Source organism: Rosa chinensis, chromosome 6 (genome assembly GCF_002994745.2).
Source record: "Rosa chinensis cultivar Old Blush chromosome 6, RchiOBHm-V2, whole genome shotgun sequence".
Classification (NCBI taxonomy): domain Eukaryota; kingdom Viridiplantae; phylum Streptophyta; class Magnoliopsida; order Rosales; family Rosaceae; genus Rosa; species Rosa chinensis.
This window is the reverse complement of record NC_037093.1, coordinates 13,046,136-13,107,083: the sequence shown is the minus strand read 5'-3', so window position 1 is coordinate 13,107,083 and position 60,948 is coordinate 13,046,136. Positions and strand designations below refer to the sequence as shown.

General features: G+C 39.0%; 6 protein-coding genes and 2 non-coding genes across 8 annotated transcripts; 2 read left to right on the top strand and 6 right to left on the bottom strand.

Annotated features, from left to right (window-relative positions):
* The first annotated feature begins 609 nt into the window (after window positions 1–609).
* On the top strand, window positions 610–2,314 carry LOC112170352 (UDP-glucose flavonoid 3-O-glucosyltransferase 7). The gene has a single exon (XM_024307610.2). It carries the CDS (start codon window positions 799–801, stop codon window positions 2,245–2,247), a length of 1,449 nt encoding a protein of 482 aa, XP_024163378.1. The 5' UTR covers window positions 610–798; the 3' UTR covers window positions 2,248–2,314.
* Window positions 2,315–2,363: 49 nt separating this feature from the next.
* On the top strand, window positions 2,364–3,727 carry LOC112170353 (UDP-glucose flavonoid 3-O-glucosyltransferase 7). Its single transcript, XM_024307611.2, is given in 2 exon segments — window positions 2,364–2,374; window positions 2,946–3,727. Coding segments are annotated over 2 exon segments (786 nt in total). The 3' UTR covers window positions 3,721–3,727.
* Window positions 3,728–3,834: 107 nt separating this feature from the next.
* On the bottom strand, window positions 3,835–7,424 carry LOC112170351. Its single transcript, XM_024307609.2, has 2 exons — window positions 7,022–7,424; window positions 3,835–5,754 (listed from the first exon to the last, which is right to left on the bottom strand). The coding sequence occupies exon 2, from the start codon at window positions 5,729–5,731 to the stop codon at window positions 4,199–4,201; it is 1,533 nt and encodes a 510-aa protein (XP_024163377.1). The 5' UTR covers window positions 5,732–5,754; window positions 7,022–7,424; the 3' UTR covers window positions 3,835–4,198.
* Window positions 7,425–12,967: 5,543 nt separating this feature from the next.
* Window positions 12,968–14,339, bottom strand: LOC112174387 (thioredoxin M3, chloroplastic). Its single transcript, XM_024312153.2, has 2 exons — window positions 14,097–14,339; window positions 12,968–13,625 (listed from the first exon to the last, which is right to left on the bottom strand). The coding sequence occupies exons 1-2, from the start codon at window positions 14,296–14,298 to the stop codon at window positions 13,306–13,308; spliced, it is 522 nt and encodes a 173-aa protein (XP_024167921.1). The 5' UTR covers window positions 14,299–14,339; the 3' UTR covers window positions 12,968–13,305.
* Window positions 14,340–14,480: 141 nt separating this feature from the next.
* On the bottom strand, window positions 14,481–14,553 carry TRNAR-UCU. The gene has a single exon. It is a non-coding gene; the product is annotated as a tRNA-Arg (tRNA).
* Window positions 14,554–15,337: 784 nt separating this feature from the next.
* On the bottom strand, window positions 15,338–30,068 carry LOC112170505 (methylcrotonoyl-CoA carboxylase beta chain, mitochondrial). Its single transcript, XM_024307824.2, has 10 exons — window positions 29,586–30,068; window positions 29,371–29,490; window positions 28,807–29,241; window positions 28,583–28,673; window positions 17,297–17,538; window positions 17,045–17,209; window positions 16,609–16,683; window positions 15,955–16,086; window positions 15,792–15,848; window positions 15,338–15,696 (listed from the first exon to the last, which is right to left on the bottom strand). Exons 1-10 carry the CDS (start codon window positions 29,769–29,771, stop codon window positions 15,493–15,495), a joined length of 1,707 nt encoding a protein of 568 aa, XP_024163592.1. The 5' UTR covers window positions 29,772–30,068; the 3' UTR covers window positions 15,338–15,492.
* A 15,534-nt stretch (window positions 30,069–45,602) lies between these two features.
* LOC112170504 (methylcrotonoyl-CoA carboxylase beta chain, mitochondrial) lies at window positions 45,603–49,514 on the bottom strand. The gene is made up of 10 exons (XM_024307823.2): window positions 49,255–49,514; window positions 49,038–49,157; window positions 48,507–48,941; window positions 48,239–48,329; window positions 47,461–47,702; window positions 47,209–47,373; window positions 46,799–46,873; window positions 46,176–46,307; window positions 46,009–46,065; window positions 45,603–45,912 (listed from the first exon to the last, which is right to left on the bottom strand). Exons 1-10 carry the CDS (start codon window positions 49,438–49,440, stop codon window positions 45,709–45,711), a joined length of 1,707 nt encoding a protein of 568 aa, XP_024163591.1. The 5' UTR covers window positions 49,441–49,514; the 3' UTR covers window positions 45,603–45,708.
* Window positions 49,515–58,156: 8,642 nt separating this feature from the next.
* Window positions 58,157–58,230, bottom strand: TRNAE-CUC. The gene has a single exon. It is a non-coding gene; the product is annotated as a tRNA-Glu (tRNA).
* Window positions 58,231–60,948: the final 2,718 nt, after the last annotated feature.

Here is a 60,948-nt window from a genome sequence, read left to right as displayed (position 1 = left end):
AGCTTAAAGCACATGTGAATTACAAAAGTAACAATATTGGAAACAACGGATGCAGGCAAGTTCAATGTCAGATTCAGTCAAAAGGCACCAGAAGCAAAAGAAAAAGTTAAAACAGATTTGAAATGTGGGTATTTGCAAGAAGCTATTTAATAATAGACATGCAGAACCTGCCGATTCGTCTTGCAATAAGATGCTGTTATGCTACTCAATCACTCAATAATTTATTGCAGCCAAACTTGTTTCTGTTCGTACCTAACAACAATGTCTTGCAACCCAAGTCTCTATCTAGCATTATTTTCCTTACCTTACATTATTAGAAGAGTGATATGTGTAAATCATTATGGCTATATCATGTAATTAAATAGAGTGATACGTGTTTCTCCAAAAAGATCTGATCTATATCAGCATATCTCCACCATTGACAAAGCTGCTGTCCATATATTCCTAAAGCTGTCCACACATTGACAAAGCCATCCATACCATTGACAAAGCTGTCCATACTATATTAGTACTTTGACTTAATTAGTTGTCTATACAGTAATGATGTATCAGAAAACTTCTGTAGGATAGGTATGACAGCAGCTCTATAAGAGCAGAGTTGTAAACATGTAAGAATGAGCTTGAAATACTACACTCCATTCTCTGCATCTAAACTCTTTCTCTCTCTCAAGTTCTTTTATGTTCATTTTACAACAAAACCCAATCTTTCCACGTTATAAGCTCTCATTTTTCCAGTTTTAGTTGATCCTCATCATTGTGTTTTCTGTGTGCATTATAGCTACTCTCTTGCAACTCCCCATGGAAACCAAAACTGATCAGCAGCTTCACATTTTCTTCCTTCCCTACATGGCTCAAGGTCACACTTTACCCCTTATAGACATAGCCAAACTATTTGCTTCACGTGGTGTAAAATCCACCTTAATAACCACCCCTGTCAATGCACCACTTTTCTCCAAAGCAATCCAAACTAGCAAAAGTTTGGGTTTTAAAATTGAACTTCTTGTCATCAAATTCCCATCAACTGAAGTCGGGTTGCCTGAAGGAATTGAAAGGACAAACTTGCGTAAAAACCAAGAGCAGGTGGAAAAGTACTTCAAAGCCATCATTCTGTTTCAGCAACAGGTTGAGCCGATTTTAGACCAACATCGTCCTCACTGTCTTGTTGCAGACGCTATGTTTCCTTGGGCTACAGATGTTGCTGCCAAGTTTGGGATTCCAAGGATCATCTTTCATGGAGCTGGTTTTTTTCCCTTGTGTGCTTCAACTAGTGTGATGCGGTACAAACCTCAGACGGCGGTTTCATCTGATTCAGAATCTTTTGTTATTCCTGGTCTTCCAGATGAGATCAAGATGACAAAAAACAAACTAGCTCCTTTTCTTATTCTAGAGGGTGAGTCAGAACTCATCAAATTGGTCAAAGCATCCATAGAGGCTGATGAAACAAGCTATGGGATTATAGTTAACAGCTTCTATGAACTTGAACCAGATTATGCAGATCATTATAGGAAGGTGTTTGGCAGGAAAGCATGGCATATCGGCCCTGCTTCTTTATGCGAGACAGAAAAAGATAAAGTAGAGAGGGGAAGGGAAGGCTCGGTTGATGAAGTACATGACTGCTTGAACTGGCTTAATTCTAAGAAACCCAATTCAGTTGTTTATATATGTTTTGGAAGCCTCACCAATTTCAGTGATTGTCAGCTCTTAGAAATCGCCTTGGCTCTTGAGGCTTCTCGACAGCAATTCATTTGGGTTGTGAAGAAAGAAAAGAATGATAAAGAAGAGTGGTTGCCCGAAGGATTTGAGCAGAGAGTGGAGGGAAAGGGACTGATTATAAGAGGTTGGGCTCCCCAACTACTGATTCTTCAACATGAAGCAGTTGGGGCCTTTGTCACTCATTGTGGGTGGAACTCAATCCTTGAAGGGGTGTCTTCTGGGGTTCCAATGATCACCTGGCCAGTGTCTGCAGACCAGTTTTTCAATGAGAAGTTGGTGACTCAGATACTTGGCATTGGGATTGCCATTGGTGCTCAAAAGTGGGAGGATGATAGTGTGCAGAGAGAAGCCAATGTGAAGAGGGAGGCTATAGAGAAGGCTGTGACTGAATTCATGGTCGGTCATGAAAAAGAGAAAATGAGGAGCAAAGTTCTTGAGCTCAGAGAGCTCGCAAGGAGGGCAGTTGAAGATGGTGGTTCATCGTTCTCTGATTTAACTGCTCTAATTGAAAAGTTGAAGTCTCTCGGGTCTTGATTTAACTGCTCTTGAAGCAACAAAAATGCCAACAATTTCTGCTTTGAGAAGGAAAAGTTTCATTCACTAATTTGTATTGTTGGCACACCACATATACTTTGTAAAAGTTCAAATAAATGGAAAAAGAGTAATTATGTTTCAACATGTATGATAACTAATAAGCCATAGAATCCATTTTTCTTTGTTTCTGGTAAGGCAATAAAATCCTAATCAGAAACTGAAGAGGAGTCATCAATCGGAAAATGATAAATATGTAAGAATGCAAGTGCCAAATAAACCCACCGAAAAACAACAAAATTAATAAGTTTCACAGCATAATGCCAAACGAAGTAAGAACAAATCCATTCTGCCGAAGTTGTTCTTTAAAAAAAAAATTTGTATTCACCTCAGCAAACAAAAATAATGTCTTCTTTGAAGTTTATGTTCAAAATTGAATAATCAAATAGTGTCCCATAGAACAGCAATCAACACATTTATATATACCAGCTCTATCAACTGGTCCCTCGAGTCAAGCATTACCAGTTCAATTCCTTCTTCACCACAAAACTTTCAGAAGCAAATATAGAGTGGAAAACCAGTCAGCCTCATACTACTTTACTAGTTCAGTTACTTCTCCATCATCACACTTCTTTCGGGAAGGAGTAGTAATCAACTTTGAAACAAATAGTGTGAATTGTGAAACAATGAGGACTGGATAGTTTGGAAGAAACAGGTTATAATATTAAAGATAAACCGATCAAGTTTCTCTTGATCTTTTCATGGCATATCGGCCTGGTTTTTCTATGCAACAAGGCAGAAACAGATAAATTAGAGAGGGGAATGGGAGGATCTGTTGATGAAGTACACGAGTTCATGAATTGGCTTAATTCTAAGGAACCAAATTCAGTTGTTTATATCTGTTTTGGAAGCCTCACCAATTTCAGTGATTGTCAGCTCATAGAGATTGCCTTGGCTCTTGAGGCTTCTCAGCAGCAATTCATCTGGGTTGTGAAGAAGGAAAAGCATGATAAAGAAGAGTGATTGCCTAAAGAGTTTGAGCAGAGACTGGAGGGTAAGGGACTCATAATGAGAGGCTGGGCTCCCCAACTACTAATTCTTGAACATGAAGCAACTGGGGCCTTTGTCACTCATTGCGGGTGGAACTCGATCCTTGAAGGAGTGTCTGCTGGGGTTCCAATGATCACATGGCCGGTGTCCGGAGAGCAGTTTTACAATGAGAAGCTGGTGACTGAGTTACTTAGGATTGGGGTTGCCGTTGGTGCCGAAAAGTGGGCTACATTTGGGGAGGAAAGTGTGAAGAGGGAGGCCATAGAGAAGGCAGTCGCTGAAATCATGGTGGGGGATGAAGCAGAGGAAATGAGAAGCAGAGCTAAAGCGCTTAGAGAGATGGCAAGCAGGGCTGTTGAAGAAGGTGGTTCATCATACCGCGATTTAACTGCTCTAATTGAAGAGTTAAAGTCCCTAGTCCCTTAGGTCTTGATTCTGTCGAAGCAACCAAAGCATATGGTGTAGCATTCCAGCATTTGGTGATCAGTTACATGCAATGATAAGTATCAATTAAAGCAATGTGTTATGTAGAATCATAGATTTTGTTGGGGGTGCAGCAGACTTTAACTTCTGTTTATTACTATAATCACACAGAGAAGTAACATACATGTAAATTTACATTTAGATCTACCATTAGCAGTTGATCAGTTACAAATGACTGGGCATGAGTCTTGCATAGAAATGTCAGTAGTAAACATCAATTCTATGCGGGACACATTGAACATAAAAAACGTGCTCCCAGCCTCTACTGTCATCTTTTTTTTTCTTTCTCTGTGTCCTAAATAAAAAATTGAAAAAAGGCGAGGAAGAAACACCAGGCTGCATAAGCATACCTAAAGCCTTTGGCGCACACACAAGATGAAAACATCAGACTATTGCTAAAAACAACAGCAAGCTGATTTTGTCAGCCACCGCTTGCAGCCAGGAACTTCCTCTTGCTAATAGGCTCTTCAAGTAACACCACCACATCAGTCACCTTCTTAAACAGCTCCTCCAGTTGATCGACACCAAACTTTTGACAGTCCAAGGGTTTTTTGTACCTTTGCTGGTAGATAGCCTCAAAACAACCCAAAAAAATCCGACAAGAGTAGCTAACAAGAATCTCCTGCAACTCATATTTGAAGTGCTCTAGGTTATCATCATGCTCCTCTACAACTACTCTTTCCTCCTCTGAGAACTCATCTGATGAGCCATTACCTGTAATAATAGCCATACTCTCTTCCTGAGTCCCCTTCCCTTTCCTACTATTATCCTTCCCAGTTGAAATCAGAGGTGGGGCACTAGGGCCTGTTTTCCAGTTTCGGAGGTAAACAAATTTCTTATGCCCTTTACCATCTACCGTCATTGTGTCACCCAACTTCTTAAACAGATTAACAAGCTTAAATGCGCCATACTCTGATACATAGAGAGGTCTTCCAAAAGCTTTCTGATACTCGCAAGGAACTCGAGTAAGAGGCATGCAACCTCCAGAAAGTTCAAGTAACTTTTCAAGCTGTGCCCTCAGACCATTTAGGTCCCCTGGTTGAACCCACCAAGTAGATTCATTTTGATCAGTGGAAATAATAGGTCCAGCAGGAACTTCATTGAGACCAGATGGGAGACTGTGTGACCTCAAGGCAGCAGGACCGCCAGGCATCATTAAGGAACTACTGTTATATTCAGATAAAGATTGTGACACTATTGAAAAATCTCTTGAATTGTAATAGCTTTGTGAGATCCCCCTGTATAAAATAGCTTCTTCTTCATCCATATGATCATTAATATGGCAACCCATGAAATAGCCAGCAATATCAGCCTGTCCTCCACGAGGATGCATTTGAAACTTGGTTGTAGGCACAAACCCTTCCCCACGAGCCACACTAGGCCAGTCCCACACAAACTTTCCTGCATTGCTGAGAGCAGATGAAACGCCCACTCCAGAAGGTATTACTAGAATCACTGTGTACCCACGTTGCCCAAGTATATGGAGCGCTGGAGCAAAATCAACATCCCCAGATATCAGCATGATGGAAGATGGTGGAGGATTGTCAAGGGCAAACAAGAACATATCAACCAAGATGGCCTTGTCAGCCGCATCCTTTCTTCCATTTGGAACATCAACGAGTTTAACACCAGTTCTCTGACATCCCTCGCGGAGCCGCCTAGGGAAGGCATTAAAGTCCCCATACGCAGCAAACGTAACAACAGCTCCTTTAATTACAGGATGTACCTGCAAAGCCATTCTTATGTTACCAGCTACATCTTCAGGACGAACATCACTTGGGACAGGGCAGTTTTCAATATCCCAAAGGATAGCCACAGGACCTTCACAGAAGCTTCGGATTGGCTGGTTCATTGGAGCTTGAAGTGCGTTCGTGTTTGCATCTAGCATATAAGATCCTCTTTGCTCGGACGGTTCTGAAGGCACTATTGATGTCGATGTATTTTGGCAAGCCATCACAGCTCAAAACTCAAGCCTACCTGCTTACGCAGATAAAAGAAAATGATAAGAAAAACAAATTATAAACAACAAGCTCAAGCAAAAGTTGAATCCCGTGATATAGATAACATATGTTTGAAGAAGCAGAGTTATCTGAAGGTAAACCAGCCACTCAAACAAAATTGTATCATGTCTCATAATCTTATAAAAAAAGAAAAAGGAAGTGCTTCTCTCACTCTAGAATCCCATCGCTCTTACTCACCAATCATGTTCACTCTCAATCAAACACCTCTTCTAAACTCTCCTTTCTTTTACTTGTCATCACTCTGTCAGCTCTCTTTCTCTCAATCCTGAATAATTCTCTCTCTATTATTGACCTCACGGCTCAAGCTTGTCCCAATTTTTTTTGGTCCTCTTACTTCCTATTCCTTTCTTAGTTTTCTTTTAGTTTCTTCTTAGTAATGGTGAAATTCATTGTTGATCGAAAGAAACCTTACAACTAAGTGGACAAGACATCCACTTAGAAGAACCCCAAACTACAGCAAGAGAAACACCAGGAAACAAGGAAGAAACACAAAGCTTAGGAGCAACAGAATAAACCAACTGCTGCAATCCAATCTAAGTGAATAGCAAATGAGCTATGCCCCAAACCCAAAGCAAACTCCATCCCAAAATCTGCCAAAGTCATCCCACTCACATTCTTAAACATTATCTTGTTCTTCTTTCATCTAGATGACCCAAAACACAACCATTACAGCACAGAACCTTTCACACTGAAGTCACACAATTGGGCTTCAAATGTCCCAGCTCACATCACATTCCCTAAACACCCTTTTCCGTATAGCTAAAGCAACCAGACAGATCCCCCAAACAGGTAGCTGGAACGTATGGATGCTTTACTCAAATTCATAAATGTTTCAAGACACCAAGCTTACAATAGATGATGTGAACTATTGATCACAGCTTGGTGCAGCAACCCAACAAGATATTAGCAATATATACTCTCATTAACTATGCAATTGGCCATTTTATTATAAAAGATAACTACTTTCGGATCGAATTGAATTGATCGCAACCAATAACTTCAATTAATCATATAGCATAGAAAAGCACTCTGACAATCAATAACATGACCCTAAAATATTTGCTAATTTTGTGTTCTAGTGACAGATAATGAATCAAAAAGCTTCGACCAAATAAGAACCCTAAAACCAACCCCAATTTGATAGTCCGATCAAAACCATTATGAGAAATTCAACCAAAGAATATAGCTTTAGAACAATAAGAACAGATGGAGAAAAGGGTTACCTCATAGCAGAGCTCCGCTACAAAGTTCGATACTTTACCGAAAAGCCAAGCAACTTGGATCCTACCGATCAAGCAAAGCCCTAACCGATTCGATAATTAACGAAGAGGAATCGGAATCTGGGATTGGGTTTTCATTCAGAAAAGAATCGAAGCCTTTGTTATGGGGTTGAATGGGATTTGGGGATTTATGGGAGTAGAGGAAATTCCAGATGAGTTTGATTTGGAGTTAAAGACTTGACTGGCACCTAGACTTTTGATTTTGAGCAAAACTGTGGATTTGGGCTTTTGCAAGATGAAGCCCAGAGAGAGTGCTGTGAGTTTGTGGAGGGTTTAATGCTCAAAGAATCACAGATAAAGAGATACAGAGGCAAAGGGGCTTTTACAGCTTTTTGGATTCTATATTGTTTCTGAAAACTACGGCCATTATATGGACGGCTTAGATGCCTCTAATGGCAAATTGGCTGTACATGCTTCTATTTGTTTTATATGTCTTCTTGAACATCAAATCCATCGGAGCAAGTCCACCCGTTGAGCTTGACCGGTCAAGACTATTCACTGTTTTTTTGCCTTGTATTTCCACTATTGAGCTTGGCCGGTCAGATATTGTTCACAAAATGTCAAGAATGGTCACTTTCGTAGTCAACTTAGTCAAGAGTGACCATTCTTGACATTTTGTGAACAGTATATGACCGGCCAACCTCAATAGTGGAAATACAAAACAAAAGGCAGTGAATAGTCTTGACCTGTCAAGCTCAACGGGTGGACTTGCTCTCAATGAAATTGATTGCCAAAAAAACAACAAAACATCAATAAAATTATGGTTTTAAAAAAATGAAAGCAAAGTGGCATGTCAAAATCATTGTTTAAAAATTGCAGACTAAATTCTTTGTATCTAGCACAAAAATGAGAATAGACAATCAATAAATTTATGGATAATGTGGTAACGTTACAAAGAAACTTGTCATATTGTGGCTCGATGAAAGTAAACTCCACACAAATATTATACTTACTACACATTAAGCGCTAAGGCACAAAAAGATTGATAAACGAGTATAGAGTGAGCTAAAAATAATGTCACACCTCGTACCAATATTTATGTGTGGTTACCAAAACTTCTCCATTCATATAGGCCACTCCCTTAGGAGCAGGAGTGACCCATAAGATTAAAATAGTGAAAACTAAATTATAATTAAGTTAATAAACTAGCAGGTTCGTAAGCTCAAGCCCATCACCAAAACCAAACCCTATGGCAGAAGAAGAAACCCTAGCCACCATGGGCTTCAACCTAAAGTCATCATCACTATTGGAGCCATCGCCAACATCATTTAACCCCCCCCCCCCCCCCCGGCGGGGTTTTCATGAAGCAGTCTATATCGTCATCTCTAATTATGAATTCATGAAACCATGGCCCAAGTTTAAGATCAAAACCAAACCCAAAATTGGATATAGCAAATTGATTAACCCCCTCTGTGACATTATGTGACAGGATTTGCCATAGATTTCACCCAAGGTAATACTGCAGGGTTTCAGAGAAGTTCTATCAAAAATTCGGCAGAATTTTCCCTAAAAGTGGACTATCAACTCCTGTAAAAAACACAATATACACTTCCAAACAAAATCCACCCTTATACTTATAGAGCCACCATGCTCCCCAAATAATATCAACTCGATCCACAACCAAATAAAAACATCTCAACTTTTAATTCCCAAAACAAAAGAGATTCAATAGGTAACGTCAACAAATTTATTCAATACAAATCTCCACATTCTCTCATAGTCAGGTCGTAGACCTTGAATAAATACTTCGAGTTTAAATAACATCTCAAGGTAATCAAAGCAGTCTAAGATAAGAAACTGAAATAACAACTAGTAAGTTAAACAGATAACCTATGGACAAGATGACAGCAATGAATGCAAGTGCTATGCCTCAACTCCTACAAATGCCGAAAAATTAATTTGTAAACTGGGCATTTGAAAAAGAATGGCTTAGGAGAAAGTAAATAAAAAAAATGTTAGCATGCATGAGTGGACGAAAATAAATGATACTTTCCCACTTGTACATTTATAAAATCAACGATACATGCAAGCATGTAGGAAAACACTCGAAAGAATAAAACCAACTAACCCCACTAGTCAAAAATAGCAAAGTACAAATAGGAGAAGACAATAGCCATACAAGTGAGCCTCCTAGGCTCGGGTAATAGCCACTTAGGCAAAAAGTACTCCTATACTCCCGAACCTTTAAGCCACTGAGGCGGATAAGGTACTGGGCATTCGTGATACCGCTACTAAGGCAGCACCCCATCACCATAAATGTGAAAAGAGCTTTTGTGACTCCATCGCAATGGTAGTAGTCACATCGCCTAAAAGGGCAGAACAAGTACAACATGCTAGCATGGTAATATAATCACCAAAAAGTATGGCAAAAGAATATATACGAAGACAAAAATCAGTACAGTTTCCCTGTAATCTCGTAATAAACAATAATCGTACATCAAAGCATGAATACAGTTCCCAACCGCACTCGGAATTTTTTAAGTGAGATCAATCTCATAAAACATAGCAAAAGATAATGCGATTGATAAATAAAACACGATTTCCCAATCATCAATTAAGCAATAAATAGGTTTCAGAAATTTATTCGTCAAAATCATTTAAAACCATAAAGCAACTTCAATTCCAAAGGACATAACAAAAAATCAAGTCAACTAATTAAGCTATTCTTAATTCAATTCTAAAAATAATAACTGAAAATCAAATCAATAAACTAAATTGAATTTTATATTCCGAAACCAACTCATGTGCATCAAATAAATAATACAATAATTAATAAAAACAAGGCATGCATATTTATTTAAAACGAAATGTTCACTCACAGTATATAGCTAAGTCTGCCGTCGATCAGAACTCTCCTCACGTCCTATACAAAACAATATTCATGAACAAAAACTCTAGGTTCAGAAATTAAATAACAAAAAACAAAAACCGAACCCTGATGTCACCCCAAAACCTAAAAGCTCCAATCATTTTTGGATTCAACCCAAACTTTACTACTAACATCGTTTCATCGATTTACATGTTCTAGGGCAGAATCAAGAGAAATCCAATGGCCGATTTCCAGCAAATCGACAACTAAAATCCAAACTTCAGAAATTCCCGATCGATATCAAACTTTCTCTGATTTCCACCAAAATCATATCTGCAAGTTCTACAAGCTAAATTCAACCCAAGTAGCCAAATTAGAAGGCCAATAATAGCGGCCCCATGGGCCCTCACGCGCCGCCAAGTCAACCCTCTATTCGGGTATCAAAACCTATTCTAAAATCTTCCTCTCAACATCCTCAACCATTTTCCTAACTACAACAAGCCCATAAATGCATAGAAAGGTCAGAATTTACCTCAAAAGAAATCGGTGCCCTAGAAATTCTTCTCCTTGATTCTGCCTCCATACTTCGATTCAGTTCAAACCATTTGGAGGGTTGGATAAGCACCCAAAGAGCTCTAATACCCAACAAGAATCACCTTGATTGGTTGCCGAAATCGTGAGTTCTGACCAAGTTTCCAAAATGGTTCCATTGCGATGCTTTTCGCCTTGCTTCATCTTCTACACCTCGAATTGCACCACTATACCACCACAGATCGACAAAGGGAGGAAGGTGCGTTCGAATGGGACCGGTTGCATCCAAATCCATTGCCGGACGATATAGTTACAACTGGGTATCCGTTTCAGGTCGGGTTGACTTTGCGGGTCGGTTGGAGAGAAAACATGAATAGGGTTTTGAGTAACTTTCTGAAAATAGCAACTTACCAAAGATAAATTCTTTACTTATAATCAGTTTTCAGAAATAGTAACTTTTTCTTTTTAGACCATAATTTCTTCATACGAACTCCGATTTAAGCGTGCCACATGTTCATAGACTCGATTTAGCATCCTCTACAACTCTTAAGAAGAAAATTTTCCCAAATTATAATCCTATAAAAAGCAAATTATAATCCTATAAAAAGTCAACTTTTTGGGCTTCCTAATAATTAAAACAGAAATTGAGGAATGTAAAAACTCAATGTAAGTGATCGTAAATAAATAAAGAGGTGAGCTAGATTTGGGGTGTAACATCGCGACCACGATGCTCCACTGATGAGGCTTGCGCTTAAATATGCACTACCAAAATCACCAATTCAAATTGGGAGGGTTCTTACGAACCGGGCTAAGTATGTCGATGTCGACATTTATAAAGCTATGAGGCTTCTATAATGTGATTTACAAGCAATGGATGAACTTACTTACTTTAACTACATGCCTCACAAATGGAAATTTCTTCTCACACTTCCGAAGAGAAAGAGCCATCACATCTGGAAATCAACTGCTCGTCCCTCCGTCAAATAAAAAAAAGCAAGTTTTTTTTTTTTGGCGATGGAAGAAAACTTTTTTATTGAACAAACTGGAGATTACAAACAGAGGCCCAAAACGGGCCTAAAATAACTGAAAACAAACACAAACAAGCCCAACTAGCTCTACATGCATCAACCCAGGTGTAGATTTAGCAGGAGAGGGATGACATAGTGACGTCGCCGCTACCAGCCAAACTCGATGGTGACACAGAAACGTCACCAGATCGGCCGACGAAAACTTTGAAAGCAACCCAATCAATCCCGTATGAGAAAACCAACACGGTACCATCCAAGGATCTCCACAACCCAAATTCTAAGCCATACAAAACATCCTCAAGTATTAGCATCAGAAAGCCACGCAACATGAAAGCCACAAAGTAACCAAAGAGAAATGAAAAAAGAAAGTAAGATCGAGATCAGCAACAGCGGATTCACCAACGAGCCGATGTGAGACAAGCAATGCGAGGCCAAAATCGGAGCTCCGAAAGACCCACGAACATTCGTTTAAGTTGATTATGATAGGTGAGGAGGTTGTGCATCTGAACCATAAAGAGACCATAAAGATTCAGAAATTTGAGAAAGAGGAAGAGGAGAGAAAATTGATGGAGAGTACATGAAGAGGAAGAGAATTGGTGGGAAAGATGAAGAAAAGGGAAGAACAGTGGGTTGGAGGGGATGGTTAATATGAAATTAAAAGATTAGGAAGATTTGGGGAAAGTGGCTTTGGAAGGAAATGAAATCAAAATCAAACTCGAAACCATACCTGCCACCGCTAGGGCAGAGAGCTACCACTGGAAAGGATAGGGAAGGGAGGAACTGAGGAAGGTGAAGCTGAGTCAGTGAAGGAAAGAGGAGAGAGAAGTGAGAGCTCACCTTCCTAGGAGGGTTTTTTACCAGGAGGGATTAAAAAGTAAGAACTTGAAAAGGGTAAGCAACACTCATGTCACTATAAGGCCCTAATGATGTAAGGCACAAAATAGATGCAGCTGCACCACCAAAGCCGAGATAAATTGTCGTATGAAGTTGAAAATTTTAATCTGGTCATGTGGGTGTGGGAGTTGGGAAGGTGCATAAATAGAGTTTTTTTTTATTTTTGTTTATTATTATTATTTTTTTTTATATTCTGAATGACAATGTAACTCCCCACCCCCACCCTAACTCTGATGTCAAAGAAATTTAAACTCGTAACCTCCACAGTATTAGTTGGACTAGCTTAACCAAACCAACATCAATAGACTTAGTCCAAGTACATGGATCAAAATAAGCACATTTAGAACTAGTTCTAAAACCTAGACATCTAACAACAATCCAAAAGCATGCATCACCAAGTAATATGTAACCCTAATTGGCCGAACAACGTTCTTCGATTGACATAGTAAACTTTTGTTTGATGCTAGCGTGGTGCAGACTGTAGATATAACTGACAAGATGGGATAAAATCTGCAATTGGATATTTGGATTTGCTCCAAATTCCAGGAGCCCAGTGTAGTAACAAAAAATCAATCCAGCCAAATTGGATGAGAAAGAAAACAATTTCGTGATCAACAATTAACCTTGTTTCATTCGAATGAATCATTAACTCTGCATTACGATCACAAATCAGTGTTCAAGCCAATAAAATAAACTGGGGATGAACAATCAACAACAGTGCAATACATTTCAGCCAATGCCTCAACCAAGAATATGACAGTGCCAAAGAAGAGAAGCAAGAAACAGGTAATGCTGTAACTAAGACCTATGCTGGTAATGAAGTAGGCATATGTCTAAGATATATATGTACAGCCTGTACAGACACTTTGAAGATTCAGGCGATGGGAAATCTTACAAGTATCATGTCGGGGTAAAATCAACTAATACTGTTCTTAACTCCTTTTGGCGCAAATAGGAAGAGATGGTTACGGTTTCAGGACCCTCTCAATGGCAGCAACATAGAAATCCTTTGGCATGGTACCAACCACAGTGTCACATTTCTTCCCATTCTTAAACAGCAAAACCACAGGTACGGCCTTAATGTCATAGTCCTCAGCAATCTGCAAATCAACATCCGCGTTGAGCACAAAGCACTTGAGCTTGCCAGCATACTCAACCGCAATTTCATCAATCACGCGGTGGACCATCCTACACGGCCCACACCAGCTTGCATAAAATTCGACTAGGACAGGAGTTTCACTGTTAATAACTGATTTCTCCCACGAGTCTGTGGTAACCGGCGGAGCTGCATAGACACAAACTCAGTATGGTTAAGAGGGCCACTAGCCGGTCTATGTTTCCATAGCTGCATATATGTAAAGTCTTACTCTTAAATACTATAAAGATGACATGGATTGGAAAGCAAAACATCACTGCCCCCATTGATCATTTCAAAGAGACCAAAAGCTCGAACATATAATAATCGCTTCTAGTTGCATAAAAGCTTAAAAGAACAAATCATCATTTCTAGTTGTATACAATTACACAAATCTCTCTGAAGCTATTATTTAATTCAGCGAAGATCATAGCTGACCGTGAAATTCATGAGATCATTGGTTTCGAGCTTTGTTTAATTGGTTATAATAATTCCAGGCCAGCCAAACATGCAAGCAACTAATCTCTCTAACATAAACAACAAAAACCTCTCGGATCTATGAACAAGAAGCGAAAAGCGAAATTGAAAAAGATCAGATCTATGAACGTGGATGAGAAGTACCTTTGGATTCGCGGACGGAGAAGATCTTGAAGGTGCGAGGAGAGGCATTTGGAAGCTTAACGGACCATTTGGAGTGGCGCAATCGGAGCGGGAAAGAGAGGACGGGAGTGGGCGTAGTAGGGTTTAGGCGAGAGTGAAGGAAGATTGGGTTTTGGAGGGCGGCGCGTGAGGAGCGTAAAGGAAATGTGGAGGAGGCAGCCATGGATGACAGAAGAGAGAGAGAGAGAGAGTGAGGGGGAAATGGGAACGGTGAAGTTGGGTTTTAAGGTGATGATTGATTTGGTGGTGATAGTGATTGGTGGAGAAAGAGGACGAGTGTGGTGGGACCAAGAGAGATTGGGGGGGCAGATGTGGAAAAAAAGAAACGTGTTAGAAAAAAAGAGGCACGCCCGGTGGGATTCGAACCCACAATCCTTTGATTAGAAGTCAAATGCCTTATCCATTAGGCCACGGGCGCTCTTGTTATCATACTCCTCTTGACAGCTCTATAACCTTAGGCTTTTCCAACTTGGATATTTCTATATTGCATTCCTCGATTGCATTCCACCATAAATCGAGGTAACAGTTGTTTTTCTTAAGTACATGTGAGATGATGGGAACTTGCAATTGATGTAGTGGAAGCGATGACCTTTTTTACTTCTTCCACACAATTGTTTGTACATATATTATCGAAATGTATTCAGACAACGTATATTTTAGTTATAGAGCGTTTTTATTTTTTGAATTTTAAGTTTGGTTAATGGATAGACATTATTGACAATCTGATGTAAGCTTAATAATATGCAATTTATAAAAATAAAAATAAAAATAAAAAGTGAGATGATGATATAGAGTAGTGCTATGTATCTTAGAATTTTATACGATATTGAGTTTGAAATGTCGTGGCGTAGAAGATGAAATAATCATGCCATGACAGAAGCCGTATCATTTTGAAATTTGAATTTGGTAAAATATTTGAATTTGGAGCATTTCCTACCCCTTTCCTTCCTGTTTATGAAATCTGAAATTATGATGTTTCATGATGACCGGGTCAATAAGTGTCATTCGATCTGCTCCGTATATTGAATGCAGTTTTGTTCGTTTGTACATTTTCAAGATCAAAATGAGTAGAGTTTATAGGAGTCGAAGCAAAATGATGATTGGACTGTGAGGGCTCATAGCGCCAATGGTAGACTTGCCGGTGCAACTGAACCCACATCTATAATTCTCATAAACTCATCCTCTGTTAGGTTCACCAAACGAAAAAGCAAGGGGGGTTGGTTTCTTTGAGATATTGACACGATTGTGACAAACAACATTTCAGGAGCACGTTTTATTATTAGAATGAGCAAGTTACTAGCATTGTGGCTGCTAACGCTCTCTTTTATAGACATGTTCTTATGTATCTACTATTACATTACATTCGGAATACACCGTACTTGGTTTCTTCTGGGTCACGGTTCATACAGGCAGAGATGGAGAGACCTATGACTTTTCTTGTGTCAGCTGGATCAATAATCCCATCATCCCAGAGCCTTGCTGTGGAGTAATAAGAGTTTCCTTCTCTCTCAAATGCCTCTACTACCATTGCCTTAAACTTCTCCTCTTCTTCCTTGTCCCACTGCACAACACATGCACACGATACCAATAAATAAGAGCACACTGATCCATTTTGAAACAAAGTAATCTTTCATCAGTGAAAGACAGAAAATCTACCTCAATTCCTTGCTTTTTCTTCTTGCTCCTTTCTATTTGGGAAAGGACACCAGCAGCCTGAAAATTTAATAAAGATATGTCAACACATCTAAAGCAGCTGTTAGTTGTGTAGCGGAGATCAGACGGGAAAATTAAATACAGATATGTTGTATGAAAGGTTCACCTGAGCACCACCCATCACAGATATTTTGGCATTCGGCCAAATGAACGTGAAATCGGGACTAAAAGCACGACCACACATTGCATAATTGCCAGCGCCAAAGCTTCCACCAACAAGAATAGTAACTTTGGGAACCTACAAACATTAATCTTTGATATTACAAGAGTAGATCAAGGTTCTACTTCTCTTTTCCCGTTTTATTTGCGACTAATGATTAATTCAGTCATTAGAGAAGAATCAATGACTTTTCCAACAATCCTACTGAAAATATCAAGTAACTTTAAAGAAAACATGCCAAATGGGAGAAAAGTTGACGCACAGAAATATATTCTTAAAACAATTAAGAAGGCATTTCAAACAAAAAGTTGCTGATTATAGCAGCACAGCATTTACAATTGAATGCATACTGGAAACAAAATTTAAGATGATGAAAAAGTGAATGGAATCATCATAGCAAATAGTATGGTGGGAAGTTAGAAACTGACATAAGCCTCTGTGTCTAATAAGATGTACGTTAAATACTTTGCGTGCGGTCAGATTATACAAGTTTAACAGTCTTCAGCTATGTAGCAGTAACACCCTGCTTAAGACACACTCAGGGGTTCATATCTTCACAAGCTTGCAACAATTTTAACCACGAAACAAGGAAAAACAAACCTTGGCACAAGAAACTGCCATCACCATTTTTGCTCCAGATTTTGCTATTCCGTCTGCTTCAGATCTCGAGCCAACCTACAAAATGAAGGACATTCAGTTCCATGCTTCAACCACCTTGCTCAAGGTTCTATCTTCACTACATCTTCACTTAACCAGCCTCAGCTTATCAGATACATTTGTTAAAAAGGAAAACCTACGATAAAACTAGTCTATCTACAGAGTGACACCAAACATGCTCACACACTTTATTACCATAAGTATGATGTGTAACACATATAAGAGAGATATAATTGCCATAACATATATAACCCTGGTTGTTAGAAGTCTTATATCACACAGGTTTGGAGGATGCCCTCTTCAGAATAACTATATGACAGAGTGACCCTGCTATCTTCTTCACAAAAGAATTGCAAGAAAGGACAACAAGTTTACATACCATAAATCCGGTGATGTTCTGAAGGAAGATCAAAGGAATATTTCGTTGAGCACATAATTCAATGAAGTGGGCACCTTTTAGAGCAGATTCATTAAATAATATCCCATTGTTTCCAATAATTCCAACAGGCTGTCCGAAGATTCTAGCAAAACCTGTCACAAGAGTCTGCACAGAAGCTATTAAATTAAAAATTTTGAGTATTTGTGGAATGAATGAAACAATCTAAATTTGAATGGGTGTAAATGCCCTCACAGTGCCATACAATTTCTTGAATTCATCAAATTCGCTTCCGTCGACAATGCGAGCAATAACTGAACGAATATCAAACTGTTGCTTATGGTCTGTTGGTGCAATGGAACGAAGTTCCTTTACATCAAATAATGGTTCCTTATGATTGGAACTCATGGTCTGCAATCCACTTTTCAAACTCTGTTTCCCAGCCATGTGCAAGTTCTTAATAATATTCCTCCCAAGAGCAAGTCCATGGAGTTCATCTACAAGGACAATTCAGAGTATATAACAGCACTAATGGATAATCTCTCTCTTTCTCCACATTCATGCCCAGAATAGCAATTCTAATCGGTCATGAAGTAAAGATTACAAAAATAAACATGTCATGTAAAAGAAACTCTCAAGTTATACATTTTTCAAAGACAACTGTTTCCTAGTTTGTCACTCTATAGTCCTCGACCCAGTCATTTGTAATTAAGACCAACTCTAGATTATGTCTACTTGTCTAGCATCCTTGACGAATGCAACTTCGAAAGTGGAAACTGTATCAGACAGACTCTAGATAATTCCTTCTCTAAGGCACTAGTAGCCAAACTGATGGGTCAAACCGTCAAAATGATGAAGAATACAAAAGGAATATTTTAAGTCAAGATTTGGAAAGTAGTTCAAATAAATATAGGCTTGTTCAAGGAAAACCTATTTTGTGTTTAGCCCAAACTCTAGGTTACTTGACCTAGTGGTAATAGGATTTAATTAGAAGGATCTAGAATCCTATTCAATGTAGAATTACTTTCCTTGTATGATTGAGATTCTATGCATTGTAATCCTCTACATAAAGAGGCCCCTATTATCAATGAGAATACATAGCAAATTCCTCTCAAATTCAGTTTCCCTACAACACGTTATCAGCACGAGCCCTAACCCTGAAATCCTAAATTCGTAGCCTTCAAATCCCAGAAACCACCGCCGCCCACCTTGAAGATCTCAACTCCAGGAGTCCAGAACCGGCGGCCCCGCCCCAAGAACCGGCCGGAAAATATCCGAACCGGCCACCGGACATATCTTTATCCTCCCTGCCCGGTTCGATACTTTCCTCCCAGCCAACTGCTACGAAACTTCACCAGAAGCTGTATCCGGACACCAGATCACCGGAGACGAAAATTCATCACCGGAACCGGCCTAAATTCGACTGAACCGGCCATTTATGCCCACAAAATCTGAACCGGCAGAAAGAAGAAAAAAAAAAGAGAGAAAAAAAAAGGAGAAGAACTCTTGCAGCCCAGGCCCGTCTGCAGCCCAAGCCCGCCTGCAGCCCAGCGAAGCCCACGTGCAAAGCCAAGCCGCATAGCCGCAAGCCGCCGAGCCACAAGCCGCAAGCCGCCAAGAAACCTGCCACGTCAGCAAGCCACGCAGGCATCCAGTCAGCAGCCACGTCAACGCTGCTGTGCCACGTCAGCGTCGGACTGCCACGTCAGCACTCGGTCAACGCCGGTCAACGACCGGTTAACGCTTTTCCTGCCGACTTCCGGCCAATTTCCGGCGATTTCTGCAGTTTTTCCGGCGACTTTTTCCGGTCAGCTACAGTAACTTCCGACGACATTTTTTTTTCCGGCCATCTTTTTAAGGTAAACTTTTCTAAAGGTTCCCGTTTTTGAAGTTTTTTTATTTATTTCTTCTTCTTTTCTCGGGGACTTCCAACATCCCTTCTTCTACCCCCCTTTCTCTACATAGGGGAGACCAAAAGCCGAACTGTGGGGGTTCGCGCTCACTCCAAGCTTGGAGCTTGTAGAGTCCTCCAAACTTAGAGTTTGTTGAGAAGAAAACGATCGACCACATATATCGTTGTTTCGATCTAATCCAAAATCCCTCTTGGAATCGGATTTTCTTAGAAGCGACTACGCTCAGAAAATCTCTAATTTCTTGGAAGCGACTACGCTCAGAAATTTAATAGTTTTTCGTGGTAGCCCTTTCGCTCCGAAACTAACCCTAATCTTGTGTTGTTTTTCAGGATGAGTAACCTGAACAAGTTGAACTTCGTTCCACTAGAAACAACTGGCGCAGGATACCATAGGTGGGTCCGAGATGTGCGCCAACATCTTAAGGCTGATGGACTTCTGGGAGCCATCCAAGAGCCTGGTCAGAACGTGCTCTCCATTGAGCAAGCTACTGCTTTCGAAGCAAAACAAGCTAAAGCCATAATTCTCATGACAAGGCACATGAATGACGCGCTCCAAAATGAATACCTCAATGAGGAAGACCCAAGAAAGCTATGGGTAGAACTTGAGCAGCGATTTGGCAACGTTCGTGACTCCCTGCTTCCTGATTTAGAAGTACGATGGCATAGCCTCCGCTTTTGTGATTTCAAGTCTGTGCTTGATTATAACTCGGAAGCTCTTCGTATCAAGTCTCTGATGGAGTTTTGTGGCCAAGCCATAACTGATACGATGTTGATCGAGAAGACTCTCTCTACCTTCCCCGTCGCTGCACTGATGATTTCAAAGAATTATCAGATTGATGTAAATGCAGGACGTATCACAAGGTTTCATGAGCTCATTGGCGCCATGAACGTAGCTGAAAAGCACGACAATATCCTTGTGAAGAACTATAATGCTAGACCCGTGGGAACTAAGCCTATTCCGGAGTCTAACTATAGTCGCGCCCCTAATGGAGGACGTAAGGAGCGAAACCCTAAGGATAGGGATAATTCTGGACATTCTGGTCCATATGTTCGCCCTAAAGAGGAAGGTAATCGCCAAGAGAGGCGTGCACGGAACCGTGGAGGTCAACGTGTGAAGAGAGAGAGAGGCGGAGCCTCCGACCATGGTGGTAACGCCACCAAGAGGATAGGTCGTCCAAATCGCGCCCCAATGGCGCCTCGATCAAGGGAGCCTGACCATAATGATGTTTGTTTTCGATGTGGATCAACTGAACATTGGGCCAAATCATGTACCGCACCCCAGAATGTTGCAAACGCATACAAGAAGTATCGTGAAGCAAGGGAAGCGAATTACATGGCACAAGAAGATCAAGATGGCGATCTAGATCTAAGGGTGGAAGACTACAAGGATCAAGACCCAGAAACTGGCGATTTTGATTAAGTCTTTTTATTTTCCAAGAGTTGTAGGCGATTGCCATATTACTTTTTATTGGATTAGATTTTGTTTGATCATAGAAACAATGATGTATTCCGTTGGCTTATGAATAAAATTTTGAGTTCTTTTCATTATGACTCAATTTTGATTCTGAGCATATGACTTTGTGACTACGATGGCTGGGCCATCAGTATTAATTCAAGGACATGGAATAGCCCAAGTTCCACTTGCCAAATGGCACCTTGATTACAGTTGTCACAGAAACTCTCTACGCTCTTGGGGCAAATAGTACCCTATGAATAGCCAACGAATTCCATGCGAAAATGCATGTAGAGAACGGAAATGAGTTCATTTGCATTACCTCTAATGATTGCGAACAAAGACGCATCTTAGAGAAGTTTATGTGTCGCTCTAGTGGACTTTATGTCACTATTCGAGCTATTAAATCCAATAAAGTTATGAGAGAAGATCTCTTGGACTTAGACACATATTGGCTTTGTGACGACAGGATAGGTCATCCTGGTCATGATATGATGATCCGTCTACAAAAAGACTTCACACGGACATCTTTTACTAAGCCTGTTCCTTAGGGAAATTAGGACTGAGACCGTCCTATGCAAAGGATATGACATTACTCATTCTGTTCTTACAAAGAATCCGTAGGGATTTTGTGGATTGATTCAACCAACTTGCGGACGTTTAAATATCTCATGATGTTGGTTGACACGCAAACACACTGGTCACGTGTTGTGCCATTGTCCACTTGTAATGCTGCTTATGCTACACTCCTAGCACATATCATACAACAACGGGCTCACTCCCCGAATCATCCTATTTAGTCAATTGGATTTGACTATGCTAGAGAGTTTACATCGAAAGACTTTCGATGGATATTGCAATGGGCTTGATGTTGGACATCACATTCCCATGAACACACCCAAATGGTCTCACGAAAATGACTACGATGGTAGTCTGAACATTGGTAATGCGCACCAATCTTCTTACATCCGCTTGGGGTGATGCAATATCGCATATAGCTATGCTAATTCATCTACGACCTAATGCCACTCAATGTACCTCTGCGTTACAGCTAGTGACTGGGTACACGTCTTTTGTACTTACGCACATTTGAGTGAGCCATTTTAGTGCCAATTGCGCCGCCACAGTGCTCTATGATGGGTCTTTACAGACGAATGGGCAACTACGTTGGATTTAAGACTCCCAACACTCGTCCGCCACTTAAATGCCCTTGCTAGGCGATCTCCTTACCGCTAGATTTGCGGATGTCACTTTGATGAGACAGTCTTCCCGTCGTTAGGGGGAGATAAGAACACGAATGTTCAACAGGAACGACAGGAATTGTCGTAGTCTGTCCCCACTATGTCTCATCTCGATCCCTGTTAAAGTGACGAGATCACACAAATATGCTGCAAACATGCCTGCAAGGAAGGACGTCCCTACGAGAGGACGTAGCGCCACCGCACACGGAGGTGGGTAAGGCGCCAACGCCAAAGAGAGTGGCACTCTGGCGTTACAGGCCATGGCCCCAGCTAGGATGCGTGGGAGGCACGTGGGTTCGAAGGATACTTTGGCACATTCCAATCCTTTGATCATCAAGACTCAAAATCCGTCTCATGAGTATCTTCCGGGTTATGGTTATCGTTGGGGGACTCCTCAACGTTAGAACCTATTCCTGAGAATATAGAGCTCTATGAAACTTACACTAGTGTACATGAGATGTGGGATAGAAACTCCATCATAATTGGTGATGTAGTTGCGTATTTTGTTGCGCATGAGTTTGTTGAGTCAGATGATATCGAACCACGCTCCGTTGATGAATGAATGCCAACGTAGAGAAATTTGGCCTAAATGGAAAGATGCGATCCAGGTTAAGATGGATTCTCTAACGAAGAGGAAGGTTTTCGAGCTAGAGATGCCAACACCTCCTAACATAAAACCTGTTAACTAATGGGTCTTCGTTAGAAAGCGTAGTGAGAAAAAGAGATGGTAATCTCGCCTTATGGCGCAAGGCTTCTCACAAAACGCCCTGGAATCGACTACGATGAGACATATTCTCTCGTAATGGATGTCATTGCACTCCACTACCCTGTCAGTTTGGTAGTTTCCGAATAACTAAACATGCAGCTTACAAATGTGGTCACTACGTATCTCTATAGGGATCTAGATACGGAATATACATGAAGGTTCATGGTGAACTCCATTTACCCAAGTCAAGTGGCTCTAGACCATGGAGCGCGTTTACAAAGAGGTTGAAACGCTCACTAAAGTGACTACTTGATTGGGAAGGGATATGCCCACGCGTTTCTATAACAAGTTTCGGATTCTATCGCGGTTCATGTTGGACATGATCTTCATTAGAAGCCCTTAAAGATAAAGGGAAACCGCTGAACACTTGAAATCCGTAGTTTGAGATGAAGGATTTTGGGAAAACACGATTATGGCTCGGTTTGGAACTTGAGCATCGTGTCGATAGATGCTTAGGCATTTTGACAAGGTCAAGCCTTCGAGCACCCCCTTGATCGTCCGTAGTCTTGATCCTGAAAAGGATCATCTTCGTCGAAAGGATGATGACGAAGATGTGCTAGAGGCAAAAGTATCTTACTTAGTACAATAGGCGCATTATTGTACTTATCTCAATGCACAAGACCAGACATCTCATATGTTGTGAACTTGTTAGCTAGCTATAGCTCTGCGCCAACGCGACGCCATTGGATTGGTATAAAAGATATCTTTCGATACTTGAGATGTATGAATGATATGGGCTTGTTCTATCCCTACAAAGAGATGATGGATTCGGACCCATCACACACCAGAAACGCCGCCAACGCTGGCCTGTGTTCTCTATCCCCATCCCAAAACGACATGTGTTTTGGAAGGTTTTGCTGATGTTGGGTATCTCTCTGACCCACACAATGGTCATTCCCAAACTGGTTAAGTGTTCACCATGGGAAAAGATCGTGATATCTTGGAGGTCTACAGAACAGACCGTAGTCGCTATATCTTCGAACAATGCAGAGATCATTGCTCTTCACGAAGTGGTTCGTGAATGTATATGGATTGGATCCATAATTACGCATGTTCGAACAATTGTGGTTTGAAGTCTACCACATATGAGCCTACGAGCATTTAGGATAATGCTACTTGTTTTGAACAAATGAGGCAAGGCTACATCAATAGCGATAACACCAAGCATAATCAGCAACAACAGACACTCCTCGAGATCAAAGTGAACTAGGTTCGATCTGAGGACAGTGAGGCAGACTTGTTTACTAAGTCATTACCCAATACCACGTTCGAGAAACATATGGCAAGAATTGGCTTGCGGAAATTATCTGAACTCCCATGATCGTAGTCATCAGGGGGAGGTGCAGACATCAGGGGGAGATGTCTACATGTTCGTCTCAAATCGTGAAGGGTGTGTTGTGCTCTTTTTCCCCTTCGACCGAGGTTATTTTTGTCCCACTGGGTTTTTGTTACTCGGCAAGGTTTTTAACGAGGCAACGAGAGAAGCACCGCGTTTGGGCAACACAAGGGGGAGTGTTCAAGGAAAACCTATTTTGTGTTTAGCCCAAACTCTAGGTTACTTGACCTAGTGGTAATAGGATTTAATTAGAAGGATCTAGAATCCTATTCAATGTAGAATTACTTTCCTTGTATGATTGAGATTCTATGCATTGTAATCCTCTATATAAAGAGGCCCCTATTATCAATGAGAATACATAGCAAATTCCTCTCAAATTCAGTTTCCCTACAACAAGGCTTTTATTATTAGGATTCTTATAATTATTAGGATTATTTTTTAGGATTCTTCAAGGATATTCCTAGTTATTCTAGAGTTATCTTAGCCTCCCTATATATAGAGGCATTTGTAGTCTTTTATTTTCAGAATTGAGTTAATAAAAATTGAAAGCTTTTGCTTCTCTCCAGGTTTGTGTGATGCAACCTAACCTTAGGTGTACGTGATGCCTAAGTCCCCTCTGTGTGATGCCTAGAAACCCTACTGGTGTGATGCTAGTAGTTCTATCCCTTTTCTTCTTAAGTGTCTTTTTCTAAATTCCTTTTCTTTCTAACAATCGAGATTGCTTCAAATAAACCCTAGTTCTACAGTTCTCTTGCTACTTGTCCTGCATCAGAGCAAGGCTGATCCAATGGCTGCACGATCAAGGAAAAACTTCAGGGGTCGTCTGACTGACAACCAGCGAGATGGTTTGTTACTGAAGATTGTTGAGCAACTTGAATCGATGGACACTCGGATAAAAGAGTTAGAAGATCATGGGAAAGCTTCCGCAACTGATAAGGCAAATGAAGAAGAAGAAGATACTATAGTTGAGGAAACCAGCACTAATGACAAAGAGAGCAGCCCCCGGACAAGCAATCTTTTGGGGATTGGGTCAAAGAATACCTTGAATCTAGTAGTGTGCCTGACAAAGTGGATACTGCTGGAGATATTACCAAGAAAGTTAAGGTCCAAGTGCCCGATTTCGAGGGGAAAATTGATCCTACCGTGTTTTCAAATTGGCTTGCTAGAATCGAGGAGTACTTTGATTGGTATGACATGGATGATGAACGCCGAGTGAGCTTTGCTAAGATGAAACTTGTGCTCTTGGAAAAAGTATGGTGGGATGGTATTGAAGGTGATATTATGAGATTGGGACAACCACCAATCAGCTCTTGGCAAGAGATGAAGGCCAAGTTGCGAGAGAAATACATGCCACCTAATTATCTTGACAAACTATGCGATAAGCTCACTGCTCTCAAGCAAGGCAACATGTCAGTATCTGAGTATATGCAAAAGTTTGACAAGTTAAAGACAAGGAGTCGGATTGTAGAAGACCCTAGACAAACTCTTGAAAGGTTCAAGGCTGGTTTGAGACCTAACATAAAGAGAGAGAGATGATACGGCAACCGGTGTACAAAGTAGAACATGCTTTCCAAATTGCTCTGGACTTGGAAGAATATCTGGAAGACACTTAGAATAGTAAATCTGGTCTTCAAAGTAGTGGAATGGCGCAACAGAAGCATAAGGAGATGGTTGGTAAGGTAGGAACAGGAGCAGCTGACACTAAACCCTCTTCTTCAAAGATGACTGAGACGAGGAAGTGTTTTAAGTGTGGGGAGCCAGGTTACATGGGCTTTCAATGTCCAAAGAAAAATCTGCACATTTGAAATTCAAGGCCGGTCCTGAGTCTTTCAAGGCCTTGGGCCAGAATTATTTTTAGGCCCCATATTTGTATATTGATGAACTTGAATATAGGTTTTTTTTTTTTTTTTTTTTTTCAAAATTTGTCAAGAGCGCAACAAAGTCTATATATTCAAATTTCAGAATTTTTTGAAGATTAACACAACTACACAAAAGAAATGAAATTTCTTTCTTAACTGAAATTAAATTTAAAAAAAAAAACTTTCAATGAAAATGTCAAAATTCCAACAACCAATAAAAACTCCTACTGCAAAACTCAGCAAAATCATAAACAAAATGTGCATTAGTATTGAAGGTTAACCGAACTCATTAAAAAAAATGCATGATCTCTTTCTCATTCTCTATTGGAGTCTAGAAAAGTAGAAGACATACATTTTCTTATTATTTAGAAAACCCTAATTTTTAGAGATGAAACAAAAAACAAAAGAAAAAAAAACACAGAAGAGGGCCATAGGGAAGAAATATGCAGCAATGACTCGATGTGCTTGTGAGAGAAGATGGATTGAGAGAGATGTGGAGGGAAAGTTGAGAAAAGAGAAATTGTCTTCTTGTTTTATGGAAGAAGAGAGAAAGACGTTGGTCATATTGCAAAGAAAGAGAAAAATTACCTGGGAGAGAGATCCCAACTTTAATTCTAATTAAATACAACTTCCTTGATTTTTTTAGTGAGTAGTGCTAGGGATCCCAAAACTTTATACCAAAATTACTTACCAAATGACATGGCACATGCCATATCATCAGTTTCTTTGGGATTTCTGTTGATATGGATTTCCTTGTTGGATATAAAATAAATTTCATGTTTTTTCAAGAATTAAGAAAACTAATTATATTAAATAAAAGTCACAATTAAACAAAATACCGAATTAATTTAGAAAAGGAATAGATGCAGTTGTTCTAGCAATCTGGCTCTCTGCAACCTTGATACCTAGATCAAAATATATATTAGAAAAAAAGCAATTCCCACATGAAAGATTATAACTGGGTCTTTGATGTTTGAGTTTTGAATTGATCTATGTGAGCTTTCTTAATGTCTTTCTTTATTTCTTTCTTACCTAAAGGTTGCTGAGGCCTTGAAACCATGGCTTATTTCGATCGTCATTGGATAAATAGGACTGGGCAGGGATGAGGTCAACTAGCTTGTCTGTAAATTAAAAATGTTGATGGATAATAGACTTTAAATAATCAATGGTCTCCCTATCCGTTTTATTCTTCATCCTTTTCCCCATTTGAGCAAGATGAAGCCAATGAATAATATTGGTTGCTCTTCACGAGAAGCAGTGTAATTATATTTGTAATTGCTTTGATTTTTGTAAAACATCAGGTTTTGATAATATACAAAATATTTTCTCAAAAACATTCTATTTTTAAATTGAAAATAAATAAATCCATGTCATTGAAATTTATGGAATGATATTGATGAAGTGGTGTATGCCACATCATTTGGTACTCAATTTTAGTATAAATATTTGGTGTCTCAAGCATTTTCCTTTTTTAGTTTTTCATATCAGGTTTTTTCTCCTTTATCATTCCAAAAATAACCTCATAGAAAACACATATATACACTAATATGTACATTGAGATTTTATAATCGGTGCCCCATTTCATTTGCGGCTCTGGGCTGTTGCCAAGGCCGCCCAGCACTAAGGCCGGGCCTAATCAGAATAGAGCATGAAGAAGAAACGGGAAGGTGGGGACGATAGTACCTTCTACTATGGAATTTATGATCCATCTGATCTAGACGAAGACTTAGATACTTCAGTCTGTTCTGTTGTTAGACGCAATATAGCACCTCCTACAATTGAAGATAAGGATTGGCGACGAATAGATATTTTCCAGATGTTGGTTCGTTGTGGAGACATAGCTCAAAAGCTGATAATTGATGGTGGAAGTTGTGTAAATGCTATCTCAAGTTCGGCAGTTGAGCGCCTCAAACTTCAAGTGTAGCCACACCCGCAACCATACAAGGTCAGTTGGGTTGACAGCACCCAAATTCCAGTGACGCGTCGATGCCTTGTGTCTTTTTCTTGTGGAGATTATCAAGATTCCATTTGGTGTGACGTGATCCCCATGAAGGTAGCACGTATACTTCTTGGAAGACTGTGGCTATTTAATCGAGATGTGCACCATTGTAGAAAAGAAAATACATATTCTTTCCTCTTTAACAAGAAGAAGGTTGTCTTGAAGCCTATGAGGACAGTTGACATGGAGAAATACAGGGGAAAGACTCTCAGGAAACCTAATGCACCCAAGAGGAATGTTCTTCATATTCTTATGCCAAAATCGTTTCAGCTAGAGCCTGGTGATTTGGTGAGGGGAGTCTACACCTTTAACTCGCCGGAGTCAAGTTTTTCAACTGAGGGAGAATGATGAAGAATACAAACGGAATATTTTAAGTCAAGATTTGGAAAGTAGTTCAAATAAATCTAGGCTTTTATTATTAGGATTCTTATAATTATTAGGATTATTTCTTTAGGATTCTTCAAGGATATTCCTAGTTATTCTAGAGTTATCTTAGCCTCCCTATATATAGAGGCCTTTGTAGTCTTTTATTTTCAGAATTGAGTTGATAAAAATTGAAAGCTTTTGCTTCTCTCCAGGTTTGTGTGATGCAACCTAACCGTAGGTGTACGTGATGCCTAAGTCCTCTGGGTGTGATGCCTAGAAACCCTACCGGTGTGATGCTAGTAGTTCTATCCCTTTTCTTCTTACGTTGCTTATTCTAAATTCCTTTTCTTTCTAACAATCGAGACTGCTACACATAAACCCTAGTTCTACAGTTCTCTGCTTGCTACTTGTCCTGCATCACAAAAATCCTCAAACTTGAATTTACGCATATCTCACATTAGTATTTTTAATTTCATAATATCCAATGACAAACCAATCCATTAACTGACAACTGACAAGTAAAGAGAGCAATAGCAAGCAGACTGAGAAGATACTTACTTCAAAGAAATGCAAACAGGTTCAAAGTACGGAATTGGACAAGTGAAATACCTTGAGCATAATACTCTGACAATCCTGAAGTCTTGCAATGCACGCTAGCACCCCCCAAATCCTCCGCCGATACTTCTTCTCCAGTGGCAGCCTATTCAAACATTTGATTAATCTATGTCCTATACAGAAGCCCACAATTCACTAACATATTTTTTACAACAGTCAACAGAAGAAATGTAGGAACCATATGAAGCAATTACCACACCAGAAGTCTAGAAAATAACCTTCACTAGTGGGGGTCCTGCTAAAAACATGGTACCATTTCCTTTGACCATCACACTTTCATCAGCCATTGCAGGAATATAGGCACCGCCGCCAGTGCAAGAGCCCAATACCAGTGCAATTTGAGGAATACCTTCGGCTGACATTACAGATTGATTGTACAAGGTTCTACCAAAATTCTCCTTGTCAGGAAAGACCTCTGCCTGTCTGGGAAGAAAAGCCCCTCCGCTATCAACAAGATATACACATGGTAACTTGCATCGAGCGGCAATTTCTTGCGCCCTGAGGTGTTTCTTAACAGTGATGGGATAATAAGTCCCACCCTTAACAGTAGGATCATTAGCCAAAAACATACAAAGCCTCCCATGGACAGGACCAATTCCAGTAATGATCCCAGCATATGGTAATTTGCCTTCATATAGTTCATGGCCTGCAAGCTTATTAATCAAACATCCAACAATCAGAAGCGAAATCATGTTTTCTGTACGAAAACTAAACCAGTCCGATTGATTCGTAACCCAAAAATGATTCAAAGCTATCTGATCAAAAGTGAATTGAATCAAAACCTGAGAAAGCTCAAGGAAAGAAGCACCAGGATCAAGCAAGCGATCAATGCGTTCTCGAGGAAGGAGCTTATTCCTGTTCTTGTTCCTCTTCACAGCTGCAGCTCCTCCTCCAGCAAGAACCTTCCTCACATAAAACACAAAATCAATCACTACTTACTACTTTTGCCAAATATATAAACATATTCATTCATGGCAAGAGACACTAAGAATCAGACCTTTTGGATGTTGGATTGGAGGTCGGAGATTAAGAGATTCATGGCCTTTGAATTCCGAGAAAAGGCCTTGGAACTCCGATCAACTCCATCGGGAAGCACTCCAAGGCTGTAATCCCTCCTTATTTGGACTGCGCTCACTGACCTCCATGAACCTAAAGCTCCTCTCTTCACCAAAATGCTAAGCATCTCTCTCTCTCTCTCTCTCTCTCTCTCTAAAACGCAGAGAGACGCAACTGTATTTACAGACTGATCAGCTTACTCTCTGTATTTTGAATGCAGTTATTGTTCCTTTGTACATCTTCAAGATCAAGATGAACAGAGTTTATAGGAGTCAAAGCAAAATGATGATCGATCTGTGAGGGCTCATAGCTCCAATGGTAGAGGACTTGCCTGTGCAACTGAACCCACGTCTATAATTCTCATGAATCTCATCCTGTGTTAGGTTCACCGTTCATCAAACCAAACAGCATGGGGTTGGTGTTAGAACCAACCTTGTCAATCCTGTTTTATATTAACAAGAGTTACTGTGGTCCTGCGTGACACATGTCCACTTCTCTTTTGCCATGGATTGGACTCAATCTATATATCTTGTAACTGTCGGCCTTTAAGAGGCAATCAATGAATCATGTTTAAATCTTAATTTAGGTCTGGAGTACGCCGGCGTCGCCTTTGTGGGTCCACAAATTTTGTAATAGGAGGTCTGCCAACTTAACTACCATTAATATCAGTAAATACTGATTCTGTTATGATAAAACAAATCTTGCAAAACGACAAAGTATGTAGACGATACTGATCGAGAACTCAATTCTCAACACAACCCATTCTCTATTTCTCAGGATAACTCTCTGCATTCTTGAAAATTCCTTCAGTCTTAATTGGAGAGTTTAGAATCATTCAGAGAATTTCCACACTAAATTGAATTCCAATACTTTCCTGCAAATCGAACCTGAAACCCGGTAGAAATGGAGAACTGGAGAAGGGAGAGAGCGAATTAAATGCATCGATGCTCCCAAGCTTGTTTGATTGATCTGCTCTTCATTGATGCTCGGGCTCTTTCATTTGGATTATTGATTTGTCATTTTTTTAATTGCTGAGTTGAAATTTCTCTCATGAGCAGTGAACGTGCAAGAACAGAATGATTCATTATGGTTGCAGGTGATCTTGGAGAGTACACAAGTCCTAATATTTGACAGTTCTCTTGAAATACAAGTCCTGGTTGAAGAGCACATCACAAATTTATCAGATTCCTTCAGCTCTATCACATAACAGACAGGCACGAACTATATGGAAGGCTATACGGGCTATAGCCTAGACAACATTTTGGCCCAAAAACCCCAAAGTATATGTCCCTTCAACCCATACCAGCATACTCCCAGTCTTTCACAGCCCGCAGCAGGTCACTACTCACTAGGTCAGTTGAAGTGAACCCACAAACCGTTGCCGGAAATCGCCATGAACCCACAATCGGATTTAGGGATCCCTGCTTCACAGGTACAATTACTCTATCTTTCATCTTCATGGAGATTTAAATTTCAATTTGGAGAAATCCCATGAATCTACTCTAAATTTCTGGGTTTGTGGTTTACTGGTTTTGTAGGCAGACCTGCTTGTGCGTTTGGATGGAGGTCAGTGGCTGACTTGCTGGCTTGCTACTGCATGCTTGCGTGAGATTGTTTGATTTGGACTTTGGAGAATTGGAGTTGGTGAGCGAGTTGCTGCTGTGAATTTGTGTGATTCTGAATTTCTGGGTATTGAATCTCTTACTCTGTTGACCTTTTTTTATTCCAAATTAAGACTTGCCGAATGCCAACTTGATTAGTTGATTTGTTTCCTTCTTATGTCTTTGTGACTCTGACTCTGTGCTCTTCATATTTGCTCTATTAGTCTATTATTGCTTATTTGGTTTCATGGTTTAATTGTTTAATTGCTTATTTGGTTTCAATGGTTTCATTGTTTAATTACTCTGTGATTTGCCGACTTGAATATAATGATGGTATATATAATTGATTAATTGTTTAAATATTGCAGCTTGGTTTGATGGTTTCATTGTTTAATTACTCTGTGACTTGCCGACTTGAATACTCTGTTATGTCTGAAATATAGATATATATATATATATATATATATATAATTTTAATGGTGGTATCTATATAATATTATAGGTATTGAATATAATGACGGATCACCGGAAATCCAAGAGATACAAAAATCTTCTGTCATGGTTTGCAAATGATACTCCATCTTATGTCCCTTCCGTTGTATGTTTTGATTAAAAATTATAAATGCGTGAGGATGAGCCTCCCACTGGGTTTCAAACCTCAAAAAAAAAAAAAAAAAATTGTGCACTTCTAATTAGCCTAGACAAGTCTAGGATCCTGGATCCGCCACTGACAACATATGCTTTTAATTCCGAACCATAACAGATCAAGATAATTGGAAACTTTCCTATCACCATTCTCAGCCTCAAGAACCGATCGACACATAGCTCCAACCATTTTTTAATATCAACAAGGGTCGGAATTCAACCAAGAGAAGCCCAGATAGCCGCCCTGAAAAGCAATTTCGGCCTCCAAATACCCATTCTTCCAAACTTAACCAAATTTGAAAACCAATTATAGAAAGATGTCGAGCACGACGAGAGGATCGTTTTTCATACCTCATACAACGTCGATTTCGACCGAAGTGGCTGAAATTTGTAGAACATTCACCGGAAAAAAAAAAAACGCAAAGCTTTCCGAATCTCCTCCTCCCGGGTGTTAGTAATTTCAATAATTCTAAAACTTTCGAAAATTGTAATAAATAGCTTGGGTTTCTTAAAAATTTTCGAATAATTACCATAGACTCTTCATGTTGCGTATTTAATTACCCATTCCAAAATTTAGAAAAATTTGAAGATTTTACCATAGGCTCAGGGGCTTCTGGGGCCTTGCAGGCTATTACAGAAGATTTGTTTAACACTTTGGGTTGATAGCCCAACCCCTTATTGCCATGCTGAAGGTGGACAATTTTATCTAGACACCCGCTGCTGAAGACGCATTCCACCACCTCAAGCTAGCGGTCACCACCACATCTGTCCTTGCTTTGCCTGACTTCTCCAAACCCTTCATGGTGGAGATTGATGCCAGCAGCTTCAGATTAGGCGTTGTCCTATCGCAACAAAAGCACCCAGTATCTTACCTTAGCAAAGCCCTATCCCCAAAGAATCAAGCTCCTCTCTGTTTATGATAAGAAGATGATGGCGGTGCTCTATGTTGTGGATAAATGGCGTCCGTACCTTCTGGGTAATCAATTTACCATCATCACGGATCACCAAACCCTGAAACACTTGCTTGACCAACGAATCACCACCCTATCGTAGCATAAATGGTTTGCAAAGCTCCTTGGCTATGACTACAAAATTGAGTGTAAGGCTGGGCACCTCAATCTGGTGGTTGACACCCTTTCACGCAAGCTTGAACTCCTTGCAATTCAGGTCGTGACCTCTCCGGTTTTCGACAGCATCATGCAAGCATGAACTCCTTGCAATTCAGGCCATGTCCTCTTCGGTTTTTGACATGATTGTGACAAACACCATTTCACAAGAAGATGTTTGATTAATATTTGAATGAAAGACTAAATACTGATTACTACCCTGTGGTTTGGGTCTAAAATCAATTCAGTCGCTAAACTTCTAATTTAATCAAAAATACTCATGCACTTTTAATTTTAATCTAATATGTCAAATCCGTTAGCCTTCGGTTAGGTGAGTCTGTTAACTCGCTGACGTGGCTCATGTGGGGCCTATGTTTATGATGCGGTGTTGAGGTGGCATGCATAGTCAGCTTAGGAGTGGGTCTCGCTATTAGAAATTTATCAAATAAAATGCTTTTCAACAAATAACCTAACCATAACTGATGTAGGACGAGAATGGACCTAGTTTAGTCGAAAAACCATAAAAGCAAAGAAGCGGTGTAGAATCAAGAAGAGTGATTGGAAAATAGGTAACTTACGCGTAATGAGATTATTAGCCGTTGGAATATTCAAGAAGATTTGGTTTTGGACCTTTCGGGTTACTCGTACAAAAAGTCAGGTTTTGATTGTGAATCAGATTTGGTCAATTTTTGGCCAGAATGTCCGTTTGAGACGCATGATACCTTTCCAGAATGGGAGCGACGAGATCTTCAAGAGTTACTTTAGTGAGCTCTATTAGATTTAGGCCAAAATATATCGTCTTAATTATCCGATTCTGGATTTAATATTTTTAGGCTAGTTTTACATTTGTTTTAGAATTCTTTTATTTTAGGTTTCTAGTTTCCTTTTAAATTTGGGATTCTTTAGGATTTCTTGTTAAATTATAATTTTAGGTCTTGGATCCCTATATAAGCACCATCAAGTTTTGTATTAAAATCATTTTATCATATCAAATTTATTAAAATCTAGAGATTTTTCTCTATTTCTCTGGTGGACTCCAGAACTATGTCTTTTAGGGTTTATCGCTTGTAATCCCAAGTTACTTCCGCTTGCCATGAACGCTGAAATGGCAAAATTTTGTGGGTTGTTGGAAGGAAGGAACAACAACAATTGTAACAGAGGCGGGGAAGGACAACGTGCTAGGGCTCCACATGGGGTGGAGGTGATGTTGATCATGATTCCCAAGATCTCAAAACCAAGATTAATTGATATTTCTTACTTTTCTGGTTACATGAGCGCTGAGGAATTCCTGGATTGGCTTCTTGAGGTTGAGAGGTTCTTCAATCTAACAGATGTCCCAGAGAATAATCAAGTTAAGATGGTTTCTCAGAAGCTTAAGAAAGATGTTGCTTATTGGTGGGATCAGTTGCAAAGTTCTCGTCAGAGGCAAGGAAAAGAGCGTGTTCGAACATGGCGGAAGATGAAAGGTCTTTTTACAGAAAAATTTCTGCCTAGGGATTTTTCAATCAAGAATTATCCTCCTAAGGTTTTCGAGAAGAAGTTAGAGTCCAAGTTTTCTTTGCCTGTTGAGATTAATAGTTTAATTGAAGAAAAGCTAGAAGAATTTCTAATGGAAGAAGCTCCACAAGAATTCATGGATGAAGACTGTAACATCCCGTATTTTCACTTACCCGTTTACTAGTCATTTGGACGGTAAACGACAACTGCTCTTACTTTTTACCCTAATTCGGTATTTTAGTGGCCCTAAAAGTTGACTTTTTGTTCGGGTCAAAATTTGAGGAAAGGTTCTTCATGAAAGTTGTAGGGGACGTTAAACCGAGCGCGTGCATATGTGGTGCGTAAAAATCGGACTTAGTATGCGAGAGTTATGGCCAAAAATGTGAAGTTACTGTTCATGGTAATTTTTGATTAAAATAGGAATTTACCCAGGGTAGGTGTCCATTTTCCGGAAACCCACCCTTCCTCTTCTCTCTCCTCTCCCCCGACCTCTCTTTTCTCCGGTTCGGCCATTTTTCTTCTCCCTTTCGATTTGCCACTTTCCGGCCACCAACCGGCGTGCCACCGGTCATCAGAGGAGCGCCTCCTCCCTCCGATCACCCTAGAAACCTTGGTTTTCGACGATTTGACCGGAAAAGCACGGATCGAAGCAAAATCCCCTCCGGCTGCAATTTGAGGTTTTTGCCGATTTCCGGCGGTTTCGGCCACCTCCGGTCCCCATCTCGCCGTCGAAGGTTCGGTTTTCATCACTGATCATTTCCCCTATGGCCTTGTATCACGATTTATTGTGTAGATGCCGAATCGACGAATTGAAATTCTAGGGTTCTTGAGGATTTCTGGGTTTTGTTCATTGATCGATTTCGGCCGTTTTTAATTGTTATTTGGGAATGTTGTAGTTGAGAAGTTGAATCAGTGTGTTGAGTAGGTGCCGCTGTCAAATTTTGGTGTCCATTGGAGTTGGTGGCAGTGGCGGCGGCGCCGCCACTGTGGGCGGCTGTAACGGCTGCTAGGGTAGCTTTTTAATTTCAATTTCTGGCTAGTTAAATTCTATAATTATCATTGAGCTTGTATGTGAAGTTTGGTGAATTTTGGAGGAGTTTGGAATTGTTTGTGAATTTCCGAAATTTGGAGTTCTGTGATTGAATTGTGGGAAATCCGGCCGTTGGATCTCCCTCGTTTTCGTTGTGGAATATATAATATGAGGAATTGGTGTTGTGGAAGAGGTTTGGGGTGAATTTGAGAAGTAATGGAGATAGAGATTTTCGGATTTCGTTTAAGTTCATAATTATTTTATCGGATTGCCGTTTACGGAAATATAATTGTGTACAGGGCAATGTCACGAGCTACGGTTAGATGAAGGAACTCGTTTGCGTGGTTGCCCAATAGTAGTGTGAGTGGACTTTTATTTTTAAATATTGATGCATGCATTTATTTTCTTAAATAATGTTCTAGTTTTAATCATATTACTTATTGAGCAAATGATTTGATTTTCGGAAATTCGATCTCGGTTTATCTCGTGGATTGGCTGTCGGTAATGAGTTTCAAAGGTTGATTATGATTTATAATATTATTTGACAAAGTGCTTATTTCCGAGGTAATTTTCCGGAATTAAGTATATTTCTAATCACCGAGTTAAGCTCCTAGAAGATTTTTAAGATGAGTTTCAATGGAATTGGATATTCTCAATTGTTTATTGACTTTCGGTTTTGGCATCGGGAATGCCTAATTAAGGATTTTGGATTTGGTTGGCTTCTTGGAGACTTTGAGAGATTTTTGGAAATGGGATTTACCTATTTTAATTTCCGGTTTTGGTTACGGATTTGAGAATATCTGGGCGTGTGGGACACGCCGTCGATTTATTCCTATTTCTCAGTTATCCATTTTGAGATTTAGAGTAATCTTGGCGTGCGGGGTCACGTCGTTGAATACATGGTTTCTATCTCGTGAGAAATATGGGGAAGCTACATGGATTTACTGGTTTTCGATGATTTTTCCTCACCATACGCGGGTTATGTTATTAGGTCTCCTCCTCACTGACTTTGTGTTGGTGAGTGGCAGTTGAGGTAGCTTGTTCTCCTCCTCACCTACTTTGTGTTGGTGAGTGGCAGTAGAGGTGATTTATTCTCCTCCTCACGTGGGTGGCAGTCGAGGTCATTTGGTCTCCTCCTCGCACAATCTATGTGTGAGTGGAAGTTGAGGTTATTAGTTCTCCTCCTCGCACAATCTATGTGTGAGTGGTAGTTGAGGGTAGGTAGAGCCTGAGAGGCTCCATTTCCCGTATGGTGATATCTCTTCCTTATATCTTACCATTTCTCGACTAGTGGGGCCTAGTCTGATTTCCGTGTAACCAGCGGGGCTGGTTTTATCCTGTCGAGTATCGGAGTTTCGATCTTTCCTCTCGGTTGTTTGTGACTAGCGGGGCTAATCGGTTTTTCTTGAGCAGGGCTTCTCGTGAATTGTTTTCTGAATCGTTACATGCATCGAGAGTTTTTAAGGAAATATATATATGGGAAAGTATAAAATCCACTTGGTTTAAAAATTGTTTATTTTTGTCCACTCACGCTAACGTATTTTATGTACTTTCCCCTGGGCCCTTCGGTTTTAAATGCCCAGTTTGCAGGCGAATTGGTTGAGGTCGGGCGTACACGGAGTTGAGGCATAGTCAACAGCATGGCTTCCGCATCTGTGGTTGAATTAGGTTTTCCTCTTATACCTTTCTGTTAGAATTGCTCTGATTACTTATGGGATTTATGATATTTGAGTTGGGATGCGTGTTTTGTGAATTAGAGACTGATGTTGATTTGGGGAGCAGGGTGGCTCCAGGAGCATAAGGATGAATTGATTGAGGAGTGTAAATGTTTTCTACAGGTTTGGGTAGCCCATTTTAGGGGAAGTTCCGCCAAATTTTTGGTAGAATTTCTTCTAAGGTGGGCCCCGCAGGGTCACTTCGGATTTCAAGGTGAAATCCGGGGCGGGTCCTGTCAAAGACCAAGAAGAGGTTAAAGATGAAATTGCTTATGTAGACATTGTTATTAATAATGAAGAAGTCTTGGAGCGTGAAATAAACCATTCAGAACCAGATGTCATTCAAGAATGCAACTTTAAGAGCCAAGAAGAATCTACTAAGGTTGCCTATGACAGCCAAAGTGCATATGATAGACTCATCTATGGTGTTGGCTTCATGATTGTGTCATCAGAATTTGCAAAAGATCAGGCCATTGACTCACAGGTTCAAGTATCTAATTTGTTATCGGGTTTCTTGTCTACCAATTCTTGCCTTTTATTCAAGAGGAACTCGAGGGTGAGTTCTTTCATAGTGGATGAGAATGATGTAGGACGAGAATGGGACTGGTTTAGTCGGAAAACCATAAAAGCAAAGAAGCGGCGTAGAATCAACAAGAGTGATTGGAAAATAGGTAACTCACACGTAATGAGATTATTAGCCGCTTTAATATTCAAGAAGATTTGGTTTTGGACCTTTAGGGTTACTCGTACAAAAAGTCAAGTTTTGATTGTGAATCAGATTTGGTCAACTTTTAGAGTTTATCGCTTGTAAACCCAGGTTACTTCCGACTGCGTCAATAACTTAAACCCACAATCTCTTACATACAAGTCACACAACAAACCACCACGCTGACCTCACAATTTTATAAACTTAAATCAGATTTTATATTTATACTATATTCCTTATAATATCAAAAAAACTATTTATTTATGATATATTTGGTTAACCGTAGTTTTTATATTAATACTATATCTCTTGAATAGACTCAAGTACTTCAATAATTTCAGCATTGCTTTAGGAAAATAAAATTGGGAGAAAATAAGTTGTGCTTTCATTGATAAGAGGGGCTTCTTTATATAGAGGATCACAACCAGAGAACCTGAGTCTTACATGGAAATAGAATCATACAATGAATAAGATATATCCGAGAATATATGTAAGACTAACTCTATTACCATTTGAACAAGTTACTAGAGTTTGGGCCAGACATATAAATCGAATGTCCTTAAACACTCCCCTTTATGTCTCCTAAACGTGGTGCTCCTCTCGTTGCTTAGTTAAAAATCTTGCCGAGTAACAAAAATCCAGTGGACAAAAATAACCTCGGTCGAATTATTAAAATAGTACAACACACCCTTCATGTTTCGAGACCAAAGATGGAGACATCTCCCCCTGATGTCTGCATCTCCCCCTAATGACTACGATCATGGGAGTTCAGATAATTTCCACAAATAATGCTACCATCATGTTTCTCGAAAGTGGATTTAGGCAATGACTTAGTGAACAAGTCGACCACATTGTCCTTAGATCGAACATAGTTCACTTTGATCTTGAGAACAGTCTGTTGTTATTGATTATGCTTGGTGTTGTCGCCTTTGATGTAACCTTGCTTCATTTGTTCAAAGCAAGCAGCATTATTCTCATAAATGCTCATAGGCTCATCTATGGTAGACTTCAAACCACAATTGCTTCGAACATGCATAACTATGGATCCAATCCATATACATTCACGAACCGCTTCATGAAGAACAATAATCTCTGCATGGTTCGAAGATATAGCGACTAAGGTCTGTTCTGTAGACCTCCAAGATATCGTGGTCTTACCCACGGTGAATACATAACCAATTTGGGAACGACCATTGTGTGGGTTAGAGAGGTATCTAGCATCAGCAAAACTTTCCAAAACACTAATGTCATTTTGGGATGGGGACAAAGAACGCAAGCCAGTGTTGGCGGCGAGCCTGGTGTGTGATGGGTTCGAATCCATCATCTCTCTGTAGGGATTGAACAAGCTCATATCAATCATACATCTCAAGTATCAAAAAATATCTTTTACACCAGTCCAATGGCATTGCATTGGTGCAGAACTATATATAGCTAACAAGTTCACTGCAAATGAGATGTTCGGTCTTGTGCATTGAGCTAAATATAATAATGCACCTATTGCACTCACGTAGGGAACTTCTGCCTCTAGCGCATCTTTGTCATCATCCTTCAGACGAAGAGGATCTTTTTTAGGATCAAGACTATTGACAATCATGGGCGTACTTGAAGGCTTAACCTTGTCAAAACGCCTAAGCATTAACACGATGCTCAAGTTCCAAACCTAGACAAAACTGTGTTCTCCCAAGATCCTTTATCTCAAAATCAGATTTCAAGTGTTCAGTGATTTCTCTTAACTCTTTAAAAGCTTCCAATGAAGATCATGTCACAAACATGAATCGCAATAGAATTTGAAACTTGTCATAGAATTGTGCAGGCCTTTACATATCTCTTCCCAATCAAGTAGTCACTTAGTGAACGTTTCAACCTCATTGCAAACGTGATCCATGGTCTAGAGCCACGTGACTTGGGTGAATGAAGTCCATTAGGAACCTTTATGTATATTCTGTATCCAGATCCCCATAAAGATACGTAGTGACTACATTTGTAAGCTAGATGTTCAGTTATTCGGAAACTACCAAACTGGCAAGGTATTGGAGTGCAATAACATCAATTATGGGAGAAAATGTCTCCTCGTAGTCGATTCCAAGGAGTTTTGTGAGAAGCCTTACGCCTTAAAGCAAGATTACCATCTCTTTTTCTCATCACACTTTCTAACGAAAACCCATTAGTCAATAGGTTTTATGTTATGAGTTGTTGGCATCACTGGCTCGAAAAACCTTCCTCTTCGTTAGAGAATCCAACTTAACCTGGATCGCATTTTCCATTTAGGCCAATTTTCTCTATGTTGGGATTTATTCATCAACGGAGCGTGGTTCGATATCATCGGACTCAACAAACTCATGCGTTATGAAATGCACGAATACATCATCAATCATGATGGAGTTTCTATCCCACGTCTCATGTACACTAGTGTAATCTTCAGAGAACTCTATATTCTTAATAATATGTTCTGACGTTGAAGTGTCCCCCAAGGATAACTTTAATCTGAAACATTCTCATGAGAAGGATTTTGAGTGTCGATGATCAAATGATTGAATTGTGCCAAAGTATCCTTCGAACACACGGGCCTCCCACGCATCCTAGCTGGGGCCATGGCCTATAATGCCAAAGTTCCTCTCTTTATGATGTTGGTGTCATGCCTACCTCTGTGTAGGGTGGCATTACGTCCTCTCATAGGGTCGTCCATCTTTGCAGGCATATTTGCAGCAGATATGTGTGATCTCGTCACTTTAACGGGGATCGAGATGAGACACAGTGGGGACAGATCACGACAATTCACGTCGTTCCTGTTGAACATTTGTGTTCTTATCTCCCCCTAAAAACGGGAAGTATGTCTCATCAAAGTGACAATTCGCGAATCTAGCGGTAAAGAGATAGCCTACTAAGGGTATTAAGTGGCGGACGATTGTTGGAGTTTCAAATCCAACGTATTTACCCATTCATCAGTGATGACCCATCATGGTGCGCTGTGGCAGCGCAATTGACATATAAATTGCGCACTCAAATATGCGTAAGTATGAGATACTTGTGCCTAGTCACTAGTTGTAATGCAGAGATAGATTGAGTGGATGTGGATCGTAGATGAATTAGCATACCTACATGCGATATTGCTTCACCCCAAGCCGAAAACAAACCCAATTTAATGAATATTTGATCTATTGCTAAAAAATTAAATATTTTCCTTTCATTAAAAAAAATTTATTCCTCTTCTTGATTTGAAAATATTTTATTTCTCATAAAATAAAAAATTGTTAATGAATTTTTGTTTGAAATTTTAAGAGATAGTTTGACGAAGAGAAAATTCAAGGGACATGGTATAAATATAAAAACCGAGTATAATTTACAATGTTGCAAGGTTAGCATGGTAGTTTTTTTTTGAAGTAAAGACGAAATTTTATTTCTAAATACGATTAAAATCGTACATAAGGGCATCCGGGATAAGTTCCGGAGCATTGACAAACCATTCAAGATGGACATTTGAATCAAAACTAAAATTAGTTGAACTATGTGCTACTGTATTGGCTTGACAGGGAACATAGAGGAGCTTTAGGTTCTCACTTCCAGCTAGAAGACCTCGAATATCTGCAACTAGAGCACTCAACTGAGACAAGTCTGGGTCTATAGAAGCAATAGCCTGCATAGCAACTAGACAATCACTCTCAACAGTGGCATGAGTAATCTGCATGGCCTGCAATAATTCCAGTCCATATTTCATTGCAAGCAGTTCAACCTGCAGTGGGGAGGTAACAAAGTCCACTCTGAAGGAAAAACCAGCTAGAAACTGACCCTGAGAGTTTCTAATTAACTACTCCCCCCGTACCACCATATTTAATGGAGGTCAGGAAAGCCCCGTCCACATTGAACTTCAAGCACCCTACCTCCGGAGCAGTCCACTTCTTACTAGGTTTTGCCTAAAACCGTTTTGTAGTAGCTGAAGGAATATGAGCCTATAGATATTCTTCATGCCAAGCCATAGTCTTAGCCACAATAGCAGCACTGGTTTGAGTATGATCAGTCCATAATTTGTCGTTCCGATTCCTCCACACACTCCAGAGTAACACCAATAACTGATCAAACGCTCCTGGAGTCATAGAGAGAGCTCGATCTAATAGCCAATCTTTCCTGCACAGTGAGGACGTAGGTAAAAAGAATGGAGGCATTCCAATAATTTCCTGAGTAAAGCTGCAGTTGCAGAAAACGTGCTCTAAGGTCTCAACATTTGTATCACATATCACACACTGTAACGGTCCAGTATAACCCTTCAGGGACAAAGCAGTCCGGGTGGGAAGGAGATTGTGAGCTGCTCGCTAACCAAAAATTGCAACTTTACTTGGCACTTTGGCCTTCCACAGTGCCTTCCATACCGGTCCATATGGATCCCTAATAGAAGCAGAAGCAAAAAGATTACCCACGGAAAAGTCACAAGCAACTTTATAAGCTGATTTGACAGAGAACAAACCTTTCTTGTCAAGCTTCCATGACAGCCTATTGAGTCCAAACTGGTTGCTAAGCGGAATCGACAAAACTTGTGAGGCTACCTGGGGTTCAAAGCAGGCATGGACTGCTACAATATCCCAAGACAAAGAATCCGAGTTGAGCAGGTCTGACACTCTTTCAAAAACAGAATTTGGAGGCCTAGGAATCGAGTAGTGAGAGACACCTGGTATCCAATCATCATCCCAGATGTTAACTGATTGGCCATCCCCAATATGCCAAAGTAGGCCAGCTTGGAGCACCGGCCTTGCTTCCATCAGGCTACGCCATGAATAGGAGGGTCGTTCCCCCATATCAGCTGTAAGGAAAGTCCCAAAGGGATAGTACACAGCCTTAAAAACTTGTGCCACAAGTGACTCTGGGTGAGAGAGCAACCTCCAACCCTGTTTTGATAGCATAGCTAGATTGTGAGAATGTAGGTGTTTAAATCCCATACCACCTTTGTCTTTGGGAAGACACATTCTGTCCCAAGACTGCCAATGAATTCTTCTCTTATCATCAGTACTTCCCCAGAAAAATTGGCAACACAACTGTTGAAGCTCATCACACATAGATTTAGGCAAAGCATAACAATTCATTACATAGTTGAGCAGAGTTTGAGCTACAACCTTAATAAGCAGTTCTTTACCACCAGAACTCATGATTTTTGCACGCCAACTAATGAGCTTCTTAGACAGTCTCTCCTTTAGGTAAGCAAAAATAGCCTTCTTGTTATGTCCAACTTGAACACACTGCACCCCGAGTATGCTTGCTAGAGTATTCATGTCCTATGCATGGACGTTGCCACTAAAAACAACACTAGATTTCTGTAAATTGATATGTTGCCCAGAAGCTTGTGCATAAATAGAAAGGACCTTTTTAAAAGCTCGACATTCACGAACCGAGGCTTCACCAAAGAGAAAGCTATCATCCACAAAGAGAAGATGATGGACAGTAGGAGCTGTGGGAGTCATCTTTAGGCCTTTGACTGTTCCATTTTGAACAGAGGAGGAGATAAGGGCAGAGAGACCTTCTGCACACAGTATGAACAAGTATGGGGATAGGGGATTGCATTGACATATAGCCCTAGTAGGCAAAATAAATCATGTAGGCGAGCCATTGATCAGGATGGAGTAACTAACAGATTTCACTGTTGCAAGTACAACGTTCACCCAACTTCGACAGACACCTAACTTACGCAAAATGGCTTCTAAGTACTGCCATTCCAAGCGATCATATGCTTTGGAAATGTCCAATTTTAGGGAGAAGAAACCCTCAGCTTGTCTATGAAGCTTCTTCATAAAGTGGGCTATTTCCGTAGCTACCAAGGTGTTGTCCAAGATAAGGCGTCCTAGTACAAAGGCACTTTGTAGTGGAGAGATGATGTGGGGGAGAATGACCTTGAGTCTGCTTGCCAGAACCTTCGAATCAATCTTGTACACAACATTGCAGAGGGCAATAGGCCTTAAGTCCAATGGAAGCTTTGGTTCCTTAATCTTTGGAATAAGAGTAAGGTGTGTGAAATTAGACTCTTGTGAGATGCTACCAGTACTCAATATCTCACGGACTGCAAGACACACATCCCTTTCAACCACATTCCAAAATTTTTGTAAAAAACAGGGAGACATACCATTCGGGCCTGGCGCTTTTGATGGATTCCCTTTCTCTTTTTATTCTTTTTTTTTATAGGGCCTTCTTTATTTCAGCATCAGAGTATGGAGCAGTAAGATGCGAATTCATGTCATCAGAGACCCTAGTTTGTAGGCAATCCAAAACCGTGTTAAGGGCCACAGGATCCGATCGACCAGCTAGGAAAATCGACTCATAGTATTGGATCAAAATCTCAGAGACTTCCTCCGGATGAGAAGTCCATTGTCCTGCCTCAGTGTTAAGCCCTCTAATTCAGTTCCGACATCTACGATTCGAAGCTCTTGGATGGAAGAAGGCTGTTTTACAATCACCTTCTCTCAACCATTGGAGTCGTGACTGTTGTCGCCAATAAGTCTCGTTGGCAGTTAGTAACTCATTCAACCCGAATTGTAGTCTCTTCTGTTCATCGAAATGCTCAGCAGCGAAAGTTTGTTTCATCAACTCATCTAGTTTACATTGAATCAACGTCATCTCTGTCTGCCTTTGTTGAAAAACACCGGAGTTCCAACTCATAAAAAGTTGGCCCGTATGTTTAATCTTTCTGCCAACTTGCTGCATGGAGTCTCCAGAAGTGGGGAGCATCCACCCTCGTTCAACTACCTTAGCACAGTCCGAGTGTGGTAGCCATATCTCCTTAAATCTAAAAGACCTAGGTCTTTGATGCCTTGGACTTGGTTCCGGATTGATCTCAATTAAAATGGGACAGTGGTCAGATTGGCCAAAGGAGAGTGTGATAACCCTGGAGAACGGATACATGTCTCTCCATTGAATTGTTTGGCAAGCCATATCCAGCCGTTCTTTAGTGAAGCGATTAGACCATGTAAAACGCGCTCCCACAAACCCCATGTCAAGAAGATCACAGTCGACAAGAGCTTGCCTGAATCTGTTCATTTGGGCTATACTTCGGGGTGGACCGCCTGATTTGTCAGCATGGCAGAGAACTTCATTGAAATCTCCAGCTACCAACCATGGAATATGAAGTTGAGAGGCTAACAATCGGAGAAGATCCCAAGTGATGGTACGGTTTGCTGTAGTAGCTACTCCATAGATTCCTGTAAACCTGAAAACACCTTCAGACCCTACAGCCCCAACCTCTACGTCAATGTGATTCGCCTCTACGTCAATGTGATTCGCAGAGTAGTTCCTGAGTCTAACTGGGGTATCATTCCGCCAAAACAATGCCAGTCCACGCAATCATCATCTTTAGGAGCGCAGACGACTCCGTCGAAGCCCATTCGCCTATGCACTGTCGTCAGCAAATCCGACGTTTCTAGGGTTTCAGAGAGAAACACCAGACTATGGTTTTGACATCAAACAATATCGACAAGACCATCCTGTGTTTCTATATTGTTAAGTCCTCTGCAGTTCCAGGCGAGGGTTTTGAATTGTTGCACAGGGACGAGCACTGAAAGATCGGCGCCGGCGCCTAGGGTTTGCTAGGCTTTGAGAGGGTTTCTCCTAGGGTTTCTTATGGAGGATTTCAGCATGGTAGTTTGTTGTGCGAGTTGTATTTTAAAGGTCATGGATTCGAGCAATGGTATAAGTTATTTGTTAGAAGATTTTATTTAGCCCTTGAATGAACAAGTTATTAGCAATGTGGCTGCTAACGGTCTCCTTTACAGACATGTATCTATTATTACATTACATTCGGAATACACCAAACTTGGTTTCTTCTGGGTCACGGTTCATAGTGGCAGCGATGGAGAGACCTATGACTTTTCTGGTGTCAGCTGGATCAATAATCCCATCATCCCAGAGCCGTGCTGTAGAGTAATAAGAGTTTCCTTCTTTCTCATATGCCTCAACTACCTTTGCCTTGAACTTTTCCTCTTCCTCCTTGTCCCACTGCACCACACATGCACAGAACACCAATAAATAAAATCACACTGATCGATTCTGCAACTAAGTAATCTTTCGTTATAGATAAGACTCAAGTTTTACCTCAATTCCTTGTTTTTTCTTGTTGCTTCTTTCTATCTGAGCAAGGACACCAGCGGCCTGAGAATGCAACCAAGACATGTCAATCCCCAACCTAAAGCAGCTGTTAGTGTTGCAGCGGAGCTCAGACAGGTAAATAAATTAGAGAGATGTAGTATGAGAAGGGTCACCTGAGCACCACCCATCACAGATATTTTGGCATTCGGCCAAAGGAACATGAAATCGGGACTATAAGCACGACCGCACATTGCATAATTGCCAGCGCCAAAGCTTCCACCAATTATAATAGTAACTTTGGGGACCTGTAAACATTGATCTTTGATATTACAAAAGTAGATCATAGTTCTACTTCTCTTCCCTTTTTATTTGAGATTAATGATAATTAAAGAAGAATCAATAACTTTTCCTACTGAAAACATCAAGTAACTTCAAAGAAAACATGACAAATAGGAGAAAAAGCTATTACCAAGTGAGAAATATGTTCATCTTAAAACAAGAAAGCATTTTAAACAAAAAGTTCCTGATTAAAGAAGCACGGTGTTGATATTTAATTGCATAATGGAAACAACACTTAAGATGATGAGAAAGTGAATAGAACCATCATAGAAAATAGTATGGTGGAAAGAATGACACAAGCCTCTGCCTAATAAGATGTTAAATACTTTAGTCTGATTATACAAGTTTCAGAGTATCTTCAGCCATATAGCAGTAACACCCTGCTTAAGACACACTGAGAGGTTCATAACTTCACAAGCATGCAAGAACTTTAACCATGAAACAAGAACAAACAAACCTTGGCACAAGAAACTGCCATCACCATTTTTGCTCCAGATTTTGCTATTCCATTTGCTTCAGATCTCGAGCCAACCTACAAAATGAAGGACATTCAGTTCCATGCTTCAATCACCTTGCTCAAGGTTCAATCTTCACTTAACCAGCCTCAGCTAATCAGATACATTTGTTGAAAAGGAAAACCTATGATAAAACTAGTCTATCTACAGAACTGCACACGAAACATGCTCTCACACTATGTTTCCATGAGTACGATGTGCAACACAAATAAGAGAAGATATATAACCCTGGTTGTTACAAGTCTTAGATCACACAGGTTTGAAGGGTGCCTTCTTCAGAATAGCTAACTGACAGAGTGACACTGCTATCTTTCACAAAAGAATTACAAGAAAGGACAACAAGTTTACATACCATAAATCCGGTGATGTTCTGAAGGAAGACCAAAGGAATATTTCGTTGAGTACATAATTCAATGAAGTGGGCCCCTTTTAGAGCAGATTCATTAAATAATATCCCATTGTTTCCAATAATTCCAACAGGCTGTCCGAAGATTCTAGCAAAACCTGTCACAAGAGTCTGCACAGAATCTATTAAATTAAAATTTTTGAATATTCGTGGAATGAATGAAACAATCTAAATTTGAATGGGTGCAAATGCCCTCACAGTGCCATACAATTTCTTGAATTCATCAAATTCGCTTCCGTCAACAATGCGAGCAATAACTGAACGAATATCAAACTGTTGCTTATGATCTGTTGGTGCAATGGAACGAAGTTCCTTTACATCAAATAATGGTTCCTTATATTCGGAACTTATGCTCCGCAATTCGCTTTTCAAACCCTGTTTCCCAGCCATGTGCAAGTTCTTAATAATATTCCTCCCAAGAGTAAGTCCATGGAGTTCATCTACAAGGACAGTTCAGAGTGAATATAAGACCACTACTGGATAATCTCTCTCTCTCTTTCTCCATATTCATGCCCAGAATAGCAATTCTAATTGGTTATAAAGAAAAGATTACAAAAATAAAAATGTCATGTAAAAGAAACTCCAAAGTTATACATTTTTCAAAGACAACACCTTCCTAGTTTGTCACAAGATAGTCCTCGACCCAGTCATTTATAAATAAGACCAACTCTAGATTATGTCTAGTATCCTTAGCAAATGCAACTTCGACAATGGAAATCGTATCAGACAAACTCTACCTCAATCACGAGATAATACCTTCTCTAAGGTACTATTAGCCAAACTGATGGATCAAAAATCCTCAAATTTCAATTACTAGAGTTACATATATGTCCCATTTTAAATTTCATTATATCTAATGACAAACCAATCCATGAACTGACATGTAAAGAGAGCCTATAGCAAGCAGACTGAGATGATACTTACTTCAAAGAAACGCAACTAGGTTCAAAGTACGGAATTGGACAAAGTGAAATACCTTGAGCAAAATAATCTGACACTCCCGAAGTCTTGCAATGCACACTAGCACCCCCCAAATCCTCTGCCGATACATCTTCTCCAGTGGCAGCCTATTCAGCATTTGATAAATCTAGGTTATATACAGAGAGACATGTATACAGAAGCCCACAATTCACTAACACATTTTTTACAACATTCAGCAGAAGAAATGCAAGATACCAATAAAGCACAAGACAAATGTAGGAACCATACGAAGCAATTACAACACCAGAAGTCTAGAAAATAACCTTCACAAGTGGGGGTCCTGCTAGAAATATGGTACCATTTCCCTTAACCATCACGCTTTCATCAGCCATTGCAGGAATATACGCACCGCCAGCAGTGCAAGAGCCCAATACCAGCGCAATCTGAGGAATGCCTTCAGCTGACATTAAAGCTTGATTGTAAAAGATTCTACCGAAATTCTCCCTGTCAGGAAACACTTCCGCCTGTTTGGGAAGAAAAGCCCCTCCGCTATCAACAAGATACACACAAGGTAACTTGCATCGAGCAGCAATTTCTTGCGCCCTGAGGTGTTTCTTAACAGTGATGGGATAATAAGTCCCACCCTTAACAGTAGGATCATTAGCCACAAACATACAGAGCCTCCCATGGACAGGACCAATTCCAGTAATTATCCCACCAGATGGTAATGTGTCTTCATATAGTTCATGCCCTGCAAGCTTATTAATCAAACACCCAACAATCAGAACCAAATTCATTTAACTAATCCGGTCCAATTGATTCGTAACCCAGAAATTCAGTGTATGATTCAAAACCTGAGAAAGCTCAAGGAAAGAAGCACCAGGATCAAGCAAGCGATCAATGCGTTCTCGAGGAAGGAGCTTGTTCCTGCTCTTGTTTCTCTTCACAGCTCCAGGTCCTCCTCCAGCGAGAACCTTACCTCACATAAACACAAAATCAATCACTACTTACTACTTGGCCCCAATATATATAAACACATTCATTCATAGCAAGAGAAACTAAGAATCAGACCTTTTGGATGTGGGATTGGAGGTCGGAGATTAAGAGACCCATGTCCTTAGAATTCCGAGAAAAGGCCTCGGAATTCCGATCAACTCCATCGGGAAGCACTCCGAGGCTGTAATCCCTCGTTATCTGTACTGCGCTCACTGACCTCCATGAACCTAAAGCTCCTCTCTTCGCCAAAATCCTAAGCATCTCTCTCTCTCTCTCTCTAAAACGCCGAGAGACGCAACTGTATTTACAGACTGATCAGCTTACTCTGTGCTTATGTGGAATGTCTATCCGTATCGAAATATATAATAAAAACTACTTATGTACGAAGTCATGAGTTCGAGTCACCATAAGTCAGGAGTGAACCCGTTGATCCTCTTTTAAAAATATACTAGTCTTGCCCACATATGCTATGCATATGTAAAACAGTTTTTTTATATGTAAAACAGTTTTTTTATATGTAAAACAGTTTTTTTATGTACGAAGTCATGAGTTCGAGTCACCATAAGTCAGGAGTGAACTCGTTGATCCTCTTTTAAAAATATACTAGTCTTGCCCACATATGCTATGCATATGTAAAACAGTTTTTTTATATGTAAAACAGTTTTTTTATGTACGAAGTCATGAGTTCGAGTCACCATAAGTCAGGAGTGAACCCGTTGATCCTCTTTTAAAAATATACTAGTCTTGCCCACATATGCTATGCATATGTAAAACAGTTTTTTTATATGGGGAGTTATCTGTAGATGAGGGCAATGAGAAGTTATCTACATAATAGGGTAGTGGGAAGTTATCCAAGTACAAAATTGGTTAGTGGGAACATATATTTTTTTTCTTTTAGCTGTTTATCAGTATTTTATTATTTACTATAATACCCTTCAAATATTAGAAAATAATTAAAAATAATATATGATATGGGGGTCTTCGTGTCTTTTCACGTCTACTTTGGCTAACAAAGTGGGTTCTCTTAATAATAATATAAATATATATATACTAGACTCCAAACACACCCTATGGGTGTAGATAATTACATGGGAAGTTATTCCACAGAATGTGGAGAAAATTGCCGCAAATATTTTGTTTTTGATTTTTATTTTTAAATTTTCTTTTGTTTTTCTTTTATTTGTGAATTGACCATTTTGTCTTTCTCAAATATTTGAGTTCAAATATTTTTTAATATTTGAGTGATATTTTGGTAAAAAAAATTAGTTTTGGAGAGCAAGCTCTATTCTCTTAATAATAGTATAGATTGTTATAAATATTATATAAATGTGATTGTCTACTGTAAATACTCATTAATTATGTCCTTATAATGTAAACAATACTCCTATATAAAAGGGTCTAATGAGAATGAAATACACACTTCTACCTCCTCCTACATTTTGTTTCTCTATTCTATCTCTCTCTAATTCTCTAGTTTATAACACGTTATCAGCACGAATTTGCTCTTATTTTTCTTCTTCTTCTTCTTTGAACTCCATGATGATCCGCAAGCCTTATGGTGCAACATAATTGCTTATGACCAAGGCTAATGATCTATGAGTTTTTCTTCTTTCTCTCCTAGATGAATATCAATTTTCTTTATGCGATCATTTACATTTATTTGTATATATCTTTTATATAATATAATTGTTGAAAATTTATATTTCATATACGACAATGAGAACTACATGTTTCATTGCTCAAGACTCGAGTCCTCTGACCGAGTAGTCTTAGAACCTATGGTTCTATAGACATCACACGAATGTTTTTCTCGTGTGTGGGATAGGATCCATTGTTCATATTTATGAACTCTTCAAAACCTTTGTTTCGTATATGAATTTTTCATAGAACATATTGTTCTAATAATTATGGATCTTGATATATCTCATCTTTTCTCTTTGTAGAAAGATAACGCATCTAACAAAATTGGACTTTGATCCTCTTAAAATTTCTGGCAAGAACTATTTGATGCTGAAATTCACCTTATGGCTAAAACCTTGGAAATGCCATCAAAGTTGACAATAAGTCATCTGTGCAAGATCCCGCCAAACCTATGATTTTCTTGCGTTATCATCTTAATAAGATTCTAAAAGATAATTACCTTACGGTGAAAGATCCACTTGAGATTTGGCAAGCCAATGTTGATCGATTTGCTCACCAGAAAACCATTGTTCTATTTAGAGCACGATATGAATGGACGCATTTTGCGCCTTCAGAACTTTAAATCTGTCACTGATTTTCAATTCCGCTAAACATATGATTACCTCCCAACTAAAATTATGTGGAGAATCTGTTAGTAAGGATAACAAGCTCAAAGTCTCTGATTTTTTCTGTGTGGACAATGGAAAACATATTGATTACATGATCAGCGGTGGTTTTCTTGACACCGATAAATTTTAAGCCTATGTTTAGGCCTTTTTTTTTTTCTCTATTTATTTTGTTTAGTCATTTTAAGCCTATGTTCTGGGACCGATTAAACGTAATTACATTTCCTTATCTTTATCTGTTTAATCACATTTAATACATTTAAATTACATTCATTACAATTCTTTCATAACCGAATTTGTTATGAGAATTTGTTGCAAGAGTTACAATTATCATGATAATATTTTTAATTGTTATAAAGTAGAGAGAATATGGAGAGAGAATAATTGGGAGGAAGTAGAAGTGTTCTCATTCAGTCTCATTAGCCTCCTTTATATAGAGGTAGGGTTTGCATCAAAGTACATAACTAATGAGTATTTACGTGGACAGCCATATAAATAATAATATTTACAACACTCCCCCTTGGATGTCCACTAATGAATGATGATATTGGACGCGCTTATTGTTGCCTCGTTAAAAACCTTGACAGGTAACAAAAACCCAGTGGGACAAAAATAACCCTGGTCGAAGGACAAAAAGAGCACAACGCACATATGTCCTAGGTAGCATGCTTCTGGATGCTCCCCCTGATGAGAATCTTCCCTTGATTGTTGCAAGCCTTAATTATGTATGCGATAAGCTACATGTACCATGTATAGTGGTTTGATGTGTCTATCACTGAAGTGAGACCATGTGTGCTTTGCATATAGGGGCTCATCACAAATTTTCATACCTGCAAAGTATAAGCAATACCAACAAAGCTAGACGATTTTCAATAAGTCTTACCTCATATAATAAGGTTAGAAACAATCTCATATGCTCAAATTCATTCACTGAGTAATAGCTAAACAATATAAAGAAATTGACACATTTAACTTTGTATAGCTTAAAACATTGAAAATCATTATGGCATGCCTAGCCATACACATCAATATCTTTGTGTATTGATATGTCTCATATAAGCTCTTCAAGAGCTCTAAATAATTCATAACTTTGCGAAAGTTAGAATATGTTGCAACATTATAATCATAATTCGAATTTGATAGTAGTCTCGTCATAGTACTCATTAAGGCAATTTAGATCTCGTTGACTAGAACGAAATGAGTACATATGAGCTAGCTTTAGACTCTTTGATTCCATAAGTGAGCTTCAGGCTCTTTCAACCTTTCATGGACTTGCATTTGAATCATTCATGTATTTGAATCCCTTGAGGATTTGATAAGAAATACACTTATTATGACACTTTGCTTTCGAGATTTTGCTTTTAGCAATGTGTCTTCACAATATACGATGACAAAGTGTCATAAATCTCTCGTCAATATAACAGCTATATGTAACACTGTACTTATAGAAAATTGTCATTCATATAAGGGAAGATATTCATAATCTCATGTCTCTATAAATAGACATTGTGTCATAGTGATTTATCTTCACTTTTGATAAATACCCTTTTGTAACTTGTAGGGTTAGAGGTCCAAGTATTTCATCACGTTTCAAATATTGAATTTCATTGGAATTGCCTCTTTCCAATTTGGCCAATAATATACTTTGTCGACATTTATGGTGAAACGTGGTATAGCGTCCATACAGCCCTTAAAGATTTTTGGTAGCTACCAAATGTAAATTATCATCGATGATCAACAATCATAGATCCCACACATTCTTATATGCATGCATTAGCTATAATAAGCTTATTGATATTGGGTACCCATGCCACTTCTGGGGCATACATTGTCGCTTCTAGGACAATCATCTCTCATAGATGAATTATGTAGCAAATGTGGATCTTTTTACTTATAATCTCATATAGAGCATTATAGGGCTTGCATAATCTTCCCTATTTTGGGAATTTAAAACTTTAGACCTGGTGGATACAATCCACACAAATTGACGCCGTTATTCAAATGACAGTAGTCTTTCCTCCCCCTAACGGCGGGAAGACTGTCTTATTATGACCATGCTCAAAAGATGCATTCAAAAATCTATCACTTTCTTTGGAGTGAAGGTGTTCATTAGCTGGTGGCGAACCCAAACCAAGTTTTAGGTCAAAAATGTTTTGTCCATTAGCATCAACCATATTGATTTATCATTGTATCACTACGACATCATTTCCGAATGGCGTACTTACACCCTCTGTATGTGTAGCCATATTAGGAGCTGTGATATTGTTTAATGACATTCTCTTCAGGAGAACCATGTCAATTGGATACATTTGCATCCTACAAATCAAATGGAGTCTACATTGTTTGTATTAATATGGTTGGTCTCAAGGACTTTAACCCAAGCAGTTGCCTTTGCATTTAGCATATAATTTTGTCACTTTCTTTTATCAATTCACTAGTTTTGATATTTCTCAAAGTCAAAATGAGACGGTGGATAAATATCTCACACCAATTCATATCGTTCTTCAGGAACAATATTTCTCCCCCTCATTGCAGGAGGATTGTCTCATTAAAGTGACAACTCGCAAATATGTAAATAAACAATTTGCTTGTGAGTAAGATTAGCAATCATCAAACTTGTAAGTGATTCCATACAACATGGTAGACAAAAGATGAAGTAACCGGTCATGCCAAAATAGTGTATTTGGTTCAAGGAACTTCAGGTTCATGACATCATATGCCTTAATTTACTGCAGAAAATTCGATACAGTATATATCCGACGGCATAAAGTCTTCTCTAACCATATAATAAGCAAAAAATGCAACAATATTTCAAATTCGGTAACATGATAGTAGCTCATTTGGAGCCATAGATCAAGATCTACAACTCTTGATATGGTTGTTACCTTAGCTTCAGTAAACATTAATTGTGAAATACTGATAATTGGAAAGGACCAACTTCATTTTGAACTACTGGCCAAAATGATATACTCGAAAATTTCGAGTTAAAGACTACAATCCATAATAAAAGAGTAACTTTATTATGTGGAGAACCTCAAGTTCACTGTCACGTATATATTTGTGTACTCATAAAGAGGAGGGACTTCAAGCCCTCATATAATTGAAGATCCAAGAAACTTCAGGTTTCAATTTTTTTTCAATTTATAACAGCCTCTTAAGGAACATCAGGTTCCTAGATAATCGGATTAAGAAACATTTAGTTTCAATGGGGACTTAGAGGTTACAATAAATCTGAGGAATAACACAATAGTGCTTTCAACTTTGCTTATTGTAAGCAAAAGACATCAGGCATGTGAGATGAATCTCAATGTTCTTACTAGTCAATGCAATTTAATTTGACCAGTGTCCTTTCGAAAGTGGCTTGATAATCATCCACCATATAGTGTACCATAGGCGACACACACCCAATTTACAATTTCCTCACATATGTGGATGTTAGGACAATATTTACATTGACTCCTGATTTTTCTCTTGCCATGATCCACTTCTGGTGGCATTTCATGGTATAGCCATGTCAATCGGCTTTCTTACTATACAATGAGATCTATGAGACGGGGAGATTATACATCTCTAGTAATATTGGAGGCACAGAATGCAAAGGGACAATAATGTGTGCTCTTCTGGAGCGCATCAATCAGATATGTAAGATCTGAGATGATTGTTATATTAGCCTCATAAGCATAACCATGCATAAAATTGCATTGCCTGAAAGTCACTCAAAACATAAGTTTGAAAATGACAGAAATCAAATTTGTAAGAATTGAACAGTGGATCTCATAGGATATACACGAAGCTTCTGGTCCGTGTTATACAGGTAAAACATGACGTTTAATTATTGTGTTGTTGTTTGATGTAGATTAACATCAAATGCATTTTGAACTTCTAGCCAAATAATATACTCGAAATGTCGAGTTCAAACTTCATGACCTTAACTTATGAGTGAAGGACTTTAGATGGTCATCTAGTTAGTTTGATCATTGAGGAACTTCAAGTCCTCATGTAATTAAGGATCAAGGAACTACAGGTTCTGATTTCTTTTAATTACAAAATCCACGATCACAAATTTGGGGTATAATCATACTCATTCGTCATGAACCAACAGTAAAATATCTGCTTACTTTTAAATTGGTGTCAATATAATTCCCTCAAAACTTCAGGTTTGAGGTTGACCGAGATTAAAACTCTTCGATAAATTGTCCATATATCCACTCGAAACTTAAGGCTCGAGTCTGCACAATTAGAACTTCAGGTTCTAAGGTGGAATGCTTTAAGCAGGCATAAAGAAGAATGTATCAATCGACATATGAAAATTTACTCGAAACTTCTAGTTCGAGTTGACATAAAGTCAAATAAACTATGAATGAATTGTATGTGTAATCGAAGCTTCAGGTTCGAATATTTTTTTTTCTATGAACTGCAAGTTCTAAAATTTCGTAATTTGAACTTCGGATTCAAATAAATTTGATGCTCGAAACTTCAGGCTCGAGGTGACTAAAGTGAAGCTTCAAGTTCACTTTTAACTAATTTATATTTTATACTCAAAGCTTCGGGTTTGAGTTTTACTGTTAGAACTTCAGGTTCTACTATGAAATTTTGAACTTCTGGTTCAAAAATATTACACTCAAAATTCATATGTTCGAGGTATAGGATTGCTGGTCCGTATGAGTAACAAAAAAAAAATATTATTTAAAAGATAAGTACTGTAATGAAAGTACATAACAAAATAGAAAAATTGCAGGGAAAATAAATAGATAAATTATGCAATAAAGTTAATTGTGGAAACTTCTGGTTCCATTAATGAAGAAATACACAGAACTTCTAGTCTGGTTAACTTCACAAAATGATAATCTTTCTTCGCTCCTCTAATCACACAAGAACATAATTTTATCTTGTGGAGAACGTAGCCTCTAGCTTTGGCCAAATGTTCAAGTTTAACTTCAAATTCACATTATCGTACAGAGGAGGGAACCCCAATACCAAAAAAAAAATTTGAGGAACTTCCGGCCTCTTATAATTATTGGGGATCAAAAAATATGTGAGTTCATATATTACGTCGAGGATCTTCTGGCCCTCGTTAATTGCATAAGTTGTGAGGAACTCCATGTCATAATTTCTCATTGTATCTCTCTGAAGATCTTCTGGCCCCGTAATTGTATAAGCTCTGAGAAAACTTCATGTCACAATTTTGATTATGTAACTCTCGAGGAACTTCAGGTCCTCTTGTAACCGGATCAAGAAACTTCAGGTCTCGATCTATTTTGATTACAAAATTCAAAAGTAGATATAGGTGTAAGTTCACCATATAAATTTTCCAAATTGAATGAAAGAAGAAGATGAATCAAATGGTCAAAATAGATAAATACATACCTGAAATTCTTTCAATTGAAAGACTGGATTTTTGGAAATTCTTATAGCCTACAAGATTATATGTAATCAGTAGTGATATCCAGAGGACTAACAGTGCCTCCGAATGAGCATGTATCACAAACAATATTAACCACAGTGCCTCCGAGTTATAATAGATTGCGATACAAACTGATTACAGGTTGCAGGTTGCAGCAATTATCTGTTTGGAATTACGATAGTAACATCATTATGCCACACTAGCTTCGACTATTTGTTTCTTTCCACTTTGTTGCCAAGACCTGAAAAGCTTGACAAACACTCTTGACATATATTCTAGAACCTTTGCCCGGCAACCAATCTATTGTTTGATTAGGAATAAACATGCATCATGAAAGAAACAATAAAATTTACATAGAAGTGATAGAATCATACATCCAAAATAAAATTGGATAAACAATAAGACTCAATACCCAATACCCAATACCCAATAGGGAGGAAAAACCATGGATTGCAGAAGCACATGGCAGATGAAAAATGAAAAAAAATAAAACAAACAAAACCCCAATAAACAACTTGATACAGTGATAACTATAAAGGTAGTGTACTGCAACAAGACGGCATACATAATTGATTATATAGAAAATTTGTTATTGATTATAAGATTGTGGGCTACGATTCCTATATATCAGTATCTCATAATGGACTTTAGTGAAAGCAATCGCATAACATATACAAGGGACAGTTCCCGTGCCATTGAGTAATTAACGAACATTGATATGATGCCGTATATCTCCATAAACCCTAATATGCATAATTGATATAGATTATAAATAAACTCATAGATCATGAGTTATAGTTAAGAGCAACAACGTTGCACTATAAACTCGTAGATCATCATAGAGTTTTAAGAAAAATAGCATAGCGTGCTGATAACGTGTTATAAAGTAGAGAGAATATGGAGAGAGAATAATTGGGAGGAAGTAGAAGTGTTCTCATTCAGTCTCATTAGCCTCCTTTATATAGAGGTAGGGTTTGCATCAAAGTACATAACTAATGAGTATTTACGTGGACAGCCATATAAATAATAATATTTACAACATTAATTGCCATTATCTTGTAGTTATTGTTATTAATAACTCATTTTATTATCAATTTTATTACCATCCGGTAATTATTGTTAAGTAACTCATCCTATTACCATTATTTGATACATACCATAGTTATTTATTTTATGTGATCATAATGAATATTTATTATTTATGATTATTTTTGTCATATCTACCTTATATGATTATGTCGTGTGTGAAAAAATAACAAAATTAACTTTCCATCGCTGGGACTTGAACCCAGGTCTTTTTGGGTGAGAACCAAATATCCTAACCAACTACACTACAACGAATTTTCGATTATTTTGTTATAATGTTATATTAATGTATCAATTATTGACTCTAAATGAGTACCCTCTCTTTTTTTGGCATATGGTACTCACATATTGGTATCAACATTGTTAATTATATTTTCAACAGAATCGAGGTATGTATTTTCATGAGTTTGACAACTTCAATTAATTTCCTCTTATTATCTTATTTGATTATTTAATATAAAATTGTCATTTTATAATGAGATCGAAACTACATGTTTCTTGATCCCATTATATGAGGACTTAAAATTCCTCGACTGATTGTCATACAATCAAATAGATCGAAACCTCTTGTTTCTTAATCTCCAAATATGTCAGGACCTTTGTCACTTCTCTTTATGAGTACATGTGAACCTCTGTTCACTCCACTTTTAGAACATGGTTCTAATTGTGAAGACTCAAATCAAATGTTTTGAGTATGAGGACTATGGTCCCTAACTCTATTATTATTGGAGTATATGCTTATACTCATATGGACAACTGTCCCAGAGTCAAATATGAGTATATAATTTGACATTTGTTTTTAGTGTCAAACAATAATATGAACCACGTATTCATTAATAAATTCAATTTGAACCATGAATGTTCATGATAAATATAATGACAAACATAGTTGTCTTGCATGCATATAATGCAACTATGGACATGATCCATTGCAATTATTGATAATTTTTCACAATTGATGCTTCCAAAAGCTAAGGTAACAATCATCTCAAGAGTTGCAGATCTTGATTGATGGCCGATTCCAACAGAGCTCATATTATGTTACATATATGGAATTACCGCTGCATATATTGGTAATGAAATTTCCACCGACTTTATGTTGTATTAATCAACTATGAGTATACTACTGTATACTATATCATGAATTAAAAATTTCATTGAGCCAATTAAAAATTATTTTGGCGTGACCAATGTGTCTTTATTTTATCTACTATATCATGTAGACTCATCTACATACATACTTTACATTGTTGTATAATACAACAACAGTTGCATACCTTCCTAATAAGGGCATTATAATTTATCGCATAGTTGAGAGTTGTCACTATAATGAGACAATCCTCCCGCCATTTGGGGGAGAAATATCGTTCATAAAAAATGTGAATTGGTGTGAGATTTTATCTACCATATCTCATTTTAATTTTGAGAAAAAATCTCAATTCATTATCTTCTTAACCTAAAAATTGGTTTGGGCATGCCACCCACCAATGGATTTTCAATCCAATATTTATTAACACATTTTGTGTGGTCAAATCTGATAGTCTTCCCGCCGTTAGGGGGAGGAAAGACTAATGTAACGGCGCAAATTTATGTGGAATATATCCACCAAGTCCAATGTTTCAAGCTCCTTATAAGGGAAGATTATACAAGCCTTATAACACTCTTCATGAGGTTATACAAAGATCCACATTGTTTGGACCCAAAATGAGCATTTTGGCCTGACAAGGCACGTCTTGGAGAAATTGAGCCAATATCAGTGGCTCAAGCTATATATTGTCGACAAGCTCGAAGCATGAAAAGTCAACTTTAGCACATTTTCCTACTTCGGCTAGGAGAAACCGAGCTAAACAAGGAACGAGGGGCGGCAGACTAACCAAATGAAATCTAAATGAGCTAAAACTTTTCAGATTAAATCTAGAAATCCCAAGGATCATTTCTTATGAAGAGTGCCAGAGCTAGTTTTGAGTGGAAAGCTTTCAAACAATCAATCCAATTTTCTGCAGAAGCAAAACTGGAAAACTGGACCTGTAAGAGATCCAGCAGCATTTCCGGCCCAACCACATGGAAATAAATTCTGAAATTTTACCACAGTAATCTACACTCATGGTGGATAATTTCATATGAAGAAGTCGAAGGCTAAATCTGAGTTCTTAGTGGAGATAAAAATTAAAGGAATAAAGGAGTAGAAAGTGCTCTCACCTAACAAATCCATTAAGTGTTTAAGTGCCCTCACCTAACAAATCCATTAAGTGTTTAAGTGCTCAAACCTAATCCATTATGATTTGTTTAAAGGCCAAATAGTGTTGTCTTGTTTTTGCCTCTATTTATAGGCTTCCAAGCAACACTATTTGGCCTTTAAACAAATCATAATGGGTTAGGTTTGAGCACTTAAACACTTAATGGATTTGTTAGGTGAGAGCACTTTCAGCTCCTTTATTCCTTTAATTTTTATCTCCACTAAGAACTCAGATTTAGCCTTCGACTTCTTCATATGAAATTATCCACCATGAGTGTAGATTACTGTGGTAAAATTTCAGAATTTATTTCCATGTGGTTGGGCCGGAAATGCTGCTGGACCTCTTACAGGTCCAGTTTTCCAGTTTTGCTTCTGCAGAAAATTGGACTGATTGTTTGAAGGCGTTACCCTTGCTTGGCTGGTTTGCGAGGGCGTTACCCTTGCTTGGCTGGTTCTGTGACCGTTGTGGTCAAGGCACTATCGTCGGCTCCCGAGGAGACTAGGACCGAAGTACGTTGACAGAGGGTTTGGTGGCACTGAAAGTCGGCTTCTGAGAAGACTAGGACTTGGAGTGTGATCACCGGTAAGAGAAAGAGAAGGAGAGGAGTTGCTCTTAGAGAGGTTGCTCTTGAGAGAACTTAGATCATCTTAGAGATGTTTGTTGTGAATGTGTTGGTCTGTTTGTTGTCTTGTTTTTGCCTCTATTTATAGGCTTCCAAGCAACACTATTTGGCCTT

What these genes read in the sequence shown, in the direction of transcription:
- LOC112170352 (XM_024307610.2), top strand. Translation starts at nt 799, where the DNA reads ATGGAAACCAAAACTGATCAGCAGCTTCACATTTTCTTCCTTCCCTAC.
- LOC112170504 (XM_024307823.2), bottom strand. Translation starts at nt 49,440, where the DNA reads ATGCTTAGGATTTTGGCGAAGAGAGGAGCTTTAGGTTCATGGAGGTCA. An exon ending in CTTTCCTTGAGCTTTCTCAG is followed by an intron (nt 48,942 to 49,037) that starts GTTTTGAATCAT and finishes TTGATTAATAAG; the next exon opens with CTTGCAGGGCATGAACTATA. An exon ending in GTCAGATTATTTTGCTCAAG is followed by an intron (nt 47,703 to 48,238) that starts GTATTTCACTTT and finishes CTGTCCTTGTAG; the next exon opens with ATGAACTCCATGGACTTACT.
- LOC112170505 (XM_024307824.2), bottom strand. Translation starts at nt 29,771, where the DNA reads ATGCTTAGCATTTTGGTGAAGAGAGGAGCTTTAGGTTCATGGAGGTCA. An exon ending in CAGGACCCCCACTAGTGAAG is followed by an intron (nt 28,674 to 28,806) that starts GTTATTTTCTAG and finishes ATGTTTGAATAG; the next exon opens with GCTGCCACTGGAGAAGAAGT. An exon ending in CTGTGATGGGTGGTGCTCAG is followed by an intron (nt 15,849 to 15,954) that starts GTGAACCTTTCA and finishes TTAAATTTTCAG; the next exon opens with GCTGCTGGTGTCCTTTCCCA.
- LOC112170351 (XM_024307609.2), bottom strand. Translation starts at nt 5,731, where the DNA reads ATGGCTTGCCAAAATACATCGACATCAATAGTGCCTTCAGAACCGTCC.
- LOC112174387 (XM_024312153.2), bottom strand. Translation starts at nt 14,298, where the DNA reads ATGGCTGCCTCCTCCACATTTCCTTTACGCTCCTCACGCGCCGCCCTC. An exon ending in CTCCGTCCGCGAATCCAAAG is followed by an intron (nt 13,626 to 14,096) that starts GTACTTCTCATC and finishes GTGTCTATGCAG; the next exon opens with CTCCGCCGGTTACCACAGAC.